We start from the raw sequence: 72089 nt of genomic DNA on the forward strand, positions 1-72089 counted from the left end.
ACATTAACCGAGAGGGTTTTACCTCTCGACCTTCGACATTAACCGAGCGGGATTTACCGCTCATCCTTAAACAGGAACCGAGAGGAATTTACCTCTCGGTCTTGAACATTAACCGAGAGGGTTTTACCTATCGACCTTCGACATTAACCGAGCGGGATTTACCGCTCGTCCTTCAACAGGAACCGAGAGGAATTTACCTCTCGGTCTTCAACATTAATCGAGAGGGTTTTGCCTCTCGACCTTCGACATTAACCGAGCGGGATTTACCGCTCGTCCTTCAACAGGAACCGAGAAGAATTTACCTCTCGGTCTTCAACATTAACCGAGAGGGTTTTACCTCTCAACCTTCGACATTAACCGAGCGGGATTTACCGCTCGTCCTTCAACAGGAATCGAGAGGAATTTACCTCTCGGTCTTCAACATTAACCGAGAGGGTTTTACCTTTCGACCTTCGACATTAACCGAGCGGGATTTACCGCTCGTCCTTCAACAGGAACCGAGAGGAATTTACCTCTCGGTCTTCAACATTAACCGAGAGGGTTTTACCTCTCGACCTTCGACATTAACCGAGCGGGATTTACCGAGCGGGATGAATTCAGCTATTCGTTCTTGGAGCTCCTCCATAGTTTTTGGCGGTCGCGCATACAATTTTTCAGCAAAATACCCTGGTCTTAGACATGAAGGCAAATTGGTGATGATAAAAGCTGATTTACCTCTTTAACTCGCCGTGCAGTTTCAATATACCTTTTCATAAAGGCCTTCAAAGTTTCTCCTTTATCCTATTTAGTATTTACCAATTCTGCTGGTGTTACTTCCTGATTACGATTGGCGGCGTATTGCCTTTGAAAAAGGGTTTCCACCGTGGCGAAGCAATCCACTGTGTTTGGGGGAAGAGTGTTATACCACTCTAATGCTTCGTCTTTGAGTGATAAGGAGAAGGCTCTGCACATAATCGGGAATTGGTAATTGACCTTGAAAAAAATCAGAAATACTCGCTGTTAAACAATTTCTTACAAAAAATGATTTTATAATGAGTTTTTATTTTATAATTTTTGTCTAATCTAATTTTATCTAATTTTCACAAGCATAATGACATCAAAGGAATTGGTAATTGGCCTGGAAAAAAATTAGAAACACTCAGTTGTTAAACAATTTATTACAAAAAATGACTTTATAATGAGTTTTCATTTTATAATTTTTGTCGTATATAATTTTATCTAATTTTCACAAGCATAATGACATCCGAAAGAATTGGTAATTAGCCTGTAGGGTTTTTTTAGAGATGATGATTCAACAAATACAGATGATGAAATTAGAGAGGTTAGTGAAGATGGTGAAATTGAAGAGATCTTGAATGAACCTTTGCCTTGAAGGTGAATATGTCAATGACTTAACTCTTTACAAAGGAAAATTTTTTAAAGGCATGTGTTTCTGATTTTTTCAATTGGGGCTACAGTACGGATGACAGAGAAAAAATTGGAGTGAGAAAGAGGAAAGAGAAAGAGTTGAGAGGAATGAGAGAGGTGAGTAAGGATTTGGGGGATTTCTTTTTTTCCTTTTTTAGTTTTGAGAATGAAAATTATTAAAATACCCTTAACCTTATATATATGTATATGTATACATATATATACATATACATATATATATATATATATATATATATATGGAGTTTTAATAATGTGTATCGAATTTTAGTAGACAAAAAATTATCCTTATGTAAAATTTAAAAATAATATTTTTTACGTTAACAATAACCGAGAAGAAAGCTTGGACTTTTAGTATAATTAATATAAACATTAAAGTTTTTTTTATTATGTTGATTAATTTGTCATTACATCATGTAACATTTCCTTTTTAATATATATATATATATATATATATATATATATATATATATATATATATATATATATATATGTTTGTGTACCGGGTTTTAGTCCTTACATATCATAGATTCTAAGTTTTAAGATTAAGGGTATTTTAATAATTTTCATTCTCAAAACTAAAAAAGAAAGAAACCCTCCAAAGTCTTACTCACCTCTTTCATTGCTCTCAGTCCTTTCTTTTTCATCTCTCTCACTCCAACCTTTTCTCTGTCATCCCTAGTGTAGCCCCAATTGAAAAAATCAGAAACACTTGTCGTTAAACAATTTGTCTTTGTAAAGAGTTGAGTCATTGACATATTCACCTTTAAGCAAATGTTCATTAAAAAGATCTCTTCAATTTCACCATCTTTACTAACCTCTCTAATTTCATCATCTGCATATATTGAATCATCGATCTCTAACAAAACCCTCAAAGCCAATTACCAATTCCTTCGGATATCATTATGCTTGTGAAAATTAGATAAAATTATATACGACAAAAATTATAAAATGAAAACTCATTATAAAATTATTTTTTTGTAAGAAATTCTTTAAGAGGCAGTATTTCTGATTTTTTTCAGGTCAATTACCAATTCCTTTATGATTGTGAAAATTGGATAAAATTAGATAAGAAAAATATTATAAAATGAAAACTCATTATAAAATCATTTTTTGTAAGATTGTTTAACCGCAATGTTTCTGATTTTTTTTAGTTGGGGCTACCATAGGATGAGAGAGAAAATGTTGGAGTGAGAGCGATGAAAGAGGAAGGGTTGAGAGGAATGAGGGAGATGAGCAAGGGTTTGAGGTTTCTTTTATTTAGTTTTGAGAATAAAAATTATTAAAATACCCTTAACCTTAAAACTTAGAATTCATTAAAATTATTAATATATATATATATATATATATATATATATATATATAATATATATACTTGTTTTAACTTATATTCTTTGTATTTTAAAGATATTATTATATTATTTTAATATTTAATTTTATATTTAAAAACTCTTATTTGTGATTATTTACTATAAATAAATCATAACTTGAATACAAATTTATCATTAGTAATATATATATATATATCTATATATATATATATATATATATAATTTTATTAGATAATATAATATTTTGTAACTTTTTTATTTAAATTAATATTTTTATATCATACTTATTATTATGTTATTAAACAAAATATATAATATATAATTTAATATATTTATTGACTATAATTTGTTTATTAATTTTATCAATTTTTTAAAGAATAAAACCTATAACATTTAATAATACAGTATTTAGTACATTGTGATAAATTCTCAAACATGACAAAATGGAGTCTAGTCAAAATATGAAAATATTGAATTAATTATAGTAAAATTCACACTAAATTTTTTATAATGACTAAATATTATATATATATATATATATATATATATATATATATATATATATATTGATTATTGAAGAAAAATAAATAATTGGTAGAATTTAAGTATAAATTTAAATGATACATTAAAAAAGAAAATAAATAAGCAACATATAATAAAAAGCCTATAAACTTATTATTCACAAATTCATTATTTTAAACTTTCAAATTGAATTATCTTATTTGGTTTTGATTCAGATCTAGATGAAACTTTTGCACAATAAAATTAAGGTTAAACCCCTTTAGTTGTTCCTATTTTCATGCGTTTTTTCGAGTTCAATCCCGGTTATAGTAGAATTCCCAATTTAGTCTTAAAAATTGCTAATTTGAATCAATTGGACCCCTGCCATTAAATTTGGTTAACGGGGTTAAGTTTTTGATGAAGTGAGAAAAGTGGTAAGTTTTTTAAACGTGACATGCTGAAACATTTATACATGGCATTTCTTAAAAGATTAAATTTTAATAATAGGGTTTTTGAAATGGGATTTAATAATAGAATTTCCGATAAGTCGAATTTTCCCTCGTTGGTGCTTCTTCTTCTGGTGAATCACCACTTCCAATGGATCCTCCACGTGCCAATCACATCGCAGCCTGGTGCGATCTGGTGAAGGCCCCTGCTTAGAAACGCCATAGCCAGTAACTTCACCAGAGAGGCGCAACCTCAACCTGACGACATCGTTTTCTGGAACGAGGAGTTTCACACCCTTTATGCCTACAAAGACAATGCCTTTCATCCCTGGGAAATCACTTTCTCTCTCTTTAATGTCGGTCTCTCTTTCTCTCCCTCCCTCTCTATAAAAAAAATTGTCCACGTAAATCTCACAAGTCATAAAAAACTTAACCCTATTAAATTAAGTTAACAGGTCCAATTGAGTTAATTTTTCAATATAAAGGACTAAATTGACAAAACTTAGAGGAGATTTTTTCCCCACATAAATAGGGACTTTGGAAGGGATTTAACCTAAAATTAAATGACTATCTTATATACTTTAAAAATATGTTTAATTAGTGAAGAATTTCAACATCATATATTGTTGTGTAATTTTTCTATATAAACAAACAACCAAATTTATTGAAATTTCTTTTAAAATCTATGTTAGTCTAATTAAAATGTTTGTATATAATTTTTTGATAAATTAAAAATATTTAGATTTTTCACATATTAAAATTGATTGCATTTTTTCTTCTATTTAAAATGACTTTTAAAAAAAAGTCTATCAATTGAACCTGACACTTCTGTAGATTTTTTTGTCCCCAAACTTCTTCAATAAAATTTTTTTAGTCTTGAGTTTTTCTGATATAACCTATATGAATCAATATCAAACCATGTTAAGAGACTTAAATTCACAAACTTACTCAAAGTTGCAAGCAGTTAAAGAAGACTATTATTATATATGAACTAAATTAAAGCACCACGAAGTATATATAAATGTTGTTTATGGATAAATATCTTTTATTATTATTATATTTATTTATTTTAATACGATTTATTATTCTTTTTCTTTTTATATATAAATACAACCTATTCATATAAAGAAAATACATAACAATCACAATAGCTATTATGAAAGTATTTAAATTTTTTTATTCTATATTATCTTATAAAAACATTAGTGCTCATAACTTTTATACATCTTTTGCTCTATTGATAGATGTAAAAGGATCACATATTATTTTTTTGATAAAAAAACATATATTGTTTTGTCCTATGCAACCGGAGTCTTTTCTCTATGAGGAAAACGTTATGCATATCTCAATCTAAATTATTTTTAATCCTTTTTTATTAATAAATTTGATTTAATTAATAATTTATTTTTATATTTAAGTCTATAATTTATTTTAATTCTTATATTTTCTTTGACTCAATTCAATCTAATATTCTTTTTAATTAAAGTCAATTTGATCTCTTAGTGTTAAATTAATATCATTTGAAAAAATGTTATACATCTTCAAATATTCAAAAGATACTAATTTAACACTAATTTATCAAAAGAAACCAAATTACCTATATTCAAAACATATTAGAACTCAATTGAATCAATAAAAAAAAATCCAAAGTGAATCATATAACTAAACATAAGAAAAAAAAATTCTAATTAAGTGAATAATTTTTATCTTATATTACTGTTTCTGTTATAAAAACTATTTGACTAAATCAATTTCATTTATTTATGTCTATTTTCTTTTTCAAACCTCACCCAGGCTTAAAATTTTTAAAAAAATCAAGCTAAGCAAAATACTTAATTTATAATTTGAAATTTTAATTCGGAAAGTTGAATATATTCATTCATCATGCCCTATTACAGAATTTTTCATATTTTTAAGGTAGAGAACTCTACAATTAAAAATATGTGGTCCAACATAGACAATTGCCGACATAGAATATAAATAAATAATAAATAAATGGATAATTGTTATCTATACAATTGACATAATGGTTCATAATTTTGCCCTATACATTGTTGTGCAGCCATCAGATAAGCACTGTGGGTTATTACGGAAGGAATGAATGGCGGCAGGTGGTCACATAAATGACAAATTCAGCCCACAATTGCAAGCAAGCTTTCTCTGACAGCCGGAATCGAACAAAGAATAGATCCAAATATACCATTAAGAGCATAAGCAATGGCACAAAATGGGAGAGCCTCAGGTTCCTTGGCAGACAAAGCTGCTGTTCCAAGCCCGTGGGCACTGTGAAAAATATTTAGTCAAGAGCATGTAAATAACTATTATTGCAAGTTTGATATAGATTACTTTTTGAAACTCCCTCATGAAGGTGGCAAATTAGCAATTGTTTCTTCATAATAAGTTTAACCCAACAATGGGAATCATATACAGTCCCCAAAAAATTCATCAGAATCATCTATCACATAATATACCTGGACGCAGTTGCTATTCCCCGAGCAATTGGGTCACGAAAACTGAGTCTATCAAGTGTTGCTTGCACAAAATTTGCACCAACCAGACCAGTTAAAACAACCACAGCTGCTGTGAGAGATGAATTGGCACCTGCAAACAGGGAAATTTTCAAAGCTAGAACTACGAGAAAACAAACAACCTATATTTTTTTAGTGTCGCTTTCACTGTGAATGTATTCTTTCAAAAAATTAAGACTGCATGATTTCCGGATTTGTTCCACAACTCTGAACAAGTTCCAGAGTAGACAAGATTATGGAGATAAATGATTAAAGTGTGGGGAAAATATTTACCGTCAAACAAAGATACAATGCTGAGGGCCAATGCCACTGTGATACATCTGGGTAGAATGGACACAGTTAAAGATGGTTCTAATTGAACAAGACGTCCAACTAAGGCAGTTGAATACAGTGAGAATACTGTTGAGATGATGACAGAGGTGAAAATCTCAGCTGCGTGTCGTTTCACAAGCTGAAAATGATGGGAAAAATAGTAGCCAATGATAAAATGATTCAGCTGTCATGTGTTTGAGATGCCAAAAAATGTTGCAAAGCAAGTTCGGTATTTGGGTATAAATCATGCTAATGACTGCCAAATGGAATATTATGCGCAGAAGGGTATATGATATGCTCATAGATCTACTCTCTCAAGATTGAATTCATATATAATATTCACAAAATATCAAACTCCATATAAGCCAATGACTATTCCATTCACCTATCAAAGGTCTTAGCTACTTTAGAAAGAAACTGAAAAGAAAAAAAAAAGATAATAGGTATGCTTCTAGTAGCATAACCAAGTTAAATTACATATCCAGACAAAAAACAGAAAAAAGCTAGTATCAAGACATCTTTGGGGATTACCTTTTTCAAACTACCCAAAACCCTCTTCATTAGTCCATCCCTTTTGGCTTCACATCTCCGCAATACGATAATAAAATATTTATTATGTACTTTTGCTCAAGTTTAATGAATGCTAGTCAAATTATTCAAAATGAAATCACCAATCCAGGCTTTTAATCTTCAGGAGGCTGGCAAGGGTTAAATGTGCAAAAAAAATTGACAGAGTACTGATATACTCACTTGTTGGACTGTTGCTATATATCATTAGCTACTCAGAAATAACATCTTAAACATTGCCCGGGTATAAGTTTGATTGCAATTTGTCATTGTAAAATACCATAAGCATTTGACAGTATAAACACACTGTATTCATCTGCTTAATCTTTTTACAGCAGTGTAAGATTTATTTACTGGGAAACTTAGATGGTTACCTTTCTTTGCTTGAACATAGAGAAGGAAAATGATAGAATGACAGATCCCAAAAATCCCATTAAAATATCACCAGCTCCAGGATTAGAGGATGCCTTTGTAAGGTAATATCCTATGATGTAGAAAGAATAATCAACAGAAACAAAGTATAGATATATTATGCTGAAATAGCACAAATAAAAGAATTGCTTAGGATCAGGGGACCAGAGTCAATAACCATTTCGTATGACAGATAAAGGAAAAAATCATTTGAAATCAAATGGCAGGCCTACTCTATATGCAACTAGACATCTGAACCATTATAATTTCTAATTATTCTTGAAGAAGGATCGTTCCATGTTGAGTTGAAAATAATTTTTTGTCTGTTAATGGGTTCAGCTACATCCAAGAAGCACCATGAACACAACTTGTATCATAATATAGATATATTGGTCGAGGGTGCCAGAAGCAGAAGCTGGGAGCTTCTTTAGTGCGGACACAAGGATGCATATTGTTGGTTATCCATATAATGGAAGGATGTAGTAGGGATGGCTCTTGTTGATAGTTCTTGCACAAACAAGGATTTAAAGTAAACTATTATGTCTTAGCCCTTAGGCTAAACACATAAAGAGACCCTTCATATTTTGTATTTTCAACCTTTTAGTGGTTCCCTTTGAAATTATTAATTTAACTAACTCAAAGAGCCTTCAAATTAGAATTTATTTTATTTCTTATTTTCATTTTCTGTTTTCACTTTTTAATTACAAAAATGTCACCTTGTATTCAATCTATGTTTTCAAAAATTTGAACAAGAATCAATGAAACTAGCTGTCTTCTGTTTTCTCTGTTATATATCTCTTTTATATATAAGAGATATATAAGAGATATATAAAGGCATAACTCTTTCCTAAAAGAGCAAATAACCAAAGCAACAATTAGCTTGGGGAAGAATTAAATCAGAACTTTTTCTCATCTAGCTTAAGCATGACATAAGAGTAGTGTAGGGGTTTACAAAACAATAACTCTCTCCAAGCAAAAACTTGCCTAGTAGTAAGCAAACAAAGCACTCAAAAGATGGTAGTATTAACAGTGTTTATGATTAGTTCCAGAAATTCTGGGTGAAAAGAATTGAGGCATGAATTCATTAGTTACGACTAATGACCTTTAAATGAATTTGTGGCTCGCACACCCCAACTAAACTTGGTGCTGCTTTAGAAAAAGGAAATTGAACAATATTTCTACAAACAAAAAATCATTCTATTTCCTCTTAAGCCATTTTCATTATCTATTACATATATTAAAGGAATCTGTGGCTCGCATACCCCAAGTAAAATTGGTGCTGCTTTAGAAAAAGCATATTGAAGAATATTTCTACACAAAAAAAAATCACTCTATTTACTCTTAATCTATTTTCATTACATCTATTACATATATCATGTTGACTAGAGTGAACCAGCATTCCTACAATATGACATCTTAAACGGACCTTAAATCACTATTGACTCCTTGATATTTATACATAATAAGACACAACTCATCACAAATTTATGCCATTACATAATAGTACTTTTTGATAAATTTCCATCACACTCTGCTACGTTAAACTGAAAGCCCTTTGGTGACATAACTTTACATTATCATAATTATCAGGCAGTATATCAAACCATATCAGTCGAGTATAGCTGCAGTTACCTTTATATTAGCAGAAAGTCATTTGATATTTCATTGTCCTACTAAAAAGATTTTACAAACCTGATTTGAAGAGCAAACGTTCTACTACTTATTACTCAACTTGCAGCAGATTTCAAATGGTTATCATAAATTACAAGTATGTACACTGTACTGTATAGTCAGATTAAGTTCCAAACTAGTAATTTAAATCGCAAATTTCTTTTCCTAGTTGTAATTAGCAAACAGGATCCAAAATTCAGAGACACTCACATAATACAGTAACTAATAGTTATCTTCCAACCATACCTAGCACAGGTTCAATCCCTGACTTGGAAAAATACCCGAAAGCTAAAGCTGTCAGATCTGCTGATAATGCACAGCAAATTATAGGATGGAAGACCTTTTTCACACCCGATGGTAACCTGAAAAAGAAAAATAGCAAGCATTAGTGAAAAATTAGAAAACATAAAATTCCAAATATAACATAACAGATAGTAGAAAATTTCAATAGCATCATCATGCATATAGGAATGCTCTCTTCTTTTAATACCTTTCCAGGAGAAACTTTGTTCAAGGGAAAAAGGAATGGTCTACGTGTATATGCAGCAGTTAAAGGAAAATAATTACCCGGTGCCAACCATATAGCCTAACACTGTGGCTGCAAGCAAAAACGGAAGGCATGTTCTGGCACTTGTACCAAGTGATGTAGGGTAAAACAATGCAGAAACAAAAGATATAATGAGAACAGCAGTCCATGTCCACACTTCAAAGGCAGAAAATGGAGACGGCTTTCCCATAGGCTCAGCTTCTACCAGTTCTGTTTTCACAGCTTTTCTTACTGCTATAGCCGTGTAACCAGCGACACAGAGTGTAGCCAACCATCCTCCAACTGAACAAAAACATAAATATCAGTAATTTGCAACACTAATCAGCATAGGGTCATCATAATACAAAAAAAGATACAGGTTTTGAAAAGAAAAGGCGAAGAGGGCAGATTTGACCCTTTATAATTTAAAATGCCATAAGAAGTTTGTGAAAAATGCTGATAGTATCTAATAACTAACTTTGAATAATCAAATTGGCACCGAAAAAAACAGATATGTTATAAAGGGTAATTTGAGGAACTAATCATTTCAAACTGAAGACCAAATAAAACAGTAGTTCAGTCGAAAATCGCTATCAGATAAAAGCAATGACTAATTTGGTAAAGAATGAAAAAATTGAGTTAGTCCTGAATGTGTAAAAAATTTAAGTTAATCACCAATATTATAACTTGATAACAAAATAGCCCTAGTTATGTGTGAAAGTTAACTTTTCAAGTTAAATTTGAATGACAAAATAAAGTTATGGAACCTAAAATAGATATTTCACATTTTCAAGAACTGACATCGTCTAATGCATTTGAAAATCAAATTGGACATCAACCCAAAAAGGCAACTTGGAAAGCAACTCAGCGTGAAACAAAAGAAAGAAGCTTTGACCTAAAATAAGGCCAATTTTGAGGGCAGAGGCAGCGGGAACATCTTTGACGGCAAGGGGCAGAACAACGAGAGAGGGAACATAGAAAAGCGGAAGCCATCTCTGGATGAACAAAAGCGCCGGCTCGAAGAAGCTCACCAATGCCGTAGCCGCAGAGGGCACGGTGGCGTCGAGAGTAATCAGAACCGAGAATATGCAGAACATCCCAAACAAGGCGCTCGGGAATTTGATAGCAGCGGCCACGAATGCTTGCTTCAGAAACTTGTCCGCCGCCAGAATAAGGCCAAGGGACACGACCAAGTGAAGAACACCAAAAACCTAACAAGTAAAACAGAAGCTGAAATGGTATCCGTTGAATGAAAGAGTGACAGGTGGAAAGAAGAAGGACTGACCGTGTGGGTGAGCGAGGAGGAGTTGGAGGTGTTTCCGGTGTCGGCTTGGGAGAATTTTGGCGGCACGTGCCTGGCTTTATGGGTTGGGATAGTGAGCCTTGGTGGGAAAGTAATGGAGGAAATGGTGCGGCCGGAGAGGGTGTTGAGAGTTGAGTTGGGGAAAAACGTGCGGCGGAAGAGTGAAGGGGAGAGAGCGGGTGGTTTCAGTTTGGGAAGTGAAAAGGGTAGAGAGTGTGACACTGATGTAGCCATGGAAACCGGCATAGAGGTGGACATCCTGCGAATTCAACGAAGAGAGAAAGAGTTCACATTTTTGTGGGACTTAAGCGAGAGAGACAGAAAAATTGTATGGACAAGAAGAAATAGTGTTGAATGGGTGGGATGAGATGAGAGTGTACAACCATCAAACTTTCATCCTCTTCAAACTGTGAAAAACTCATAATTCACTGTTTAGATCAAAATCAACCTAAGCAATTAAACACTTGTTCGCAGAATTAAATCAAATAAACCAAATCCTAAAAAAAAAGATTAATTTATAAAAAGAAAGTTTTTCTTTGTTAAAATTATTCTATATAAAAAACTGAAAGTAATGACGATAAAAATAAGGAAAACTTATTTTTGACAACCTTTCATCAGAAGGAAAAGAAGAATCTTTTGGACGAGCCACAGGAAGCATTTTCTGAGAATACTCAAAACTTCCACAACACAAAAGAAAGGGAGAAAGAGTAACCCACAAGATTGTCATATATGTTTATAGAAAGATAAGTATTCAAAATCCAGTAATTAGCAGTATCATAATCCAAAACCAAATCCCCTTCAACCAGTGTATGAATACAGTAGCATTAATACGTTTTTGAACCACAGAAAGAAAAAAAGTATATCTATCACCACCCACAACCTAGTTCATTCTAGCTTTCTCCTTCCACAACATAACATGAAAATCCAAAGCAATATTAAGATCATCCATGGCTTTTTTTCCTTATTCAGAAGGGAATCTATCTCCCGTACTGAAGAATTATCTAATTGTTGCAGTATTAAGTCCAAAATCTATTATTTCTCAACCACAGCAGTATGCAAATTCCCAAACACATTTTCATTCCAAATTTTAGGGACATATTTCCACCTCTGAAGAACAACATTAAAGTCACTAAAAATACACAAAGGAACCTATTGCATATTGGACATATCATACCAGAGGGACCTTCTAGCAGTGTACGAGGTAGAACCATGTATGCCTACAATATAAAAGATTTACCCTTCATAGAAACAATGATAGAGATATATTCTCAAGATAATGAAATAATTGTTACTCAAAGCTACACCAGCAGCATTATCCAGTTGACCATTCTCAGAAAAAGCCTGAGCAGAAGATTTATCAGAATGAACCTTGTCCTTGACAGGCTTATTAGAATTTGATTCAGAGATCCTTTTATCTATATTAAACACCGGGATGTTCAAATATTCCTTAACCAAATTGTGAATAGGTTCCAAAGCTAGCATGCCAGCCAAATTATCAATGGATCCCTCAGTAGGAGGGGAGCACACATCAGTAATCGCAGCCTTGACAGGACTGGCCGTGTTATCATTAGGATATTCAAAACTTTGTCCTTGTTTTTGTTTAGGAACATATTTATGTAGAAAATAATAATAAATAAATAATAATAATAATATCAATAATGATAGGATAAAAATATGGATAAAAGAAATTTATCAAGTCATATAAATAATAACAATATATTATAAAATTATAAATAAAAGATTAAGAAGAGTTTGAATTTGCTCTTGAGTTTTCTTTGAAGAGAAAATCTCTCATCTCTACAGAGTAAAACAAAATTATTTATGTTTCTCTTCCAATATACAATTACATGTTCGATTGAAAAAAAGTTATATGTCCTCCTCTTTCCAGATACAACAAACAACATGAAATTAGTAAAACAAAAAATTTCAATAATGTTTTAAGACAATATAAAACATAAGACTAAAAACACTTCAAGTTATTGCATTTGTTGTCTATTTTCCTAACCTATGTAAGGTTCTATTTATAAATAGAAAAGAATAAATAGTAATAAATCTAATTAAAATAAAATAATAAATCTTATTAAACTAAAATAATTATAATAAATTAATAAATATTCAACCATTAGTATTTATTCATCAAATTAATAGTCCATAAAAATATGAACAATAATATAATGATTTATTTTTTTTAAATTATATTAGATATTTCCCATAACCTCTGTTTAACATCCTTACCAAGGAGAATTGAATGATTGTTTTCAACCTTTCTTCTACTACATTTACTTATAGAATGACTAATCATCTAAAGGGTGTTGCTCCCTCCACCACCACACCTTTCTCCCTTCACCTCCCTAATTTATTTTAATTTCAATTATATCCTCATATTAAAATTTTTTACTTTTACTATTTTAATTTATTTCAAACCTAGTTCTCCTACTTTACTCCTGCACCCAATCTTTCCATCTTTCATTTTCGTTTAATAATTTGTCTTTCGTTTTACTCTGCAACTCAATCTATCTTCTCCGTTTCACTTCTCCTCCTCCGTTTCTTTCTTCTTCATTTTCCTTACATTATTAAAATACATTAAAAATATATTAAAAAATAATAAATCAAAACATTTAAATTAAATTATTAAAATATTTCTAAAATAAAGAATAAACTAATAAAAGAAATCCTAAAATAAAAAAACGTATGTCAACATCCGTTTTACCTTAAACGGATGTTGACATCCGTTGAAGGATTTTGACATCCGTTGAAGGATTTTGACATTCGTTGAAGGATTTTGACATCCGTTGAAGGATTTTGACATCTGTTGAAGGATGTCTTAAAGGTTACGTTTTTTATTTTAGGGTTTTATTTGAAGGTTTATTTGAATACACACCTTGAGGAAGCAACACACACTGCACCACTCCACACACTGCACTACGAGAGCGACACTGCACCACGAGAGGGAGACTGCTTGATAATTCTTTCCACCACCACCAACCTTTGCAACTTGTAAAAGAAAGAGAGGAAGAAATATAATGTTAAAATGAAAGAAAAATATTTTACTCATAGTGGAATAGGTTGTGAATGGGTAAAATTAAAAAATAACCCTAAAAATAAAATTTTACTTAGGGGCAAAATAGTAAATGGGAGGTGGAGTGAGAAAGGTGTGGTGGTGGAGGGAGCAACACCCTTAAATTAATCATAAATGTTATTATGCTCACAAAGTTTGTTTTTAATTTGTTTAATATGGATAAGAAATTTAACCACTAAAATTAATAAAAAGAAAAAATTTACTACAGCAACATATGAAAATGAAATTGTAAAGATGGAATGAGGGACAAAAAAGTTGTTAGATATATTATCTTTATTTTATATTTATCTTTTATCTTTGGTTACTGTGTTACTATTTCTTATTTGTATTTTGGATTTAGCCCATATTTCTTCTGTTATAAATAGAGGACCCTATTTGTATATTTTAACAAAAGGAAGATTAATCTCATACAAATTTTTTATTATATTCAACATGATATCAAAGTCAGGTTAAAGTATATCTAGGGATATTTGTTGTTTGTTGAACGTATTGTTTAATCTGCAATCGGTCATTATCGTACCACCAATTAATGTCTAGTCTCACGCTCGAGATGTATATACCTCGACGTGAGAGGGGTGTTGAAAGTCCCACGTTGGCTAGAGATAAGACCAATTTAGAGTATATAAGTGGATGCATATTTCACCTTACAAGTCAATTTTGTATGGTTGAGTTAGGAACACCCATTAATGTCTAGTCTCACGCTTGAGATGTATATATCTCGGCATGAGAGGAGGTGTTAAAAGTCTCACATCGATTAGAGATTAGATTAATTTAGAGTATATAAGTAGGTGTAAACCTCACCCTATAAATTCTTTTTTAACAAAAGTACTATCGATTTGAAAAATTATTAATATAAAACCAAGATACATGATTTAAAAATAGAAAATAATAATTTATTTTTCAGATGATATAGTGTTTTTATAAGTTAAGCACTTTAACTATTTAATTTTATTTTTATATATAAAATTTTAAATTGTTTTTTTTTTCATCACTTCTTTTATTTAAAATAGATTCAATTCCCAATTCAAAATAAATGTAAAAGGATTCAAAATAAATATCTTTCTCTACTATGTGATGTTGTTTAATGAATTAATACTCAACTTTTTTACTATTAAAGAGGTAGATCCAAACAAGGAAATAAACAAAAGTATTTATTCAAATTTCAAATTTGTATAATTAAGTTAATCATGAATGTTATAATGCTCATAAAGTGTTTTTTATTTCTTTAATAGGTCTAAGAAATTTAATCACTAAGATTTATAAAAATTAAAATACTACAACGACATATGAAAATGAAATTGTAGAGATGGATAGAGAAAAAAGAGATTAAGAATGAATTACAAAATATCGTATTGAAGATAGGAAATAAAAAAAGAAATATTAATCTAAAAATTTATCCACGAAGGTATAAAATCAGGATACATGATTTGAAAATAGAAAATAATAATTTATGTTTTATGATCATGTACTGTATTTATAAGTTAAACACTTTAACGATTTAATTTCACTTTTATATAGAAAATTGTAAATTATTTTTTGTCATCACTTCTTTTATTTATAACAGATTCAGTTCACAATTCAAAATAAGTGTAAAAGGACTCAGATAACGTGGTTATGACAATGAACAATCACCGTTGGACAGACTAACCTCATAACTTACCAAATAGGAGATTATGCATTCATAATTTTACTGCAAATATAATTCATATAAAAATCCATACGGTGTCAAAGCTGTAGTCAAACTTGAAACTTTCTTATGGCTGAACTTGCATTCCATTTCCTTAACATATATTCCTGATTAATTATTTGCTCAGAAGCACCGCAATCCATATAAAGGACAATAATTAGTTTCACTAATCATGCTTCTTACTGCTAACACTAACTTTTGAAGTAGCAGAGAAGGTATGACCATCATGTATTCACACCCTACCTACAATACACGTTTTTGGTCATCAAAAAACATGACAAATTAGGAATGAATGATCATATGACATAAATAGATTCTAATACTACATATGATCACCTTCAATACAATTTGAACCGAAAGCTATCCAAAAACAAGAACTTGCTCTTGCTACTTGGTTAGGTTATCTTCCTAAAAAAGGAACATGCAGCAGGGAGCAAGGTCCTAATGAACACCCTGCACAGCCTCCTTCTGACGACTTTGTTGAGTGTCATTAGTAACATGCTGATCATTCTGGCCAGACCTAACATCCTCGTTCCCAGGAGTAGCAACACCAGGTATCTCCCCAAGTCTCTCCTGCAACAACATTATATCATATATATCAGATAGCAGACTCAGTCTGCATAAATTTTGTATGGTCGCAAGAGTGGAATTGAAAATTAGAAAGTCATATTAGTCATTTAGGCCTTTTCCTCCTCTGGAATCTGGGTCCAAATACGAGTGTCATCAATAGGTATAACTTGGTATCGGCAACAGTGCTTGCCAATTAGAATAATAGACAAAAAAATAGGTACGAAAGCATTTTAAGATTTAAAAATCACCTTGAGGGAAGCATTCTCAGAAAGTAGCTGCTCGTACTCATTCCTGATCCTGCTTACTTCTGCTTGGAGAGTGGCATTTTCTTCTTTCAAAACGTCAGCACGCTGAGCTAGTTCATCGCATTCAGCCTGAGAACAGTACACACAAAAGGGTTTGAAATTTGACAATTATGACCTACAGCCTGAAAAATGAAAAAAGTTACTCTCTGTCACCTGCTTCCGTAACCTGGATCTGCGTGCAGATTCTCTATTAGACTGCTTCCGCCTTTGTCTTTTAAGCTCTCTTTCGTCCTAAAAAGTTAACCAAAAAAGATGAAGATTAAAACAAAAGTTCAGAGAAGTAATACCTAATAATGTAACAACCTGTAGCCAAATTTGTGACTGAACACCATCTCTTGACCCAGCAGTAATCATCCCCCCAGCAACGGCAGTAGAAGAAACCTTTCCATGCAGTGCAGGAATGGCGGATGAAGTTGGCGTGCCCCAGTAATCCATTCCTATATTTAAATTAGTTGTGGGACCAGGAATTGCTCCGGGAGCACTTGCAGTAGATATAGGTATGGCAGGCATAGTTTGGTTAACAAGTGTCTGAGGTCTACTATGTACCCCGTTTTGAGGAGCCGAACTTCCATTTTGAGATGGTTCATCTGTAATATAGCAAAACAAGTGTTTCAGCCGTAACATGGATACACTATTAATATACACAAAGCAAACACAAAAAGAAAAAAATTCCAAACATAACCTTGTCATACCTTCAAAAGAGTCCTGCCTCTCCCCGGATTTCAATTGAGAATCCTACAAAATTCATTGAAATAAATACCAAGGATACTTACTACCAGGCAGTGGAAGCACAAAACAAAAAAAAGGGCAGCATCTACAATACATTACGTTTCTAAAGATCAATTAAAACCTTCTTAAGATACTATAAACAGGAAGATCCTTATTTTTCAAAACATGAGCATGCTAACACTATGTATGAGTATGGGCAAAGCTTTTTAGGAACAAAGGTTTAACAAAAATAATCCTGATGCACATTTACCGGGAATAATAATAATAATAATATTATTATTATTTAAAGCTTTGGAACATACATCAATTCATATATCATATTGGTCAGTTCAATGGTAATTGCGTTTTATTTGAAAACCCTATTAATATATGAAGCTATTTTTTTTTGGGTTAGCATATGAAGCCGCACAACAACCAATTGTGGCCATCCTTAGTCTTTGAGGGAATCAAGAGGTTTTGGGTATGAGATTGAGATACCAAATAAGCAGAGGAAGAACACTTTGATTCCTGTATACAAGTCTTAAGAACAAGGAAGATATTCATAATTGTGTTAACTACAGTAATATAAAACATATCTATCATACTATGTAATTATGAGAACATGTAATTAAGCATGGATTACAGGAAAAGATAAGTATTGCAGAGAATCAATTTGGCTTAATGTCAGGAAGGTCTACAGCAAAAATGAATTAACTTTTACAGGAGTTTATGGGAATTTACAAAAGCTAAACGAGAGACTAATGTGTTTTATTGACTTGGAAAAAGGTTATGATTGAGTGCCAAGAGAAGTTTTACGAAAACTATAGAAAATAAAGGTGTTCGTGTATGATGTAGTAACAACTAGTTTGAGAACTCTAGGAGGAAAAACTAGGGATTTTGGAAAGGATATGATTATATCAAGGCTCACTCTTAAGTCATTATTAGTTTAATCTAGTCTTGGACGTGTTTAGCCTAATTGCATTTTCTTTTTGCGCGTATGTTATTGTTTTGAATATGGAAAACAATTAACTTTACACTTAAGATTTGTAAACAGACTATGTAGGAATAAAACAGTATATCCATTGCAGTTTTAGTAAGAGGCAAGCAGGATAAAACCTAAGCTTATTGTGATTACAAAACACCTACCAAGTACTCAGGCATGTTCTATTATATTGCCACTTGTCAAACTATATTCTATAGTACTCAAAATTAGGCTATAATGACATTGTTGGAAATATCACATCAACTAGCGATATGCCTAAATTAAAGTATAATCCCACTTTACAAACTGGTTTTCTAGACTTGAGTTACTCTTGAATCTAAATTGTAAGATAATCTTATAGTCTATTTTAATAATCGTTATTGTTGGGTCTATTAGATCACCCACACATGTCCAATCCTATAAACTTTACTTTCGTGAAGTCTAATCCTCAACATGAAAAGATGTGTTAAAGATACCACATCTACCTAATCACATTAAAGTATATAATGTATATAAGTGAAGAGATAAGGTAATTTTACGGGTATGAGTCGGGTCCAAACCCAAATTCTAAGATGCATAATAAGAGAAAAATATGGGAATGGCATAAATGAATGTGTGGTCATCCATGACAGGATAGGATAAAAAATGAGTTTATATAACAGAGATATTATGTAGCAAAAGATAAATCACTTTATTTAATTTTTTTGAAAGCTAAATCAATATATTATTGATAATGTAATGAGGAAAAAAATGCATTTTTCATGTTCTGAAAAAGATATTTAACTTTAAGATTCAACATATCATTTGTACTAAATACGCCATTTCATGGCAACTGAAAATAGGGCAATAGGAGTTATACACCCAACACCCATGCCAATTTCATCACTCAATTCACAAACACATTAGAACGTTAAAAAATGATTAGCATGATCTGTCTTAAAATTTGGCTTTAGGTAATAATAAAGTGAACATTTATTAATTCTTTATGCTGTTTTGTAACAAAATTTTACTAAAACCATTCAACCTTTCTTATTTTTTCAATCATAAACTCGCTATTGTAATACTTTTAACTAGTAGTTTCTTACGCACCAAAGTTTTAAGAAGTTGTGTTTACACCCCTAGACAGTTATTTATAGAATTATATCATGCCCAATTACTGAGGCTAGAAAAGTAAAATGCTACAGAATTATATTTTGGTAGTCTAGAAAGAGGTATATCATCCTTCAGATGTCATTTTTCTGAATAAGCATGCAAGAGTCAACACTGACTTAAGGCTGTCACTTCTTGGATAGATAAATATTGACAAGTGGCACAGAACTTACATTCTGGGAATTCTCACCACTTCCTTCACTAGTTCCGTCACTTGCACTATCACCACTGTAAATCCAAATTTCATCAGTATAAGTATAGACAGTATGCAATTGAAAATAGAAAACCAATTAAGGGACTTATATAAAGTGATAAACCATACTTTGGAAACCCTACCCTACCAATATATTTTCTGCAGTAGACAAGACAGATAAAGCCCCAGTATTAAATCTAAACAATATTAATATCAGGAAGTGTCTAACCCAAAAAAATATCAGGAATTTTATAGGCATGTTAAATATCAAATGTTCCTCTAGTCTTATAAAAGTAAAAACATAAAGAAATTCCATACAAAAGCTTTCAAGCTGTATCAAACACCTGCATACTGGCACAGCAAAGAAAGTCAAGCTCAATTACTAGATTTATTTGAATGACCTAGAGTGATGCAAAAGCATCACCACAACTAATACCAGTTGATGATTAATTACATATTAAGAAACAAAAATTCGGCTGAACACTGATTAATTACATGTTAAATATCAAATGTTCCTCTAGTCTTATAAAAGTAAAAACATAAAGAAATTCCATACAAAAGCTTTCAAGCTGTATCAAACACCTGCATACTGGCACAGCAAAGAAAGTCAAGCCCAATTACTAGATTTATTTGAATGACCTAGAGTGATGCAAAAGCATCACCACAACTAATACCAGTTGATGATTAATTACATATTAAGAAACAAAAATTCGGCTGAACACTGAAAGGGATAACAAATAAGAAAAAAGCTCGGACAATTCCAAATAGTTGCTGGATTTAGTTGTACTTGTGTCAGATGTCAAACACTTCACAGACACTTCAAATACTCCTGGTTACATATTAAAATAATTTTACTTTATTTTGAAAAAATTTAAACTAGTAAAGACAAAAAAAATATCTATAAATAAATTGTAGCATTTTATTATGTCTACAATGACCCATGCTCATTTTATGAGTATCTCGTTGGATTTAATGTATTTTATGTTAAATTTATATTAGTTTTGTACATTACAGATAATCCACGTTTCTAAATCATGAAATTACTTTGATTCAAATAACAGAGGCCTTAGTTTAACAACTATTGATCAATAACCGAATCTTACCTCTTGGAATGAATCCCATTAGCAGATTCTCCGTTTGTTTTACCAAGTTCACTATTTTTTCCTGTAATCCACATATTCAAACTACCCCCACTAGCACTTCCTTTTGATCTTTTGACTGGTAATTTTTCCTTCACCTCAGGAGGTTTAGCACCAACTTCAATGGTGCCTGGGTTATTTCCCTGCATGTCAACTTGTAAGTTACTTTTACTTGGATAAAGACAATTAGTGCACAGGAAGGAGAAAAGACAGGAAATGAAAAAAGAAAGACAAAGTGAGTGAGAGGGAGAGCACAGAGAAAAGGAAAAAAATACAAAAGCAGAACACTAAAAGAACTCACCGAAGAATCTGCAATACCATTTGGAGAAGCCATGGCAAAAGGACTGAAAGGATAAGAGCCCTAAAGAAATTGGTAGAAGCATGCGAATATTGGTTAATGAATTATAATTTATGATGACTAATTACAACATAATCTCCACAAGAAAGCATAATATACAAATAATACCGGAGGAATGGATGGATGGGCATAAATGCCACCATGGGGATACATTGCTACATAAGGATGCGGTGGGGTGCCATAGGGAGGCATAACATGCTGCAAGTAAATATACCATCAATAAACCAATGGAAACATGATGGAAAATTCAAAGCCTTCAACAATATATGGGTAAATATAATTTTTTCATGTTACACAATAGATTCAATTTGAATATTATTTTGGATAGACATGGTGTAATAAAACTAACTACATATCATATTCCATCATTATTAACTCATCATAGATTAAGCCATTATGAGAACCAAGTGTAAATAATAACAACAAATATATAAAATACAAAACTGAACTAGAGCTAGAGCAAAAACAATGTCTATATTTGCAATTGGGCTAGAGCTAGAGCAGTTAAAATGTTGATGATAGCATAAGCAAACAATAACGTTTACAACATCGAAGGATTGGTAACATTAAGTTTTGACCATCCCTTCAGATTTCTAAAGACAAACTCAAAGGATACAGTATTCTAAATTATTGTATGAATGAGATAGACCAATCATTATGTATGTCATGAATACCTGGACACCCCACATAAATGGGTGGGCTTGGGGACTTGATGCCAAGAAACTGTGAGGAGGTATGGGAGAATATGTCTGTACCATTAAGAAATTGAGGGTCAGAATACAAGCTTGACAAAAATAAAGCACAATATGCAAATTAAGGCTTTGTCATTGAAAACCTGAAAGTTAGACCAGTCAGGATTAATAGTGGCCATGCCAGTTGTTGGAGACTGCTCCTGGAAAAGACAATAAAATATTTCTAGCATCATTTAAACTCTTAACTGCCAATATAGACAAAACAAAAGATCCCTGATAGACCTGTGACGTAGCTGGAGGTGTCTTAGACTCCTTCTCCTTAGGGGTTTTGTCCATGTCACTACTACCCATGCTTTTATATAGGTATCTTCCAATAATTTACACTATACCATTCTGCACCAAGAACAAAACTTATATCACAAGGCAGCCAAACGGACACAGAAACAACTCTCCTGTGAAACCCACAACTAGTTCCATAACAAAAAAGTTATCCCAGGGAGACAAAACACTTCATGAACCCGTTATCAGTTAAACTATTGTACAAAATTCTAGTATTACACACTTCTCTAATTGGTTATATTGAAAGAAAATCAACTAATGCAATTCTCCCTTTGCCCACAATAAACATAGCCGCATAATCAACAATCCATTATTTATCTTAAATTTCTCTCCTATATTTTCCCCAAACAAGCATAGCACTGGCAGGTGTTCTTCAGTGTCCTAACAATACGGCGTTACCACATTAGTCCCCACCTAAATTGACTCAGCAAAAATGATCAAATACTTAATTTTTTTTTCAAGAAATAAAACACACGGTGAAATTCATAAAACCCAGCAATCCAGCACCGTGAACAATTAAAATTGTGGAGGAAGAGAGCTACGAACAACAAATTACAGCCGAGAACAAGAAGCAATTCGCAAAGCTAACGCAGAAGAAATATAGTGAAAACCTTATATACATGATGGCCGTTGAAAAAATACTTCGGGCGGAATTTGTTCTGGAAACGATGAAGAAGGCGATTTTGTGGGAAGAATTGAAGAATGAGGAAGAATTAGGGTTGGTTTGGTTTGGGTTTAGGTTGAGGTTTGATAGCGGGTGGCGGTGTGTTGTTGACGGTGAGAAAGCAATGCACAGGTCGTACGGTGTCGCTGTCCCGTGGCAGAGATTTCGTTAGTGCTTCGATTTCGGAAAGAACCAAAATGGAATGCCCGTTTACTCCTCCGGTATGTTGTGCTCCTAATTTTTAATATATCATACATTTATTCTTATCTAAAATTGGTATGCAGCTAAAATCTGTTTTTATTATATATATTTTAAGATAAATAATATTCAAATTCATATAAATTTTAATGTATAAAATATTACATATTAAGTGTAAAAAAAATCTTATTAATTTAGTTTAAAAATGCTAAGTTGCACAACCTCAATTTTAAAAATTCTTCAAGAAGATTTATCTTGCTTGTGTGTGATAGTTGATCATTTCCAAAGAGAAGCATTAATCAAATGCCATTTGCATGTATGTAGATAAATTAATTTATGGTTTATTTCCTAATTATTTTCACCCCTTCCATTTCAAAGTTATCAAATAAAAACCGTAGAAATTTAATGACCAGACACAAAATGCAAAAATGTGACTTGAACAACACTTAGGTTAAGAGAGAATAATGTTTATGACAAATTTTAAAAAATAATAATAATTAAAGGGAACAAAGATATTGTCAAAAATTTGACTAAAATATATCTCAAAACAAACATGTAAACTAGAATTTAAAATGTCAAAACACTATAAAGAAATTATGAAAGTCTACAAATTGTATTATTTATATTATATATTTAAAGCGGTTTGTGATAATTATTAAAAATAAACTAATAATTTATAATATAAATAAATAGATAGTAGAAGGTTAGCAACCACTTTGTTTTCTCTATTTTCAAAACAAAATAAAGTTGTGTTAACCCACAACTTCTGTTTTTTTATTATTTTAAATAGAAAACAAAAATCGTGAAAACATTTATTTGAGAACTATAAATATATGTAGGTACAGACTCATTTATGAAATCATAATTACCTTAGAAAACAAAAAAAGGTTCAGGCTCTGACTCGAATTAAGAATAATTTTCTGACATGGATTACTAATCAAACAAATGATGTGCTTGGGTGTCAGTTTGACTTTTGCAGTTTAATAATTTTATTATGTCTCCCAATAAATGAAAAATTTTGAACTTGGTTATTGTTTTCTTCTGTTGTGCAATTCTCTTCTTCTCTGTTTTATTCTGTTATCTTTGATTAAATTCAACTTTTCAATTTTCAAATTCTAGTGATATTGCAAATTATGAAACTTTTATAAAAGTATAGTTGAACATTGATTTAGTTAGAAATTGGTTGTTAATTCTCAACTATTCATTATATTCAATAATAGTTGTTATGTTTCATTTTAATCTCTCAAATTGATAAATTTTTGTAACTCAAGAAATTTTGCTTTTTATGATAAGGTTTGTTTTAGTTTTTTTGTTTTCTAGATACAAAGTTATATATTTTTCATAAATTTACACTTTGTCATTATAACATCCCACAAACTCAATAATTCCTTAATTTAAATTATACACGATTCAACGATTAAGTATAGCATCATGTTCTAAATATAATATTACATTTTCAAAGAATAAGTATGTAGTGAAAGACAATTAAAAAAGTTGAAGTTTAACATTCAAGTGATATTAAAATTTTCAAAAGTACATATTTAAAAAAAAAACTAAATTTAATTTTTATTTAAATGTCTTCTATGACTCTTCTTCTATTCTCGAACTACTTCACTCACTTGTAAGTTTTTTTTCTCATATATTCACAAACAATCATCAGAATACACAAAAGCAGGGTGAATTAATTTATAAATTTTCATATTTAACATAAAAATATTAAATAGCATACAAAATTATGTGTGAAAAACAAACTTAAATGTTTATAAACTTACTTAGAATAACTAGTCAATATGCATAGTGACGGTTGACTTATCCAAAACTCAATTTTCTTTTCTTCAACTTTATTCATAACTTAATTCTCAAAATTCACATAGACTACTTCATGTTTCACAAACCTTCACATTTACAAATTAAAGTTAGACATCTTAAACTATTAGAAAGTGGTTTTAAACCTAACTTAAACCTACAAAATCGGTTTGTAAGGTGATGTTTGTACATACTTATATATTATAATGTCCTTATCTCTAGTCGATGTGAGACTTTCAACACATCCCCTTCACATCGAGGTATAAACATCTCGAGCGTGAGAGTATAATTAATGGGCCCACATAGATCTCGCTAGGATAGGCTCTAAACATGGCTCTGATACCATATTAGAAAGTGGTTTTAAACCTAACTCAACCCCACAAAACTAGCTTGTAAGGTGAGGTTTACACTCCACTTATATATTATAATTTGGCCTTATCTTTAGTCCATGTGAGATTTCCAACATAAACATAAAGTTATTATGATCAAAATTAATTGAATCTAATTTTTATATATTATCAATTTATTACAATTCAACTTTCATGATTCTAATCTTCCCCATTTAAATTTTTAAGTATATGAATCAAAGGTAACATTTCAAATGTCTTCCATCCATCCCAATGACTCAGCCAATCCATAATCTCAACCAACAACCAAAACAAACGATCATGAGGCATTATACCATTTATTAAACTACATAACCAAGTTTAATGGCTAAAATAATTATCAATCCAATGCAATTCAAACAACACAAAAAATATATAATTATAGACTTCACTTCCAAAAAAACTAATTTATTGAATGAGCTTGTGAAACTCAGTACCTATCATGCTTATTTCTAATTCATTTTGTGGTGTTTCAATACTCAAGAGTAATGTTTCTAACTAAGCCATGACATGTTAAGCCCACTAGCTCTCTAACTATGACCATCTTTCATATTGTCATGTAAAGCCTAATTCAACTCACACCACCTAAATGTCATAAGTTAGACTCTACCCCGAAGTCTCCTTCAATATACGTTGACTCACCGTAGATTAACATTTTTCCTAGGAAATAGCTAGCATGACTCACTATTATCACGATTACAACATCAATATGTAAAAACAAAGTTATAATAACATAATAAGACTAAGAATTCATCATATCAAGACTATACTCAAGAATAACATTCAATTCTCATACTCACTGAGCAAAAACACATTTTTAATCATAACTTCCATCAATGTTGTTGTTCATTCTCATCAACATTCTACGTGGTTACAATACCCTAAAACTTTGTTTGATGAAAACATTAAATCATACATCACTTACCTTCTATTAAGTATAATAACTTAATAACACATGTACAAACTAGTTGAGGTTTTAAAAATAAAGTTACAGCTTCCAAAAAGTTCATAAAATTATGTTTTTACTTTCAAATTAAAGATAATTGAATTAAGAATGCAATACAAAAGAGAATCAACCCAATTAAAGATAATTTCAGCTCAATCTAACATTAACGAATCATAAATCAATTTTTCCTGAGATGACATGTTGGAAGTCCCACATCGACTAGAGATAAGGCCAAATTATAATATATAAGTAGTTGCAAACCTCACCATACAAGCCAGTTTTATGGGGTTGAGTTAGGCTTAAAGCCCACTTCTAATATGACACAAGACTGAAAAACCTAATTCATCCATTGGGAATATAGGCTTGCCTAGCTAGTAAAACAACTTACCCATCGACTTTGCATAATGCAAACCCCTAATTTTTGCAGTTTTGATCGCACCAAATATTAAAACACTCATTTTCATCCATCACACAACCCATAAATGCACCAAAAACACAATTTATACAAATTAATTCAACCAAAACACTAAAAGTTTCATGCGATTTTAGTCATATGCAACCAACAATATGATCAAACTGATACTAGCTCCCCTTGTCTCGATTTAGCTCTTATAACCACCCAACTTTCCTTCTTCCACATATATATTTGGGTGGTTCCTCTCCACACCAACAAAACCATATCAATGATGTGGACCTATCATTGTAATCAAAACATGCAAAATCAAAGAGAGAAATTGAGTCTCATGCACTCTTGCCAACATGCAAAACATCCAAAATTGTTGACCTAAAAAGAGAAAAAGAAAAACTTACTGTAACTAAAGTCTTTTTAGTTGGATTTATAGTGCTTTGCGCCACGAATGCAATGGTGATTCCTTGTCAATAATTTGGTGAAGGTGAAATAAAATAATAAAAAGAGATTGAAGAAAAAGTTTGAGAGGAGGTTTTTGCGTAAGTAAAAGAGGAGGAAATGTTGTTGGTGTTTTAAGAATTTTATAGTCATTAATTTTATTTTTTCAAATATTTGAAAATCTAAAATATCATGAAATTAATCATTAAAATCATATAAATTTAATGTTTATAAATCATATACCAATTGAAATATGGGATTTGAAAAAGAAAAAAACACAAACAGTCTTACAAATGAGTAAATACAACATTAACTATGTAAAACAATAACAACTTCATAACATTTTTGTCACTATTAAATTGTTGTTGAAGTTACTAGCCAAAAATGAAAGAAAGATGAACATGCCTATGGCTAGAGTAATTAAAATAGGTTTGGTCAAAACATCAGTTTTTGAGAAATCTTAAAATTGGTTAGGCTAGATAAAAAACATTGTGACCTAAGTGGAATGGTACCATTTTTTTCCCAGTCTATTTTGCCTGCTACTTATATATATTTAGATCAAGTTAACTAAAGACTATTTTATAAAATAATAATTACATTTTTTAAAGTATAAGTAATATTAATTTATATATATATATATATATATATATTATAATTTATATATCAAATCATTATTTTAAAATTAATTTAATTAACATGACTTAAATAATAAAAAAACATATTTTATTTATTATTGTGAAAAATGTTTTTGTTGTCCTTATATAACGTCAAATTAAGTATATTTAAACGAAGTAGAATCAACCATTTGACACATTTACCAACAATAATAAACTCAACCAAGTGACCAATCTATAATTTTTTTGAACTATGCCACAACCTATATTTTTCAAATACGATTCACTTTTTTCTAACTTTTTTTTAACTTATATTAGAAAGATGAAAAATTGTGTGAAAATAAGGCTTAAGTGATAAGGTAAACATAATTTAAGACAATTAGTAATAGAATGACTAACTTGAAAAAAAAAATTAATAGGTTAAATGTCACTAAAATTCTATCAAAGAACCAACAAAATGAACAAAATAACTCTTCAATCAATTCATATATTTTTTTTATTAAGGATATGATATTATTGACTTTTATTTAAAAAAAAAATTAAATTATATGCACTATAAAAATTGGATGAAAAATAAGTCTTGCAAACGAGTAAAAAACAATAGGTATTATATTTTATATTTTTTCGGCTGCTCAATTAAACCCACTTTTTTCACATGCAACTTTTATCATATTTATCAACATTTATTTCTATTTGTATAAATATTTGTTGGGATTTTGTAGTTTTCTTACAAGTGAATTCAATGTAACAAGCTTCACGTCTCAAATAAATAAAAAAATAGTTTAAAATTATGTCCCAAATAAAAAAAATGATAATTAATTTAAAGCAATCAAACAGATCCAACTTTTAAAAAAATCAAACTAAAACAAAAAAAAGTATGAAAATATATATGTAACAGTTGAAAGGTGAGTAACACGAGAGTAGATTCAAATAAATAAAAATAAAATAAGTTCATTAGCAAAATTAATTTATACACTGTCTAAAAATTATAATATAAATAAATCATTTAAAAATTGTCTTCATATAAATTTACGGATAAGTTCTAGAAAAATAATTTTCTTTCTCTTTGTCACGCCCCATTAATTATTCTGCTTAGTCACCTCCCTGCTTCCATTAATACGTGTGACACGTGTTCTGTGCCATTAAAGAAGCACACGCCCTCACTCTGCATGCCACCGCCAGGTGTCAAATTGGAAGGTTCTGAGTTTGATAGTGGAAGCCAAGTGGCAGCGCAGGAGAGAATGTCCGTTTGACTTGGGAAGAGAAACTAATTTTCTGAAACACTCTTCCCTTCTCTGCGTGCTCTTTCATCTTCCTCAGAAAACCAAACCCTCATTTTTCTCCTCCTTCTCTCTAGAACTCTCCGTCTTCCCTCTTCTGCAACTCACCCTCCTTTTCTCCGTTCACGTTTCAGCACCGTGATAATCAGCACTGCACCGTGAGCTTTCCATCAAACCGATTGGTTTTGGATTCTGAAACGGGTAAGTTTCACGTCCTCAACCACTCTTCATTTTCCACATGCAAGCTCGTTTTAAATCTGCATGCACCTTCTCTGAACCAGTATTGGTTTTCTGAATTTTTAGTTGAAGAGTTTTTGGGTTTTTGAACGAAAAAGGGTAGAAGAGTTGATACTGGGATCTGGTTTTCTTTTAAAGAACGAAAGCACGTTTCCAATCCAGGTAAGGGAAGCTTATTGGTTTAATTCATGTGATGCCTGTACTGCATGCGCGTTATGTGATGTTTGAAAGTATGATTTCTGATATTTGACTTTTGAGTATATGATTATGATTCTGAGATGATATATGAAAATGTTGCATGTATGTACTGGTAAATTATATGCTGAGTGTATGAATGGTCTGTGACGTTGTACGTGGATGATTTTGATATTTGAATGTTAGTATATGATGTTGATTAAAAGCATGAGAAGTATGGAAAAATACTATGTTAAGATTGATTTAATGCATGAAAGTTTATACTGGAAAATGAGTTACTGTAAAAGAAGAATTATATGAAAAGTGCATGAATTTGAACGTTCGTATTGATACGGTCATTGACCGTTCGGTATTATCAGTAAATTCTTGTATTAGTCGGACCCTTTCATTTGGAAAGGACTCCCTTTGAGAACGAACGCCCTCTAATATATTTTTACGTTGTGCTTTCGGCCAGACGTAAACATCACGAGTGTTGTGTGAGAATTGAGAATTTTGATAATATCCCCGTGAACTTTTAGTCAAATTATTGAAACATAAACTTTAAATATCTCATCTTATATAAATCCCAATTTCTATGATTTTGAATTCAGCCAAGAGTCTCGATCTAAAAACGTACGTCCTAAGTGGCGTTCGGTCTTAGACCGAACGTTCGTTCAAAAAGGCAAACGATTAGTAGCGCTCTTTCTTTTGTCGAGCGTTCGTCTTTGGTGGCGTTCGACCTTATGTCGAACGTCCGTTCTTGATAGCGTTCGTTCTTATGTCGAGCGTTCGCCTGTGGTAGCGTTCGACCTTATGTCGAGCGTCCGTTCGTGATAGCGCTCGTTCTTTTGTCGAGCGTTTGTATTTGATAGTGTTCGACCCTTGTCGAGCGTACATCCTTAATAGCGTTCGTCTTCTGTCGAGCGTTGGTCTTTAAATAGCGTTCGTTCGGATCTTAAATAGCGTTCGTCCAAACAGTGAAATAACGTTCGTCTTTTTATGGAAGTGTAATTAAGAATGAAAATGTGATGTTGAGGGAAGTATAAATTGTGCGAACCATATATGATATGATATTATGATTTTGGAATTTGAACGAGCGTTCCAGGGTGGAACGACTCTTGACTGGATATTGATATTTGTAGTATGAACGTGGTAAGCTTAGATGGTGATCCATCCTGATATTCCGTGAGTGCTCGTTCTCAAGTAGAGAGGAGTAGGTCATGCGTGGGAATGGCAGGAGGTCTAGACCATAACTGTAACTTGGCAAAAAGACTAACCTCAGGTGGATACTGATGAGCATTCCAGTTACCCCACCTGAGTGCATGGACGCCTTAGCTACACAGGTTTCATACAGTCCGGACAGTCTGTCTAGTATCAGGAAGTTTGATTTGAGTTAATGTATGTATTGGATGCATGTGTTGTGATGTATTTGATATGATTGATAAGTATAAATTGTATGTTTGACTTGAATTAAATTCAATAAGCTTACCCTTGCATTTCCTTCGTGTTGTCTTGTCTATGTATATCCGTCTTGTCAAATGCAATGATCATCCGTGTGGATGTGAGCAGAGGGAGATGCGTCTCTGGAGCAAACTCTTGAAGAGGAACTCGTTACTGAAGAAAATTTAGTAGAAGTTGAGGTGAAGGCCGAACAGTGAGGCGTTCGGTTATTTAGTTAGTTTGATTAGAGTAGCGAGCGTCTGTGAGCGAGCGCTCTTTTGTTGCTGTATATATATATTGGAACGTTCGGTCAATTCTTGTAAACCGTTCGTCCTCCTTGTTTTGTAAACGCTCGTTGTTTTAAATGAAAGGCCGTTCGGCCATTTATTCAATCTGCTTACTGTATTATTAAACTGTTTTGCCATATTGATTAATGTGATTATTCTAAGTATATAGTTGATGACTGTATATTTCCGGGATGTTACATTATTGGTATCAGAGCAGTTTTGTTCTCTTAAGGACGCTGTAGGTTATGAGTGCATTGCATTTTGCTGTGTGCTTTTTTAATGTTTAATGAGTTACTGTTTTAACTCTTAGACATGACTAACGTTCGTTTTCTCTGATCCAGAAAACGATGGCGCCTAGATTACCTCCTCCCCCACAACCAAACGAGTCTGATGCACCTAATCACACTAGGTTGTTGGAGACAGTGATTGAGAGGCTGCAACAGCAAAATACTACCCTCATGGAGCAGAACGCTGCTGCTCTACAGAGTTTGGAGGCCGCACGCGCCAACTCTGAAGCCACTCAAAGACAATTGATGGAATTAATTGCCGCCACCAGAGGCACGCCAGGAGCGTCCTCTTCCAATGCTGTTCATCATACTGAATGGAGTTTAGAGAGCTTTCTTCAACACCATCCGGCCAAGTTTAGTGGGAAGGGCCTTCCGGATGAGGCAGACCAGTGGCTGCAGGATATGGAACGAATTTACAATGCTAAAAGATGTCCAGATGAGAATCGCTTGGCTTTCACGGAGTATTTGCTTACTGGAGAAGCAAGCCACTGGTGGGCGAGCGCTAAGGCTATACTGACGGACGCTCAACGTCCTATTACCTGGGAAGTGTTCAGAGGGAAGTTCTATGAAGAATACTTTCCAGATAGCGTTCGTTTTGCTAAAGAGGTGGAATTTCTTCAACTGGTACAGGGAGGGATGTCGGTTTCAGAATATACAAACAAGTTCAAACATCTAGTGAGGTTCTATACAATGGCTACTAGTGAAGAGTGGCAGTGTAGGAAGTTTGAAAACGGGCTGAGAAGTGATCTCAAGGTGTTGATCTCTAGCTTGTGCATTCGGACGTTTCCAGCCATGGTGGAGAGGGCTAAAGTATTAGAGAAAAATATGGCTGAGGCGGAACAACAGAAGAAGCAACAAGTATCAAGAGGACCAGTTCTGACAAGGACCAATTTGAATCGTAACAGGACCCCGTACGCTCGTCCAGCTCAGTCAAGTGGTTCACAAGCTATGGTAGTTGCTGGACAGTCAAACCAACAGGGGCCGGTTAGATGTTTTCAGTGTGGAGGACCTCATTTCAGATCATCATGCCCGCAATTGGTTGGAGGAAAGTATTGTAATCGGTGTAGAAGAACTGGACATCTAGAGAGTGAATGCAATATGGGTGGACGTGCAGTGATGAGGCCACCCAACACTGGAAGAAATCAGACTAGAGGTGGTGGACGAGCCCAAGCTGTTGGGCGTGTTTATGCGATCACTGGTGCAGAAGCAGCGAGCTCAGGTACGCTCGTCACTGGCACATGCTTGCTGTATGGAATAAATTGTTGTGTGTTGTTTGACTCGGGGGCGACACACTCCTTCATCTCGAAGGCGTGCGTTGATAAGTTGGGGATAGTGGAGCGCGAGATGCAGTTTGATTTGGTGGTGTCTACACCAGCTGCTGGTGAGGTGAGAACGTCTACCGTATGTGTTAGATGTCCTCTTGAGATTGAAGGGCGTAGGTATAAGGTGAACCTCATATGTTTGCCTCTCAAGGACTTAGAAGTGATTCTGGGGATGGATTGGCTTACTACCAATCACATACTCATTGATTGTGGAGCAAAGGAATTGATTTTTCCTGAAGAATATGAAGAGAAGTTGGGTGTGACACTCGGCCAGTGGAAAGAAGATATAATGGAAGGAGCCAGTTGCTTTTTGATCATGACTCACGTGGATAATGAATCTGAAGGTTCTGAACGAACGCAGTCTAATTGGAGAGAAGCAAGTTCAGTAGTAGGTGAATATCTAGACGTTTTCCCTGATGAGGTGCCTGGATTACCACCCGTTCGTGAAGTTGAGTTTACAATTGATCTGGTAACAACCGCAGCTCCCATATCCGTTCAACCATACAGGATGGCACCTGCTGAATTGGTTGAACTTAAGAAGCAAATTGAAGAATTGATGGACAAGAAGTTCATCCGTCCAAGTGTGTCACCTTGGGGAGCGCCTGTACTGTTAGTAAAGAAAAAGGATGGCAGCTCACGGCTATGTATTGACTATCGTCAATTGAATAAGCTGACCATCAAGAACAAATACCCACTGCCTCGCATTGACGACCTGTTGGATCAATTGCATGGAGCGAACGTCTTCTCAAAGATAGATTTGAGATCAGGCTATCACCAAATTCGGGTTAAGGAGGGAGACATTCAGAAGACAGCCTTTCGTTCACGTTATGGACATTATGAGTACGTGGTCATGCCGTTCGGTGTGACGAACGCTCCTGCAGTTTTCATGGACTACATGAACCGCATCTTCAGGCCATATTTAGACAAGTTTGTAGTGGTGTTTATTGATGATATTCTCATCTACTCCAAGAGCTGTGAAGAACATGAAGAGCACTTGAGATTAGTACTTGGAGTGTTGAGGGAAAAAGAACTGTATACTAAGCTATCTAAATGTGAATTCTGGATGAAGGAAGTACAGTTCTTGGGACACGTTGTGTCAGCTGGTGGAATTTCAGTTGATCCTGCTAAAGTGCGAGCGGTCTTAGAGTGGGAAAGCCCACGTTCGGTCACGGAAGTGAGGAGTTTTGTTGGACTGGCGGGCTACTACAGGCGTTTCATAGAAGGGTTCTCTAAGATAGTAGCACCGTTAACACAGCTGACCAGGAAGGATCATCCGTTTGCTTGGACCGATAGGTGTGAATCCAGCTTCCAAGAGTTGAAACAGAAGCTGACGAGCGCTCCAGTTTTGGTGATTCCGGACACTGCCAAACCATTTGAAGTATACTGTGATGCATCTCACCAAGGTTTGGGGTGCGTTCTCATGCAAGAGAAGAAGGCAGTGGCTTACGCCTCTCGGCAATTGAAGATACATGAGAGGAATTATCCAACACACGACCTAGAGCTGGCAGCGGTCGTTTTTGCCTTGAAGATTTGGAGACATTACTTGTATGGATCCGTTTTCCAAGTCTTCAGTGATCATAAGAGTCTTAAGTATCTCTTTGATCAAAAAGAGTTGAATATGAGGCAAAGGAGGTGGCTGGAATTTCTTAAGGATTATGACTTTGAGTTGCTTTATCATCCTGGTAAAGCAAACGTAGTGGCAGACGCTCTAAGCAGAAAAGTGGTGCATGTCTCGTCCATGATGGTGCGTGAGATAAGCTTAGTGGAAAGCTTTAGGGACTTAAAGTTGCAGTTTAATATAGAACCGAACAGCATCAAATGCTGCAACCTTAAGATATCCAGTGATGTGTTTGAGCGGATCAGAATGAAGCAACTGGATGATGAGGAATTAGTGAAGATAAGAGGCGCGCTCGGCACAGATCAGGCAAAGGAGTTTAATGTTGGGACGGACGGTCTACTACGCTATATGGGTAGGACGTGCGTTCCAAATGATGGAGAATTGAAGCGAATCATCTTAGCCGAAGGTCATCACAGCCGTCTTAGCATGCACCCTGGCATGACTAAGATGTATCATGATTTAAAGCAATCGTTCTGGTGGCCAGGAATGAAGAATGATGTTGCACGTTTTGTAACATCATGTCTAACATGTCAGCGTGCTAAAGCTGAATATCAAAGACCAGGTGGACTACTTCAACCTTTGGAGATTCCAGAATGGAAGTGGGACAGCATCTCAATGGATTTTGTGACACACTTGCCTCGCACATTCAAGAATCACGATTCCATTTGGGTGATAGTGGATCGTTTAACGAAGAGTGCTCATTTTCTGCCCATTAACCTGAAGATGTCATTGACTAACTTGGCAAAGCTCTACATTAAAGAGATCGTTCGTCTACATGGAGTGCCATCCAGCATCATCTCTGACCGAGACACAAGGTTCACCTCTCGGTTTTGGCAGTCTTTGCAAAATGAACTTGGCAGCAAACTCCAAATGAGTTCAGCATACCACCCTCAAACGGACGGTCAATCCGAGAGAACGATCCAGACGTTAGAGGACTTGTTGAGGACATGCGTACTTGATCACATGGGCGTTTGGGATGAAGTCTTGCCTTTAGTTGAGTTCACCTACAACAACAGTTTCCAGTCAAGCATTGGAATGGCTCCCTTTGAAGCGCTTTACGGACGCAAATGCCGCACACCTCTTTGCTGGTTCCAAGAAGGAGAGAACATATTAACAGGACCGGAGCTTGTTCAACAAACAACTGAGAAGGTGAAATTAATTCAAGACAGATTGAGGACGTCCAGAAGCAGGCAGAAATCATACGCAGATAAGAGGAGACGACCTTTGGAGTTCAAAGCTGGTGATCACGTTTTCTTGAGGCTGCATCCAACTACTGGAGTAGGAAGAGCATTGAGATCAAAGAAATTATCTCCCAAGTTCGTAGGGCCGTACCAGATCACAAGGAAGATTGGACCAGTTGCATACGAGATGGCTTTACCTCCACAGTTGTCCAACCTTCATCCAGTGTTTCACGTCTCGCAACTTCGGAAGTACGTAGCTGATCCCTCGCACATATTGGAGCTGGAAAACATTCAACTTCGCCAAGATCGAACGTTTGAAATGAAGCCAATTCGCATTGAAGACGAACGCACCAGGCTATACAAAGGGAAGGATGTTCGTTTGGTGAAAGTGTTGTGGGACGACAAAACTGGTGATTCTACTTGGGAAGTTGAGGATGCCATGAAGGACCTATACCCTCATCTATTTCCCTGGTAAGTCTTCCATTTTCGAGGACGAAAATTTTTTTTTTAGTTAGGGGGATTGTCACGCCCCATTAATTATTCTGCTTAGTCACCTCCCTGCTTCCATTAATACGTGTGACACGTGTTCTGTGCCATTAAAGAAGCACACGCCCTCACTCTGCATGCCACCGCCAGGTGTCAAATTGGAAGGTTCTGAGTTTGATAGTGGAAGCCAAGTGGCAGCGCAGGAGAGAATGTCCGTTTGACTTGGGAAGAGAAACTAATTTTCTGAAACACTCTTCCCTTCTCTGCGTGCTCTTTCATCTTCCTCAGAAAACCAAACCCTCATTTTTCTCCTCCTTCTCTCTAGAACTCTCCGTCTTCCCTCTTCTGCAACTCACCCTCCTTTTCTCCGTTCACGTTTCAGCACCGTGATAATCAGCACTGCACCGTGAGCTTTCCATCAAACCGATTGGTTTTGGATTCTGAAACGGGTAAGTTTCACGTCCTCAACCACTCTTCATTTTCCACATGCAAGCTCGTTTTAAATCTGCATGCACCTTCTCTGAACCAGTATTGGTTTTCTGAATTTTTAGTTGAAGAGTTTTTGGGTTTTTGAACGAAAAAGGGTAGAAGAGTTGATACTGGGATCTGGTTTTCTTTTAAAGAACGAAAGCACGTTTCCAATCCAGGTAAGGGAAGCTTATTGGTTTAATTCATGTGATGCCTGTACTGCATGCGCGTTATGTGATGTTTGAAAGTATGATTTCTGATATTTGACTTTTGAGTATATGATTATGATTCTGAGATGATATATGAAAATGTTGCATGTATGTACTGGGAATTATATGCTGAGTGTATGAATGGTCTGTGACGTTGTACGTGGATGATTTTGATATTTGAATGTTAGTATATGATGTTGATTAAAAGCATGAGAAGTATGGAAAAATACTATGTTAAGATTGATTTAATGCATGAAAGTTTATACTGGAAAATGAGTTACTGTAAAAGAAGAATTATATGAAAAGTGCATGAATTTGAACGTTCGTATTGATACGGTCATTGACCGTTCGGTATTATCAGTAAATTCTTGTATTAGTCGGACCCTTTCATTTGGAAAGGACTCCCTTTGAGAACGAACGCCCTCTAATATATTTTTACGTTGTGCTTTCGGCCAGACGTAAACATCACGAGTGTTGTGTGAGAATTGAGAATTTTGATAATATCCCCGTGAACTTTTAGTCAAATTATTGAAACATAAACTTTAAATATCTCATCTTATATAAATCCCAATTTCTATGATTTTGAATTCAGCCAAGAGTCTCGATCTAAAAACGTACGTCCTAAGTGGCGTTCGGTCTTAGACCGAACGTTCGTTCAAAAAGGCAAACGATTAGTAGCGCTCTTTCTTTTGTCGAGCGTTCGTCTTTGGTGGCGTTCGACCTTATGTCGAACGTCCGTTCTTGATAGCGTTCGTTCTTATGTCGAGCGTTCGCCTGTGGTAGCGTTCGACCTTATGTCGAGCGTCCGTTCGTGATAGCGCTCGTTCTTTTGTCGAGCGTTTGTATTTGATAGTGTTCGACCCTTGTCGAGCGTACATCCTTAATAGCGTTCGTCTTCTGTCGAGCGTTGGTCTTTAAATAGCGTTCGTTCGGATCTTAAATAGCGTTCGTCCAAACAGTGAAATAACGTTCGTCTTTTTATGGAAGTGTAATTAAGAATGAAAATGTGATGTTGAGGGAAGTATAAATTGTGCGAACCATATATGATATGATATTATGATTTTGGAATTTGAACGAGCGTTCCAGGGTGGAACGACTCTTGACTGGATATTGATATTTGTAGTATGAACGTGGTAAGCTTAGATGGTGATCCATCCTGATATTCCGTGAGTGCTCGTTCTCAAGTAGAGAGGAGTAGGTCATGCGTGGGAATGGCAGGAGGTCTAGACCATAACTGTAACTTGGCAAAAAGACTAACCTCAGGTGGATACTGATGAGCATTCCAGTTACCCCACCTGAGTGCATGGACGCCTTAGCTACACAGGTTTCATACAGTCCGGACAGTCTGTCTAGTATCAGGAAGTTTGATTTGAGTTAATGTATGTATTGGATGCATGTGTTGTGATGTATTTGATATGATTGATAAGTATAAATTGTATGTTTGACTTGAATTAAATTCAATAAGCTTACCCTTGCATTTCCTTCGTGTTGTCTTGTCTATGTATATCCGTCTTGTCAAATGCAATGATCATCCGTGTGGATGTGAGCAGAGGGAGATGCGTCTCTGGAGCAAACTCTTGAAGAGGAACTCGTTACTGAAGAAAATTTAGTAGAAGTTGAGGTGAAGGCCGAACAGTGAGGCGTTCGGTTATTTAGTTAGTTTGATTAGAGTAGCGAGCGTCTGTGAGCGAGCGCTCTTTTGTTGCTGTATATATATATTGGAACGTTCGGTCAATTCTTGTAAACCGTTCGTCCTCCTTGTTTTGTAAACGCTCGTTGTTTTAAATGAAAGGCCGTTCGGCCATTTATTCAATCTGCTTACTGTATTATTAAACTGTTTTGCCATATTGATTAATGTGATTATTCTAAGTATATAGTTGATGACTGTATATTTCCGGGATGTTACACTCTTTTACAAGTTATTGAGGAGAAACTCGATTAAAATCGATCTAAACTTTCCCAAATAATAAAAAATGCAAATTTGTACATTAAAACACATTTGATTGAAAGTGACAGGATTAAGTGAAGTTTACGATTCTTTTAAATCCACTTAAATTTAATTCGATTGGGTTTATATTTTTTATTTAACAAATTAACTCAATTATAATTAATTAAGTTGAACAATTAAAAAAAATATTCGTTTGTAAGAAAAATACCTTAGAATAAATATTTCAATATTTTTAATAATTGTGAAACAAAAATAATATTATATATAAATAAAATTTATAACAATTAATAAATAAATAAGTTCGTTAGGTTTGAAATTATCTGACTTATTATTCAACATTATTTTAATTGAATACGACAAATAAATTTAACCCGATTGAACTTGGTGGGTCAACGGGTTGTTTGAAACCGCCCCAAAGACATACAGATATAGCGTGTAAATGTTTGATTCAATTCAGAAATCTCGCAATAACAATAACAGTTGGAAGCTGTTGGAAGAGACGAAATTCAAGCGAAAAGCATTGGTATGGCTACCTCGCTGTGTACACCGACCTACAGTCTCAATCTCAATTTCTACACTGCACAGTCCCACAAATTAAAAGCAAAGTCCTCTGTTCATTATAGGCCTCGTTTTGGCACCGTCACAAGAATCTGTTGCGCTTCTAATAATTTCAACGATGACGATTACAATAAACAGCAACGACCTCAATCCGAAGCTATTCAAGTTTACGGTCAAATCGAGAGGTTCTTTCCGTTTACCTTAAAATTAGCTTTGGTGTTTTTCTCTGCATGCTTACTGATGGAAGAGATTCAATCTGAATTTTGTTATGCTACCTTAGATTCAATGTTATATACTCATCAGGGATTAATTTTTAAGGTTTAAACATATATAATTTAATAAAGAAGTATCAATCTTGTGTCTGTTATTAAAGTATTACAAAATCAGTCTCCCTGGAAGATGTAAAATGTTGTAGATTTCATTACCCTGGTATATTTTTAATTTAGTCTGTCAAGGATGGATTTAAAATAGTTATATATATATATATATAACAATGACCGAATTAAGAACATGCAAGGGAGTGATGATGACAATTGATAACTTTTTACATGACTGATTTAATAAGCTTCTACTTGCAGGTACTAAGTTAAAGAGACAAAATCATATATGTCTAACCAAATTTTAATTTATGCATAGAAAAAAAAATGTTTGTGATAGAGAATACATTTAGTTTGCACAAAAAGAAAAATCTAAGGAATATTTGGTTTTGAGAAAATGTTGTGTTTTTAATCTTCTTAGTGAAAAGGCTTAATAGGTTTTTCGGTCATAATATTTGAGGCGTCTATTAAATGTTATTTTTCAATTTTTTTTCAGCAATTCAATGTCCATCTTATTTTAAAAGGAGTCAACATGGTTTCTTCTGTTAAATTAGTGTTAATATGGTTTAAAAGGCGATCACATGTGAGTAATTCTAGATTTCTCCAACTCTTCACTCTCTTAGTATCTAATCCGGACTCTGTTTCTAATATGGAGGCTGACAAATAATTAATTCACTGTTTCCTGTAGAAGTCTTTTGGAAAAATGGAAATAAGTGAAAATTGATATTTCTGTAATTAAAAGTGAAAACCAAAGATTAAACCAGAAACTGTTTTTCTCAAATTAAGGGTTTTCACTTTTAGTTTTTAAAACTGTTAGATTTTTTTCAAACTTCAAATATCTGTGTTGAATAGTCTCTTTAGGCAAAAACTGAAGTAAACAACCCTAGATATCCTTAAACTGTCAATTTTGGTATGAAAGACTGTAGTTTGTAATCGTACTACAACTCATGCGTTTATTTTCTTTCTTAGCAGATTACTTACAGATTCTGTTAGACAATCACAGGATGGTTGGTGGGGTTCCCGAGACTGGAGTGAAGTTGAGGTATATACTCTATTGTATGATAATGACAAGTTTTTCCAAATTCTTCATCATACAGTAAAAATTTTATTCATGTTAGGCAGATTGTCATTCTGTAGTATGTTTGGTATTGGCTTAAGTTATTTTGAACAAGGTTATATCCCTTTTCTGAGGGATTTATACAGATGATTCTTTATTTATTTATAGAGAAGAAGTTGCTGAATGCAACTTAGAGAAGAAAGTTATATCATTAATATATATGGGAAGAATCTGAGTTCTTAAAACGTGATTCTAGAATGGTCAATCAGTTTTTATTCTACAATCACCTCTGAGCGTGAGTGACTCTATATCTCAGTTTTTCTAAAATACAAAATACAGCAATGTGGGTTTTGCTTCACACATGCACATTGGAAAGAACAATTACACCGCCCTTTGTTTTGGAGTCTTTCTCAGTCTACTTTGTCATACTCATTTTATAATTTCAGGGAGCTTGGATTCTTAAACCTAAAAACACCAGACCCAATTTCGTAGTACATTTTATTGGAGGTATATTTGTTGGAGCTGCCCCTCAGCTTACCTACCGATGGTTTCTTGAGCGTCTTTCAGAAAAGTAAGTCCCTCTGTTCTGTTCCCAAAATCCCGAGTTACATTCTTGTACCAGAATTTGTTTATGAAGTGTAAACGGTGTCAAATTTTTTATTTAGTTTTTCCTTCTAGATAATTTATGTTAGCGTGGATCCTTTTGGTTGTTTTGTTCTAAATCCCTGACAAACTCTTATAGTTCAATGAAATATACTACATCTCTGGATCATTTTGAGACTCATAAATCTATGATCTGCCGATGGAAAAAACTAATAGTAAAACCCTTTCTGTTGCTAGGGGTATATTGATCATAGCAACTCCGTATGCTAGTGGGTTTGATCACTTCCTCATTGCAGATGAAGTACAGTTCAAATTTGATAGGTGTTATCGCGCACTGCAAGAAACAGTAAGTTTCAACTTGTGATCTAAGGGCTAGTTTCTCTCTGTTTTCAATTATCTTTTTTAAATGAAAATGTTAAATGATACTCATTTATTCAGATCCAAGACCTTCCTATTTTTGGTGTTGGTCATTCTTTGGGATCAGTGGTCCATCTTCTGATTGGTATTTTAAAGTTCTTCTGCTAAACTTGATTGTACACATTACATTGATTTGATTAATAGATAATCAATAAATTAATTATTTTATCAGGATCAAGATATGCAGTGCAAAGATCTGGAAATGTTCTCATGGCATTCAATAACAAGGTATGCCATCCAGAAAGTAAATTATATATAATCCTATGTAAGAATTTTCCGTAGTTGATGATGATTGACTAAATTTTACTTCACCTTTGCAGGAAGCAAGTTCGGCTGTTCCTTTGTTCTCTCCGGTGCTCGTCCCAATGGCACAAACCTTTGGTCCACTTCTATCAGATATTTTTTCTTCACCAACTCTGCGAGTTGGGGTCAGTATTGCTTTATAACTATCTTACTTCAAAATGGAGGAAGACATCTATTAATATTTTGTAGTAGAAATATCAACAACTTCGGTTGTGGTATGTGAAATATAATTTGGTTCCTTTCCAAATTAGTACCATATTATGACAACGATCTTCCCTTAGGATTGTTGAGAAAAGAATTGGTAAGACAGTTTTGTCCAATATAGACAAATTCTTACTTCTATCATTATGTGGTCTGTTTTTTTGGTTGTATAATTGGTTAGACTTAATAGACATATAGAAAAGCTTATTATTTACGCTCAGAAGTGGCTTATTACCTTCCTGTAGAAATTTCATAGTTTAGCTGATGAATAAGCTTTTATTTAATAAGAGTTTATCGAATAAGTGTTTTACTAATTTTGTTCACCCAAATAATGTTTTTTAAGTCAAACTCTTAGGCACCTCACTCAAGATGTTCTTAGTTATGTGAAAGACAAATCAGCAACTTCAAATAAAAAAGTACTTTTTAAGAAATTAAATATTTATTTCTTGGCATGAAACATTATTGCATCTCTCACAATTGCTTTTTCACACAAAATGCTTTTGAAAGGGAAATGTGGGAATTTGGAAAATCCAACTGAAGAGTTTCATCAATGAATTAAAAGTTGAACTTTAGGATATCTAAAGGGAGGTTGTTGCTATATGATATTAATAGCTAAGGGAGTCAAGTGCCATACGAGACCAAGTCCCGAGAGAGCTTTCTGTAATTTCCCTTAAGTACAACTTCTGCATAGCAGTGATTGCATAATGGAATTTAACAATGCTTTATGGTTAGGGAGGTTGTTACTGTTAGCCAGTAGTCAACTACAATTTTTGAAAAAAAAAAAAAAACGAAATCCTTGGCACGGTATTCGTTTTACTTTTAGGATGGCTAATCTTAGATAATTGCAGGCAGAGATGACTTTGAAACAACTGGAAAACGTTAGCCCACCCATTATGAAGCAAGTTCTTCCTTTAGTTGAGCAGCTCCCTCCCTTGTACATGGATTTGGTTAAGGGAAGAGAAGAATTTTCTCCAAAGCCTGAGGAGACACGTCGACTTGTATGTGACATCTCATATTTCTAATATTTTCAGCAATGAGTATATATATTTTTGTTTAGAATAGTTAGAATTAGAATATTCCGCTTGCGTAATATTATTTCTAATATTGCAACTATTTTCTTAACTGCATCAAATTCTTAGGTTACAGAATTTATAGATCGTATTCATTTCATGTTTTAGGTAGTCACTCTTTAGAAGACAAATTTAACTGAATGCCATTTTAGGGTGTAGGTTCTTTATATTTATTGCACAATCCTACAGGCTACGGTTATTCTCATATTACATCTTATTTATGATAAAAGGGGAGGGGGATGTTATAACATGCAAACCGGAGATTGTACGAGGTATTGGCAAACAATTTGATGCTCATATAAACATAATTATTCAACTCCAGTTCAATTTTTATCACTGATAATAAGCGTGTAGCGTACTAAAATTAGGGTTCAGAATCAAAACCTGTTTATTGACATTTCCTGTAATTTCTCAATGCAGCAACTTTTCATTTTAAATTTTGCTTGAGTTTCTTCTTGGTTTGCATTTAATTTCTTCATCAAATATTTTCTGATTTCTCAGATAAAATCATACTATGGCATATCCAGAAATCTGCTGATAAAATTCAAGGATGATTTAATAGATGAGACTTCAACTCTAGCTCAGGTGCTTAGTTCAGAATCAGCCATTAGCTCAGCGCTTGACATGTCAATACGCAAGTTGGCTGGAGATCATGGACTTCCATTACAACAGGTAGGTCTAGCAAAAATAACTTCATTTCTCTCAAAGATGTCATTATCCATAATTTTTATTATAAACCTTGCAGGCCCTACCAGATGTTCCACCAGCAATGGCGGATGCAGTTAATCGTGGAAGCGAACTTTTGTCGAATCTTGCAGTAGGAACTCCATGGGAGACAGTTGCCAAAGAAGTGGGGAACTCGCTAGGCATGGATTCGAGAGTCCTACGTGCAGAAGTATCAAAGGACATGGATATGCTTGTGGATGTGATTGCAACCTGGATAGCCTCTAATGCAGGACCTAAACTTCTTAGGCCATAAACTTATAGCAAATGTAAACACATGTGCTGTAGAAATGTATAGTGAAGTCTATGGGCACGGACATTACAAGTAAGCAAATTGAACTCTGCCAATCACCCTGTGCTGTAAAAATCATAACTTGCATTTTTACAAAACCTGTTGTTTATACCGACGTTCAAAAGTAAATTATAATTGTCCGTAAACTGTTTTTCTAATTTACAGTGTTAAATAAAGTATTGAAAAAAAGAAAAAATAATGTTAAAAATGATAAATTTCAGTGTTTATAATATATTAAAATTTAAACAAAAATTATAAAAGTAAATTACGTGTAATTATTGATAAGTGTGAAAAAGAGTTGTTTTTACACTTATAAATGATCTCAATCTTCTCATTTTTCATGTTATTACTCAGTGAAATGTTGTAATAGGAAGTAGATTGTGTTGTAAATTATTATACAGGAAAGATGTATAATTGGGAGTTTGTCAGCCAATTCTCGTATAGCGCAAGCTTCAATTCGCATTGTCAGAAAAAGCAAATTTGCATAGCGCACCAATACATGTGCGCTGTGCGAATAACATTAGTTGAGAGGCAGCAGTTACACGAAATTCGCATAGTGCACACACACCCCGGTGCGCTGAGCGAATTATTGAAGTTATGTGGTTTTAAAAGACGTGAAGTTATGTGGTTTTAAAAGACGTGACAGAAAAGAAAAACTATCTTCTGACACACGAAAATAGCCAGAGAATTCAGGAGACGATCAGGAGACCTGTCAAGACATCAAGACTTCACCTTATGCAAGAAATTGCTGTAAAGAGTACGTTTGAAATGTCTAGGATAGGCTAAATTTTCTGTTCATTGGAATTGGTTGTATGACGAAACATTAATGTAAAATTCTTGTGCAATATATGTTTTTGTTCATGTTATTTTCTTGACTTGCTTTTGATTATACGGAAGTATTAATTTCTTTAAAAGTTCTTTTGTACTGGAAAGTATTTTTAGAACCAGAAACCTAAGAAAAGAAACTAAAAAGTAAATTACCTAGGAACATCTTCTGTGCTTTTGGTTATTCTCACATCTGAACTTAATGCAAAATTATCTGATGAATTAATTAAGGAATTAATAATTCAATAGATAATTTTAGAACTTGTTTTAAGGAATTGAACCAAGATACTCTCGTGTAAATGCTTGAACAGGTAATATATGTTGTCCAGGATCTTACTCTAATGTTAGTCAAAGACCAATTCCAGTGATCTTTTATCGCATTTTTCAATCTTATTTGTTTACGTCGTTAATTTCATGCTTAAATCCAAATTGAAATCACAAATATCATCACTAATTGATCTTAATAAATAATTTTAATTGATTAACGTAACTCAAATTCCCTTGGAAAAACGATACATCTTTACTTATCCACTGTATTACTTGGAACGAGTATACTTGCCAAAAAGTTATCAATTATCTTACTTATATTAAATAAAAAGTGTATAATTATCTTATCTTATCTTACTTGAATTATGTGAATAAAATTAACCTAATTATCTTAATTTAAAATATTTTTTTATTGTTTTAATTATCTTAATTAGTACTTTTAACATTAGATTAACTATAATTAATAGTAAAGACTAAACAAGTCAGTTAAAGTCACAAAAAGTGGAATTTGACAACCTATCACAAGGATTCATGGTTTTACTCTGTTATTTTAAATGAAATATTAACTCATTAAAATCAGCATCATTGGACTAACACGTGCTGAAACTGTGAGATAAACTTGCAACATTTCTTCCTAAATATTACATGCAATATAGCTATTGAGCATAAAAAGAATACACGACATTAGTTTACGTAAGACAAAAAAAAAAGAACACAAGTTAATGATGTCTTCCTTTGAGAACGAAGAAGGATAAAAAAAAGGAAGAATAAATGATGTCTGACAAAAATATGTATACTACAGCCACTATTTGGGTTCAACTTTTGTTGAAAGTGTGTAGCCTCCGCTGTAGTCAAAGGCACTATTACTACTGTCATTACCATTGTCTTTCTTGGTAAAAGAAGCATCAATGTAGGGATGCCTCATTCCACCCTTGGAAACACCAAAGTCAGTGGCAGATGAGGATGCAGAAGTAGAGTTTGTGTTCATCCCATCATTCTGCAAAATGGTTTCAAGTGCTTTCACAACTTCACTCATTGTTGGACGGTCTGCAGCTGATTCCTCAACACATTGCATTGTCAACTCTAAGAACCTCCCAAATCCTATGAGGTTCGGCGTGTTCCTCACCACTGGATCCATCACTTCCCTCAAACCATAGTGTTCTTCATCTTTCTTATTCATCAGCGTGCGCACCTCGCGGACAATGTACTTGCCCTTCTCAATTGGTTGTCTTGAAGTTATTAGTTCAAGCATCACTACTCCAAAACTGTACACATCACTCTTCTCAGTGAGTTGTTGGGTCATGTAATACTCAGGATCAAGATAACCCTGCACATGTTGAGCATTTTCACCTATCAAGCACTTGTTGCAGAAAAGAAAAGAGTGAAATGAAAGACACAGCTACGGAGATTTTGCACTGGACAACTTGCATTTTTCTTGTGCGGGGAAATATGTTAGACTTATAATATCTGTTTATTTGTTTCATGAGATGCATCATTTACCATAATTTAAAGCTTGTGGCGAAGTTGAACAATTAAACTAAATAGAATTGGAACGTTTTACATCAGGCATATTTGATTGTATAAAATGCACGGTTCTTAACTTAAACAGGAACAAAGATCTAAGCCATAAAAGAAAAGATACTTTATTGCTTACCAATGTCCCTTTAACCTGAGTGGAAACATGGCCTTTCTCGCTGTCTGATACAAGTTTGGACAAGCCAAAATCTGCAACCTTTGCAGTCAAATTTTCATCCAGCAAGATATTACTCGACTTCACATCTCTGTGGATTATGGGAGGATTGGCAAGTTCGTGTAAGTATGCAAGTCCTCTGGCTGAACCAAGAGCAATGCGGAGTCTCCTTTTCCAGTCAAGATGAATATCAGATCTCCCTGCAACTCACATTGATTTTTTAAGGTACTGTATTAATTATTTTCTTAGTTATGTAAAAAGTTGCACAGAAACATGTGCACAACTTTGATATTTCTGTTCTATGAAAGGTTTTTTCTTTACCAAAAAAGTCAATCCACTAAACTGAATGTTAACAATGCTCTTCCTACAGATGATAAGTTTGGTGCTTGAATGTTGTTATCATGCGAGTTACCTGACAAACTCTCCCTAAGTGTTCCATTGGGTATAAATTCGTAAACCAACATCTGTTCCCCTTGTTCGAAGCAGAACCCCACAAGGCCAACAAGGTTCTTGTGGTGAACTCTTGAAAGCAACTCAATTTCAGTCTTGAACTCTAGGCCTCCTTGCATCGATCCTTGCTGAGCTCGTTTGATTGCAACGATTTTCCCATCAGGAAGAACACCTTTGTACACCTTTAGTCAATAAAAAGGGAATAATTAAGCAGTTACAAGAACTTAGAAACATGTGAAAACATAAGAAACAATACCTTGCCATAGCCTCCAGAGCCTATCTCATTGTTTTCAGAGAAATTGCTGGTGCACTTCTTGAGATCATCATAAGAGAACCATCTTGCTCCCTTTAACTGTGGTGCACCTCCACTATCCTTCCCAGTTGGTGCCCATGATGCTGAAAGAAATTAATGAAAGTGGATAAGCAAAGTTGATGATAGCTTTCCAAGTTTGGAGGATTTGTAAAATCTGATTTGTGATAACAAGAAAATGAGTACATTGAATAATTACCAAATGGTCTACTTAATCCTATGGCTCTCTCTGCACGCTTCTTTTGCAGAATCGCGTAAATAGCTAACCCTATAAGACTCAGAACCAGAAATGTGCTGCCAACTGCTATCCCAATAATAACCCCTTTGCTAAGAGAAGCTCCTTTGTGAGAACCTGAAATAATTTACAGTTAGTTATAAATCACTGTCACCAGTTGAATATTGAAATATGAACTGTTTCTGAGTTACCTGAAAAGGGATAAGAAAATGCAAGGAAGTAATAGGGTCCAAACTCTTTTGGAGGCTTGTAAGTTTGATTACTTAATTCAAACCCAATTCTTTGAATTTCTGACCTATTAAAGTATTGCCCTGTTGGTGGAAAAAGTGCTAGTTGCACTTGAAGATAGTCATTACTATCAAAGAAGGGATTTTGTAAAGAAACTGAGCCAGGAGTTAGACCCAATTTCACCCATAGGCTCATTTCAAGTGAATGGAAAGTATTTACATTGGACAGTTCTCTGAATGTGGGTGCTCTAAAGTACAGCATTCCTTCATATGGATAGGCACATTCACAACTTTGGGGGCTGAGCTTTTGATCAGGAGGACAAGATTTGCCTCCACAATTAGCCAAGCTGGTGAAATAAGGTTGCTTGGCCTGCTGCTGAAGTTGGCAGTAATTTGTATTTGAGAGAGCACTACTGCACACTGGATTTCCTATTAGACTGAAAAAAAAAATGAGAAAGACATCAGAAAAGGAGAGGCCTTACAAATGAAAGAGCATACAAAATCCTAAAAAGTATCTCCAACATTAAAGACTAAAAACTTTCTCACATCAATGTATTTTTGTATTGTGAACTGAGAGTCACCGAGGAAATCTCATTTTGTTGCAAATCTACAAGCTGCAATTGAGGACAAATGTTTTCACCCATGTTCAGTGTATCGTTCAATTGATTGTTTCGTAGTTTCCTGTACAAAAAATGAAAATTATAATGATTGTCATTCTATTGTCTGTATAACTACTAATGTTCAACATAGTAGTGAGAGACTTACACTTGCTGTATTTGAGGAATGTCAAATAGTTTCGATGGAAGAGGACCTTGAAGGGACCCAAACTCCATAACCCTTCAGCAAAGTGAAGGTTAATCGGTGAAAATTCTTGTTAGATTATATATTATAAGTTCAGGAAACAGTTAATAAGAGAAACTCTTATTTGTAATTAATAACTTACAGAGTGGTGAGTGATTGCAGAGTTATGAACCAAGTTGGAGCATCAGAAGGATCAAAAGAGTTGTTACTAAGATCTCTGCACAAGTTTACAGATTGATCAGCTTTACGTGAATAACAATTATTAAAGAAAAAGAAAACTGAAACACCAACCCTTGCAAATTACTTACACATAGTTGAGGGTATCCATTCCAGTTAAGTCAGGTAGAGGACCTGTGAAATTGTTATGAGCTAAATTCCTGAAAGAGATAAAAACTTTATAAATCTCCATTAATGTTATTCTAAAATCCTTTTACATCTCAAACATAAGTACCCACAATTCATTGATGTTTGTAAGGTTGTTGAGATTTGATGGGACCTCTCCTGTCAGGAAATTCCTATCAAGCCGTCTGTTATAAATTAGAAAAAGTAGGGAAAATTATCATAAAAAATTAAATCAAACAAAAGGGAAAAAATATTTAAGAAAATAAAAGGAAAATTAGAAATTTGAAGGAAGGAATCACTTACAGAACCTCAACAGTCTTAACTTGTACCAATGTTGAAGGTATAGTCCCACTTAAATTATTCCCATCAAACAATCTGTCACAAAGCAAAGCAAAAGTTCTAAAGTTAATATTATAAACTAACAGAAAATGATGCCAAAATAAAAATGTCAACTTACATGTGTATGAGTATCATCTCAGAGCTGAAAAGCTTGGGGGGAATGGAACCTGAAAGCTGGTTCTTATTGAAATGGCTAAAAAATAGAAATCATAACACTGAATCAGTACTCAATGTGCTGCTATTTACACATTGCTCTTTGCTGCACTAACTTAAAGGTAATCACAAGAGTTAACTGAAAAAAAAAGACTCACAAGTGTTTAGCCTTTAAAAGAAGGTCTAATCCAGGGGAGGTGGAGGTTGAAACTGGGATAGGACCTGTCAGCTGATTGTCTGCCAAGTCCAACCAATAAATTTTGGAGAGTTTACCCAACGAAGGAGGTATTTTTCCAGTGAAGTTGTTTGAGTTTAAAGCCCTGAAAAGTTCATTGAGAAGGGTATGGTTTCAAAATCACTTTTTTTTTGCTGTGCATGTAAATGCTTTTTCCAAGGTTATTCTTACAGGAAAGATAACTCTGAAAGATTTCCTAATTCATCTGGAATATTGCCACTGAAGCCGCAACCAGCCAAAATCCTGAAATAGGAAAGGAAGGCCTTATGGAAATCACTAGAAGTTGCATGAAATGACATCTTGAAATTATATGGTTTCGTCAATCTTACAGGATATTTAGCTTGCTTAGTTCTCCTAACTCTGGAGAGAGAGGACCTGTTAAATCTCTATTAAAGGACAAATCCCTGCAGTTAAATAATGCTCAATGTTAATTAGCACAAAACATGCTTTGGAAAATTGTTTCTCCTTTTCTATAACAAAAGTTGAGTCAAAATGTAATGGTGGAAATCTGCTCTGGAGATTGTGTCCTTGAGGCAAGTTAGATTAGTAGCATAGTGCAACAGTTTTCCTAGTCCATAGTTTCATTGAAAAGAAACAGAAAATCATACTTACAAGGATCTCAGTTCTGTAAGTTGACCAATATCTCCACTTAATTTCCCCTTCAGGCCCATTGTTGACAGTCCTCTATAATCAAAATGCACACAACAACAAAGTACTTTTCTTAAAATTACTACAAAAAGTGATAAAAAGGGTGACAACAAATCAACGTACTAAGGAACACCAGGATCAATAACGTTTAATGGCTGGATTATTACAATGAAGTAACCCTTGATTTGTTGCAGGTCACTCCTTCCCATGGTGCTCCACATGGGTCATCTGATTTGTCCCAACTGGGCGGTGTATTTTGCCATACATCTTTTAGTGATCTAAGTGCAACAACTGCAAAAGGTGCATAATCAATAAGCAAGGTGCAAGAAAGTAATCACTTATTCTATAAGGGTGTCTTTGATTTGCATGAGTTTTTCAAATCAGATCATGAGAAATATGTAAGATGATTGGAGTAACGAGAAAAAGGGACCGTATATATGCTTATCAATGATGATATAGATGGAAATATCTGACCAAGAAAAGGGATGGCATGGAATATTACCGTCTGCAGTTTCAGTGTATGAAGAAATGACATGAATTTCAGCCCACAAGAATCCCAGAAAAAGCAGCACACGAAGGGTTGTCATGTTAAGAAGAGTTTTCTGAGGTCCTCAACTCAACTGTTTCTGACTTTTGCACAAACCTTAATATGATGAGACAAAGATATTTGCTTCAGGTAACACAAGGATAAGCATTGCATGGAAAATGTGGCAACATTAAGAAGCAGCAAAGAGAAATGTTGCAGCTTGAGGAAGAGGAAGAGGAGGCAGTCAAAAAAAATAGCAGCTAGCTTGTGAAAGGAAAAAGAGAGAAAAAGCTTAACTAAGCACTTTCCTAGTCCATTTTATTGATTTTCCTTGTCTTAGAAGCTAATCTATCCAATCCCAATGTTGGCACTACCTATAACATCATCATCATAGTCTTTGCTACTTTTTCACTCTCCAAACTCCAATTTTATCACAAACGAATTGCCTTCTTTCCCTTTCCTTCACTCCTCAACCAATTGTGCCAAATCAATGGAATAATGCTTTTGGGTTTTGACTCTAAGTATTTTGTCATCATTTTTCTTTATTAATGACCAATACAAAATATCTCTTGCAACATGTTATTGCTCTTCCCATGGCTTCTCCTTCAGTTGATGTTACATCAACTTATTGACAGCAGTTGGGTTGGTGTGAGATGGTCCCACACCACTAAATACTGTAGACCTAACCATGAATTCTGGCACAAGTTTACCAACATTTATAATCTTAAACCATTTTCAATTTTATGTAATTTTGTGTTATTGTCTGGTAGAGTATATTTCAATCTATGATCTATTGTTCACTTCAATTTTTATGGTCTTCCAATGTCAAATAAAGTTTAATATTTTAAACAAAAAATTACTCTCATCTTAATATTGTTATTATGGATGTTTAACTTAATTTTATAAATCTTATACTTAACTTGAAATATTTCTATTAACGTCTCTTTTCGGTAGCATTTAAACAATGTTACTTGAGTTTCAACAACTTTTTAATGAATATCAACTGTGTGAAAAACGAGTTTGCTAAGTGTGATACGTTTTAGCGACAATAAAGAATCAAACTATGTTTTCAAGCACAAGCTCTCAAAATAGGTCATCTGACCAGTTCATAAGTTAATTTTTCAGTGATTAAAATTCAATCTGGTTTATTTATTAATGTGTCTAAAAAATTTAAATTTGATCATAAATTAATAATTAAAATCTCACTTAATTATAATTATCTTTTAATAAAAAAATATTTTTTTAATTAGAACATAAATAAATTTTAATCTAAATATAATTTAAAATGATATTAAATTCCAAATATAATATAAAATCACAAAAATACAATTTAATTAAAATACATTTATGTTATATTGGTTCTGAAGTAATATAATGTTGTTGTTCATTAGCAAGGACGAATTTAAGATCACTTGCATGTTCACTTTAAAGGATATGAGAGTGATTGAAAGGACAAATTTGCGTGATTTCTTATCTTCCCTCATCTGCTCAGATTTACAATTATTTACCATCAATTTTCTATTTCACTCTTATGTATTACTCTTTTGAATGTAAAGGATTCACACAGCATGAATTATTCAAAACAATTAATAATAATAATAATATTATTATTATTATTAGTATTATTTCAATTTACTAATTTATCATTTTTATTACGTTTTAAAAATTAATTTTTTCCTTATAAACATATATACAAATATATATATATATATATATATATATATATATATATATATATATATATATATATATATAACATTAATAATAATCATTTTATATTATTTTTATAATTAGTAGAGTTTTGATCATCTTTAATTTTCACCAATTAAACAATTTTTTTTATCTGTCACATTGGTTAAATCTTACAGTAATTTTCACAAACTTTATTTTTTTCACTTAATTCCAAATCTTCTTAAAAAGTAGCAATCAGTTCACTTTCAAATCCCTCAAATTCATTTATTCACTCTTTCCAAAACAATCATTTAAAGTGAACACACTCTCCAAATAGAAAAAGATTCAAGATATTCGTTTTTTTAATATAATTCATATTTAAAATTTATCAATGAATTGGTGAGACAACCAAACTTATCAAAGATTCAACTTAACTCTTGTACCAAAATTTATAATTTTTTTTAGGTTTAATTGCTTCCTTTGTCCCCAGTTTGGTTGAATTGTGTCAAATTCATCCTCATTTTTAAAAAAGTTTCATTGTCGTCCTCACGTGGTGTAAAAGTGTCAATTGAATCCAAACATTGAAAAAATGTGTGTCAATGTAGTCATCTCCGTTAAATACACACTAACGGTGTTAAGTGGCTGATTATTTGGCACTAGAGAATTAAAACGTGGCACAATGTAGTCATCTCCTCTTCGCGCGTCAATGGTTTTGCGTCTCCATGGGTGTTCTTTGCGTCTCCATTAGTGCTCTTTGCGTCTCCATTGGTGTTGCACCCCTAATTCCTTTCGTCGCGTCTTCAATGGTTTTGCATATTCTCCACTGCCTCTGCACTTGAGTCTGCGTCTTCATTGCTTCTCTTCTTTTCGTTGTTCACTTTGTCTTCGCAGCCCTGACTAGTCTCCTTCGTCAATTGTTCGGTTCACAGGATTTCCCCATTTTGAAAACCCTAAGTTGGCGTTCCTGTCGTTAAAGTTCCTGTTAGGCAGAAGCAATTGTTGTGAGAAAGAGAGGGAGAGAGAGTGAAGGTGAAGAAGGAGAGCGAGTGTGGGAAGCAATGGCATGGTGGTGAGGGGAAGAGGAAGAACAACCAAACATTTTCGGAGAAAACAAAGGAAAATTTGTCCAAAATCAAGCGACAATGTTCTCGCCCACGCGCATATCGCCTGGCTACCAGTGGCCGCTTCTTGGTTGGGTGGCGGAAGAAGGACACATGTTGTCTGGCAGGGTCTACAGAAGCCAGAGCGAGGTTGTAGCTCTGTGGGAGAAATTCGGCAAGAATAGCTGCAAGAATAGCTGCTTCATTCATCAAATTCTGCAAACCCCTTTCCAGATCCCCTTTCAACCTCTCTACAACAATCCCCCAATTAAGATCGTGCTGAGCACGATAGTCTTAGTGAAACCAATGCCGGAAATCGAACAGGCGGCGGCGGCGGAGAGCACCGTTTTGTTTGAAAAATACGAGGTGGGAAGGCTCCTAGGATGCGGCGCGTTCGCGAAGGTGTACCACGCCCGTAACACCAGCACGGGGCAAAGCGTGGCAGTGAAAGTGGTAAGCAAGAAGAAACTAGCCGCAACGGGGATGGCCTCCAACGTGAAGCGCGAGATTGCCATCATGAGCCGTCTTCACCACGTAAACCTCTCTTTTGCCACGTTTTAATTCTGTAGTGCCAAATAATCAGCCACTTAACACCGTTAGTGTGTATTTAACGGAGATGACTACATTGACACACATTTTTTCAATGTTTGGATTCAATTGACACTTTTACACCACGTGAGGACGATAATGAAACTTTTTTAAAAATGAGGATGAATTTGACACAATTCAACCAAACTGGGGACAAAGGAAGCAATTAAAACTTTTTTTTAATTCAACCCAATCTAAACCTAAACCGCACAGGTTTATTTTTTGATAGCTATATCCATTGCTTCTTGAAAAATGTTATTATATTAATATGAACATTATATTAATATGGCAATAAAAATATATAAAAAATAGTAACAAAAAATCATTAATATTGGATAACTCTATGAGTTAACAAATGTAATTAGAGTTAAACAAAGCGACTCAGTTTAGTCTAACTTAATGGAATACTTAAAAAATCTTATTAAGTTTTCTTTTCTGGATATAGATTATACATTTTTTTACTTAATCTAACATTATATTAGATTAACGAATCCTTCTAGTTTGCTTTAAAAAAATCAAACCATATAAATTTGAATAAAAGATAAAAATCAAATAAAGTTTTAAAATGTAAGTTATATTATTGTATTTAAATTTAAATTTCATTTATAATAATTTGATATATATAAATAAATACTAATCATAATACGAATATTTTTCTTAAAAAAATAATATTATTTTAATTTTTTAAAATATAATTACTATTTAATAATGTTTATGAATCAAATTATCTAAACTCATTTAAATTGCGAATTAAATTAAAAATATGTCTTGGGAGTCCATCATTCCTAATTTTCTTCTAGTAATTTATTATTTTAAAAAAAGAGTAATTCCAATAAGGTTATGTTTGTAGTGCATATTGATTCCATAGTTGACATTTAAAATAAATAATTGACTCTTATAAATAATCTTTATTCTTTTAAGAGTCTTGACAAATTATCTACAAACAAAATCATAAGATGTACGTCTATAACCACAAAAAGTAAAGACTCTTCCTGAACAAATGTTTGAAATTAAAGCACAAAGGGTTTAAAATTCAAAACCATGTGAAAGGTGGTCAAGAGTTTTCTATTGTGGAGACACAAAATCGTTCATAATAGTTTTGAAGTCCTAAAAGATCATCTTCATAGGAAAATATACATCATATTATGTGCATAGATCTTAACGAAATTAGTAGTTGATATTACATAGTATTTTCGGTCCCTCCAAAATATTACAAGCGTTCTTTTTTTGTTAATCACACAAAATAGCCGCTTTTTATAAATAAAATGACCTATCAACATTTTATCAGTTACTAGCTTAAATTTATTAAATATCACTAAATTTACGAGTCTCTTTATTTAACAAATATCTCTTCACTTTTTATTGGTTAAATATGTTTTATGAGTCTGTTTATTTTTTGGTTGAATATTTGATAATATTATGTTTTTAAGGTTGATTTTTACTATTTTATAAAAAATAATTAATTTATTTTGCAATTGTAAGAAAGCGTGTATGAGCACAGGTATGAAGTATACTCATTATTTGATTGGGATGAAACAAATTTTTGTATACCCATTAAGTATGAGGATGATGAAGAATTTTTACCTTGGGAATAGATATTGATAATGAAACTTGTACTGTATGTCTGTCGAGACAAGTCAGGACAACCAACCATCAACCAAACGGTTTAATTCCAAGATTGATGATCCTCTAGGCTGAGCTCTTTTGGTTGACTACTCAGGTCGAGCTCCTCCGAGCAGAGCTCTCTTGGTCGACTACTCCAGGTTGAGTTTCTCTAACGATCGCTCTTAACCGACCATTCCAGGTAGAGAGCTCTCTTGGTTGACTATTCTAGGTCGAGTTCCTCTGAGGCGACCGCTCTTGGTCAGCCTCTCTAGGTCGATCTTTTAGCCATTACCGCTAACTGAACGAGATGGTTGATGTAAGACCTATAGAAAAATAAAAGTAATTTTATGTATGTTGTGGTTTTGAATAATTAATTATGGTGTGCATTAGTATGTAGAAAGTATGAAAATAATAATAATAATAATAAATAAATTTTTGGTTAGTGTAATTAGTTTCAAACATATTCTGCATATGTAAGATAAAGACTATTGTTTGTATTTTTTTTTACCATTTTGTTTAGCTTGGTTTTTCTTGTATTAATTATTTGAATTTGATGCAATTTGTGCTGGCAATCTTTTGTTAAAAGGAGGGACATAATTATAAATTTATAATAAAAAAAATTAATACTAATATAGAAAATAAGAAGATAATATTGAAGCATGGAGGTTAATGTTTTGTCTCCCGTGAAACATGGGTGCATGTTTTGGTTAAGGGACCCATCCCTTTCATCTGTTTGTTTTTTTCTTTCCATTGTATTACTGCAAGCATCTTTCAAGAGGCTTCATTCTCTTGATATAAGCTTATTAAGGCCAAAAGAGAGGAGGAGAAGAGAAGAGGGATTTAAGTTAGAATTTTCTTTGAATTTGAGAGTGAAAACAAGCAAAAGTGGTGGTCTAGGAGTATCAAGAGTGAAGAATTGCTTGCAAGGAGAAGAGGTAGGGGAGCTAATCCTTTCTTGTTATGATCATGAATATGAGTATGAATATGTTAAAATTTTGGTAATGGTAGTTATCTATTTACTTGTGTAAAATTTGGTTTTCATGATTATAATTTCTTATTTTCGAGTTACTGTGGTGAAATTTTTCTATTAATTGTTTTCATCGTTAGATTTAGCTAAAATTTTAATATGTGAATCCTAAGACCTATTACTACACTTTGACTGTTCGGATTTGAAAATAGAAGTCTGTACTTGGAGAAATAAATCCTGAATGTTTGAGTAAATTAGTTACCCCTGTAGTTTTGTTACTAAGTTGTCTAGGTAAAATATAGATTCTGACCTATTTGACTGTTAGATCAACAAATTTGATATATGATCCCTAAGACATATTAATACAATTTGACCGATCGGATTTGTAATTGAAGGTCTATGTTTAGAGAAATAAATTTCGAAAGTTTGAAATATTTGATGAACAATGTAATTCTGTTCTTAAGTTATAATGGTAAAAATTTTATATGTATTCCATTTACCGTTAGATTGAACCCAAACTTTAGTATGTAGTTCATAAGACATATTAGGTGATCTTGACCGTTAAGATTTGGAATTAGATGTCTGTACTTAAAGGAATTCATTCCGCATTTTGAGTTTAACCGAGAACCACTTAAACTTCTGTCTCTGAGTTACCTCAGTAAAACCTTTATATCTACTTAGTTAGTCGTTAGATTACCCTGAAATTTTAATATGTTGTTTCTAAAAGATAGTGTCATACTTTGACCGTTCAGATTTTAAATCGGAGATACAGATTTACAGATATTAGTTTCGTATCTTCTCAGGGATCTCAATACTGCTTAATTTATGTTTTTGGATCATTTATACATAAATTATGATTTCCGCCTCATTAACCGTTAGATTGGACTGAAAATTTTACCATATTGTTTGCTAGTCTGATTGGTTCAGATTTTAATTATTGATATGAGTGAAGAGTAATCTTTCCACGAAATAGTAAATTTATTTGTATTGGATAAATTCTTGAATAATTATATTCTTAAATTGGATGTATAGTTGTATTTTGAAAATTTGAAGATAAGTAATATAATATATTCTATATTAGAATATAAAATTATATTGAATATTACTGAGTTGGTAATAATTATTTGAGTTAAATCATGAATTGTAAATAAGTTTATGGTAAAATTTGATGGGTAGTATAAGAATTATTGTTATAATTGTAAATTCGAAATTTATTTATTTTCCTACGACTTTGGTAAGTCGGGAGGGAAGATGTTTGAAGTCGGACGCTACATTGGTAAGTAGGTGAGACAATGAGAGATTAATTTGGCATAAACCGTACTACTTTGGTAAGTAGGCAGAATATTACCTTATTGTGCTACTTTGGTAAGTAGAATATATCATCTTATTGTACTACTTTGGTAAGTAGACGATATCATCTTATTGTGCTACTTTGGTAAGTAGACAATATCACCTTGTTGTACTACTTTGGTAAGTAGATCACCTCGTTAGATTACTTTGGTAAGTAGTCAGTATCACATGGTTATACTACTTTGGTAAGTAGACAGAAGGATTGTTGACTGCTTTGCTTTGGTAAGTAGGCAGGTTAATAATATGTTGCATTGACTCTAGTAAATGTATTGATAGTTCTGACTTGAGAAATATTATATAGTATCAATGTAATAGTCTGTTCTTGAGTATGTTCGAAATGCATGTATTGGACTGATTGACACACTTGTGATATTAGTAGGACTATGGATAATGTATATTTTTTGATTTGGTTAGCTCACCCTACTGTTTGTGTTTGTGTATGTGAATGCAATGAACGTATAATGTGTGATATTATACGGGAGCAGAAACTATTTCAGATGAATTAGCAGATGGTTCCGGACTTGCTTAGAAGATGAGAGATCTGTGGGAAAAAGGAGACATGGGGAATTTCTAAAATAAATCTACGTTTGAATTTCCGAACTGTGTGAAATTTTAAATTTCAGAAGTTTATGAACTGTGTGGAATTTTATTTTCAGAAGACTTGTGTTGTAATAAATAACGTAATATTTTGTTGGTGTTGAAAAAAAAATTATATATGTATTTTATGGAACAAAAATTGTAACGCCTAATTCGAGGTGTTACAGTTGACTAGTTACAGAATGATCAGATTAACAATGGTAATGGCGAATCAACCTGTTAATGTCGATTAAGGTATGATTCAACTGCGATTAAACCGACAAAAAAGGTAAAATCCCATAACAAACTACTATAAATAAAGGTCTAATGTATGACTTTGACATGCATGCACATAACATGAATCACTGCATTAATTGCTAACCGATTAATTATCTACTAACTTTAGCATCAGAGTACCTTCTTTAAGTACCATCTAAGCGATTTTGGATGAACATGAAACCTTGGAGACCTAAACCACCAGAGAAGAGCGGAATAGGATAAGCAATATGAGAATTGGCAGAATCCGACTATACTAGAATTTAGAATATGGCATAAGACACTCATAATTGTCGGAGACCTGGCACAACCTATTTAGTCTATGGCATAACTCGTCTAGTCTATGACACAGCCCGTCTAGTCAACATCCGGCATAACCCATCCAATTTATGACAAAGCACGTCCGATCAACACCCAAAACATTTTTGCACCCATCCAATTTACTCCAATTATAACCACAAGTAACTAGATGAGAAATATAGTGGAAGAAGTAAATCGCCTAATTGTTCGGCCCCAACCTCCTGACTTTGTTTAGCCTCAATCGCATGACCATCTTCGGCCTCAAGTTATTGAATTTGTTCAGCCTTAACCGCACAACCACCTTTAAACTTAAGCTCTTGACTTTGCTAAGCCTCAACTGCATGGCCACCTTTAGCCTCAACCTATTTACTTTGTTCAGCCTCAATCATTTACCCTCGATATTCGACCTTCATCTTAGCCTCTTTAAACATTAGCATGTTGGTTGTTCAACCTCTACTGCATAGTTTAAGTCGACCTCAATCACCACTTTCGATTTTTGCATGTTGTTCGTTCGGCCTCTACCACACGTTCTTAGTTGGCCTTAACATCTCAACTATTCGACCTAATCTTTATTTTGGCCTCATTCGGCCTTAACCTGTTGACTTTTCAGTCTTGACTTCTCGGTCGTTCGACCTCCACTTCCTCTCGGCTGTTCAATATCATCAACTTGTCATTCAGCCTCAACAACTTCGCCTCTTTCGGCTTCAACGTTTAACTCGTCCGAACTTGATATCACGACCTCAACATCTTAGCCACTTTGGGCTTCAAACTTTTGGCTCGTGCGTCCACGACCATGTGGTCTCAAAAACCTATTTCGGCTTCCCCACAAGCCTTAAATTATGTTGAATTTCCAATTTGGACAGCTCGACCTGGTTTGGCCTTAACCTTTTAACCGTTCAACCTCAGCCTAAAACTCTCGGCCTCTTTTGGCCTCAACATGTCAACTTTTTAGTCTTGACAACTCGACCGTTCAGCCTTTACCTCCTCTCGATCGTTCGGTCTCATTCGATCGGTCATTTAGCCTTAACAACTCAACCTCTATTGGCTTCAACATCATCCTCAAATTCATTCAACTTTTTAGTCTGGATAATTGAACCTCATTCGACCAACGTTCATCCTCAACCTCTCGACCTCTTTCAATCTCAACCTCTCGACTTTTCCGTCTTGAAAGCACGATCTTCAAGCTCCACCTTTTCTCAACTTTTCAGCCTCATCTTCTCGATCACTTTGCCTCATTAACACCCTCTTTCAACTTTAACGTTCGGCCTGTTCTACCTTGATTGTGTAGTCTCAACAACCTCTTTCGACTTCAACATTAGCCTCAAATTTGATCGACTTTTCACTATTGACAACTCGATCGTTCAACTTCATATACATCTCGACCTCTCGACCTCATATCATCTGTCGACTTCATTCTTGAAAGCCCAGCCTCGCTTTGTTGGCCCCACCTTCTCGCCATATTACACCTTCAACGGGTCAGTCAAGGGAGTGTTATGAAAGGAACTCCTATCGCTCAGTCTGCCTACAAACGAATGAAGGGAGCTTTCTGAAAAAAAAACCCTTACCGCTTGATCTGCCTACTAACCAGATGAAGGGAGAGTTTTGAAAAGAACCTATACTACTCGATATGCCTATGAATAAATGAAGGGAGCGTTCTGAAAAGAACATCCACCGCTTAGTCTGTCTACGAATCAGATGAAGAGAAAGTTCTGAAAAAACCTTTATCGTCTCACAAGTGTTCGACCTCAACAACTCGACCTACTTAGTCGATCAACAAGTCTGTTAAGGGAAAGTTCACCCAAGTGAACCCTTGCTGATGGAGTGTCGAGACGGTTAAGGAAGAGTTATGAAAAGAACCTATGTCGTCTCACAAGTGTTCAATCGCAATAGCTCGGCCTAATGAGTCGATCAATAGGTTGGTTAAGGAAGAGTTCATCTAGGTGAACCCCTACTGCATCCTTTAAGCGATTGGTTAAGGAATAGTTCTTAAAAGAACTCCTGCTATCTCACAAGCGGTCGGTCAAGGAAGAGTTTTGAAAAGAATCATTGTCGAACTACTCACCTTAAAAATGGTTGAAGCTCATCTAATCAACATATAACAAAGTTCACGACTAATGGTCAAGGACTTGTTCTAACTAAGAAACCCTTCTCCATCGGGTTACAACTTTCAACACACTTAAGGGTCGAGTACCAAACGGTTAAATCCAAACTCCTTCGTAAATTATTTAATGCTCAGGCTTGGAGGATCTGTGTGTCGTATGCTCGTTCGGTTAAGCCCGGACAACCAACCATCAATCAAACAGTCTAACTCCAAAACCAATGACTCTCTAGGTGAGCTCCTTTGGCCAACCATTATGGGTCAAACTCCTTTGAGCTGAGCTCTCTTGGTGTCAAGTTCCTTTGAGTCGGCCACTCTTGGCCGACCACTCCAGGCAAAGCTCTTTTGGGTGACTACTTTAGGTTGAGTTCCTTTGATATACATGCACATAACATGCATCATTGCTAATTGATCTGTCAGCTACTGACTTTAACATCAAAATACCTTCTACATGTATCATTCAAGCGATTCTGGATGAACGAGAGATCTTGAAAACCTAAATGACTAGAGAAGAATGAACAAACGAGAGACCTTGGAGACCTAGATGACTAGAGAAGAATAAAATAGGACAAATAATATGAGAATTTGCACAATTCAATCAAATTGATGACCAACACATGTTCAACTACATCCGAATAATTTGGACACACAATAGAGTCATAATCATTTAGGACTTCTATAACATAATCCGAATAATTTGGACACACAATAGACTCATAATCATTCAGGACTTCTATAACATAACCCATCCAATCTATGACCCAGTCCATCCAACCAACACCTGACATAATCCAATCGAATAAAGCTCGTTCAATCAATACCCGAAATAAAACGTCTTCTCGTGTAGTATCTTACCATCCCTAATTAGGATTGATTAGAATTGTTGTGACACTTGCATGAACATGTGGTATAGAAAAAAATGACACTTGAAATGGAAAAAAAAAATGTTTACCGTGAGATTTCAACCCCTACTTCATACTTTAAAACCAATAATAGAACACTACGATACTAATTAACTTATTATATGCATACAAAATATTATAAATATATTGATATAATATTTTGTAAACTAAAAATAATTATATTTATTACTAGTAAATAGACAATATAATATTATAAAACTAAATAAATAATAATTTATAGCTACTTTACACTACTTAAATAAATTATAACTCAATCATCTCCTATTAAGAGAAATATTTTATAATCATGCTTTTAGTTTTTCGTTTGATTTTGCAATGACTCAAATAATATGATACTATTGCTGGAATGGTACTTTCTCTCACTATAAAATTATAAAAGTAAAAATTTATATTTAATAGTAGTAAATAGATTATATAATATTATAAAAATAAATAAATGATAATTTATAACTTTTTATACTATTTAAATTAATTATAACTCCATCTTCTCGTACTAAAAAAATATTTTATAGCTATGATTTTGTTTTTCTTTTAATATAATTCTATTGATGTGAAATAATATTCTCTCGTTATAAAATTTAAATTCAAACATTTTTCTTAGTAATGACATAAATATTGTTGTTATGTACATTATTTTAATTAAAATTACAATAAAAATTTTCTTTAACATCTTATCTTGTTTAGTTTAATTTGTATTCAAACAACTAAGTATAAAACATAACACATGTTTTTTTTTACTAAATAAATGCATGCTTTATTTCATATATGTTTCCGCCTATTAGATGCAAACTGTGGAAGAATAATAATCAACTTTTTTTTTTATCTTGCTTTAATGACTATATTGTTGAGAATAGGGATGGCAACGGGTCGGGTCGGGCACGGATAATGCCTACCCGCAACCCGATCCGACAAAAAAAAATCCACCCGCTACCCGACCCGCTACCCGCACGGATATCCGCTTAAAAAATATCCGCGGGTATTTTAAAACCCGCGGATATCCACGGATACCCGCAAATATTAAAAAAATATATATTTTAATAAATTAATAAAATAAAATTTAAATAAAATTATAAAAAATATATAAAATATAATATAAATTAAATTAAATATAAATTTTAATTAAATTTAATATTGTTAAATATAAATTAATGTTAATTTTAATTAAATTTAACTTAATAAAATATAAATTAAATTTTTATTTTTATTTTTTGCGGGTAGCGGGTATCCGCGGGTACGGATAGTATAATATCCGCACCCGACCCGATTATAAGCGGGTATTAAAATATCCGCTACCCGCGGGTTGCGAGTAGTAAATATCCGCGGGTATCAACTATCCGTCGCGGATTTTATCCGCGGATATCCACGGGCGCGGATTTTTTTGCCATCCCTAGTTGAGAATCTCAATATATAACCACAGTTGCATTTGAATCTATATTTAACATTGATTCTCATATCCTTAACAAGTAGTTAGAAGTATGGATTTTTTTAAGGAATTAACTTATTTTCTTTGATCCTACTTCTACCATATTGTTTTTATTTTAAATTTATTATAGTCATTGTTCAAATGTATGCAGAAACATGAATGTTCTTCCAAGGATATCCATAAAAAAGGAAATGTTTTGAAATTTCTTATTTGGAACCTGAGATTATTTCTAAGAAAATTTGTTTATGTTTCTTTATGCTGTTATTAATATACTGTTTGAGTAAATAAGTTTTTACTTAATATAAAATATTTTTTGTGTTGATAAATATAAAGGAAATATTAAAATAGTTTAAACAATGATTTGCGCACGATCATAAATATATATTATTTTAAGAAATAAAATATTGTTAACATCTGACTTATTTAACATTTTTAAAAATAATAAAAATAAGAGTTTGCTCCAAACTTCTAAGAGCTTTGCCCTATAAAATAATAAAGACTTAAATAATGTTTTCTTCTACGCAAATTAACACCTTTTCCTGTTTTGTGACTTTCGTACCCAAAATAGAATTCTGTTTGTCTAAAAAAATCATCAATATAATTGTCTTTGTAATTAATGCATGTATTTATTTTTATTTCACATGTATGCTAAATTTTTTATTTTGATTTGTCTTTATAATTTTATTCTTTTTTTAGTCTCTTTGACAACAAATACATTGATGATAACAATGGCTGAAAAAACGGCAGTGATACGACCACAGTTTATCAGAGTAGTGATTCATGTAACAAAACTCACGACAAAGACACAGAATGAAACATCTGTAAGGTTTAAAACAAAGACTTCAAAAAATTACATGAACCAAAAAAAAATAGAAAAATTATCAACGAAAATTTCATTTAAACCTATAAATTGTTATAAGAAAAAATTGCTAACCTACAACTTTATGCCTTTGTTAAAGTAACGCTTTTGTGTATTTGGTGAGCCGTGAGATAAGACGCAATTTAAGTTTCATTTCCAAAGGGCTGTGTGTGCATGAATGATCCATTAAGTAATTTTTAATGTGAGAATAAACTTGTAGCTCAATCATAAATGATCCATTAAGTCATTCGTTTCTTTGTTTTTAATGTTCACCTCAATCTATATTGATTGTGTGTACCATTGAAAAGAGAGGAAACATGAAGCGTGGAAGGAAATTCTGGCTACTATAGAATCAACGTGAACTTGAAAAACTTTTATTAGGCACCTTAATCAAGGAGTTGATGGTCAAATTATTATTTAATAAAAGGATTCGGAAAAAGTATTTTGTCCAATTGCATTTAAGCAGAAAAAGGGTAAACAATGAAAGCCCCACAATGCCCTTTGGGATCCTTCCTTTTTGCAGCAAGCTATAGGCTTGCAGTACACAGCATGCATCACATGAAGAAAGAAAATACAGAAAAAACAAGAGTTCATGACCCTACCAAAAGCATAGGAAACAGCTAAGATAGTTCCCCGTGGTGTCTCACCAGAGGAAGCTAATACTAAAGACAATCAATTGTTAACAGTGCATAACTTGCTGTGAAGGGTACCTATCTTTGCTAATACAATGCATGCCCTATTATGGTCAAAAATCAAATTCTTATTCACTGATCAGTGACAGAGGTATTTTTAGCAAGAGGAATCATAACTCGATGATGTCATAATGTTGGCAGGAATAAACAAATCTGATTGAACACCCTCTTCCCCATCCATAGCAGGAATCTGATTGAGATCAAAACTCAGAACCTTGGAACAATTCTGACCATTTCCCATGTTTGAAGAAGTTGCCTGAGCTGACTGACCTTCTCCCATCCTGGTCCAATCAGATCTCTTGTGGTCCCCAAAGGCTTGACCGATTGAGAAAGTCTCCTTCAAAACTTCACACTCATACCCTCTCATGGCTTCCACAGCTCTATCCTCTAAAACAGTTCCTGGTCCTGTTTTCTCCCCCTGTATGGTTGTTTTGGCATGATGCTCTTCTTTTGTGGCTGACACACCATGTGACCGAGACTCAATGTTCTTAGAATTTTGAAGGCTGCATAGATGATCATTCAAAGATTGGTGACTTGGGAAACTTGTATTGCATTTTCTGCATCTGGCGAATCTGTTCCCTTCTTCCCCAGTTGATGCTAATTCTGTTAATTTCACCTTCTTTCTATTTCTCTTCTTGATCTTCACGTCATCAGAATTCCCCAAAACTGGGTGTGACAGCTCCTCTTCACGTCCCCTCTTGTTGAATGGATGTTCTTGAATCTGATCAGCGACAACCACTTGCTCGCACTTCGGACTCCCTCTGGCCAGCAACATGAGCACATACGCAGCCTCTTGCATACGTGGCTCAATCTCATCACCTTCTTCCAAACCAGAATCTGATTTGCTGCAAGAAGAGCTTATGCGGCCCCTCTTGGCAGTGACGGACCAACCCCTGAGAACTAGAGAGAGATCAACGGTCAAATCATCAGAAAGGGTTGAGGAAGAAGTGGAATTGGAGGAGGCACGAACGATCGGAGCGTTGCTTCGAATTCCCTTCCTCGGCTTCTCAGTGTGAGACCTCATGTGCCCAAACAAGGACTTCCTGGAAGAAAAGGTCTTTCCACAAACGGAACAAGTGGGGTTACCATCCACCATCACCCATTTCGCCGTCTTGGATTTTGCAGCATCACCGGTGCTTTGTTTCTCCCCATGAACCCGTTTTCTCGAGAGGTTGTGGATTCTCATGTGCCCACCAAGAGCTTTACCCGAACTGAAACCTTTGTTGCAGATATCGCACGTGAAAGAACGAATCTCATTGCAGTTAACACCTCCTCCATTACCCCCTAACCCTTCTCCTTCCCGAGGAACAGACCCTCGATTTTCCCTTTGATGCCGAGACTCTTGGTCTTCTTCCATGGAGCCAAAAACGGGTTTTTCGTGTGATCAACGGAGAGAGAGAGAGAGAGCTCTATCACTTGCACCAGATAGAGATTAAGGAAAATGACACCGAAGGGTACAATTTACAACAAATAGCACACACACCTGATGAAGCCAAAAATCGAGATAACGACCAGGTCAGATCAAAGATTTGGTAGCTTAGCAACCAAGAAAATCATCTCTCGACTCCTGAATAACACACTATACGAGTTTCTTCCAGGGTTTTATCAAAACGCAAAGAAAACAGCACACATTGCAGGGTTTTACGATCTCATGAAAAGAGATGAGAAAAAAAAAAGAGTTAGGAAGAAGGAGCTACCTCAGAAATTGAGAACAAAACAACGTACTACGTAGCTGTGGTGTGGGTTTTGACGAGTCTTGCACATAGGGAGAGTCCCTTTTTTAACCTGTTTGTGGAAGAATGGAAGTGTCACGTTTTGAAGAAATGCCCTTCTGTCCCACCTCACGCACATTAATTTCCCTATATTCAAACTAACTTATCTTTTCTTTTCCCACAAACAACTGCTGTAATACTGTTACCACAATTATCTTTTCAAAGATATCCTTAACCCTTCCTCTAACACCCTTTACCATCTTTTAATTCTTTTTTCTTTAATCCCCATCAAAATAATTCATTTATTTACACCATCTACTACTTTTACTATATTTCTTTAAATAATTATCCACATCTTTACCCTTCCAAATATTAAATCTTAAACTAATAAGATAATCTCTCTTTTTTTTGTATGTGGAAACATTTTTAAATTAAGAAAACTATTATTTAAATTTTACATAACATATATAATAAGATAAATGTTGACTCCACCATTAGATTATTGCATTGTGATTTCCATATCAAGTCCTATGCAATTATCAAATATTCAATAAAAACAGACATTAATTGTGTTGAAATATTAACTTAAAATAATTAAAAATATATATAATCAAATATATGAAATATTTTTCTAAATGATACTCTCAAGACAGTTATTATTTACTAAAAATATGCGTGCACAACACTCCTATATTTAATACTAAAGATGATTTACATTGTTTTTAAAATTTATATATATATATATATATATATATATATATATATATATATATATATATATCATTCAATAATTTAAAGAAATAGACATGAAATTACGATATATTTATTAAAAAGATATAATCAAGAAAACTGTTTTTCTTTTAATGATGATTGATTATTGATTGATATTTTAATTGACAGGACGTTGTGGAATTAACAGAAAATATTTAAAACAATATTTCCTTTATTATTATTCAAACAATTGAAACATGGGTAGTGATAAACAAACACTATTTTTTTTTTCTTTTACAGCTATTTAACACTAATAAAATAACACTTTTATATTAAAATTTAAAATGATTTAAGATTCAACAAGAAAAGTAAAAAAAGTGTTATTTTGTATTTGGTGTTGGAAGGTATAAAAAAAAATTAAGGTACATGGAAAGTTTTTTTTGAAAGATATATTTTTATACAATCAAATCTCATATTCCTACCATGAGTAAATAACAGCTAATAAACCACACCACAGACTTTTTAAACTTCTCACTTAAAATTCTTGAATATTATTTTCTTAAAAGCCTCTTCAAGTTTCAATAACATCACGTAAAGATTGATTTCTGGTTAAATTTGACAAATCTTAATAATCCTAACAAACATATATTCGAATAGGACTTAATTAAGATTGCTCCCAATTTAAATTTATGAAAGAGCTATAAGAGAGAACATATCACATTAATTAACTGAAATAGTATAAAAAACGGATTTTTATTTTTAAAAACTGAATTGAATATATAACATATCAGTTTAGTTTTTAAAACAAGATGAATTCACTAAAAAAATTTATGTAATTAAATCTATTTAAGTAATTACGCAATTCACGTATTTATATTTTAAAGTTTAATTTAATTTTAAAATAGTTGAATCCATAATCTTATTCACATAGGATTTTTCAAACATTTCTCAAACTTTTGGCCTGCTTAAAAGAAAAGTTTGAGAATATCTGTATTATATTTTTCTTGTTTGTAACTTTTCTTTAACTGATGATACTCATTGTTGGTGTTACTATCAAGTAGGATTGATCGACCGGGTGTGTTTTCTGCAGGTCACTCCATATTTGAGATTGAGAGAGCAAGAGTCAGAAAAAAAGGAGAAGGTGAGACGGACTGACTGGAGAAGGATGAGCGTTCACGAGCGGTTGCAGCAGGAGTTGCTCTCAGTCCCTTTCAGTAGAAAGAGTTGGTATGTTATTTGTTTGTTTGCATGAGTTTATCTAATTACATGTTTAAATTGAAGTTTTTTTTTATTGTCCTATCTCCCTTTCGTGCTTTCAATTGTTGCTAATTGTTAGAAAAATTATGATCAGATAACCCCATTCATAAGAAAATCTTCAGAAATATTTATATATTTTTATTAAATTATTAAATATATTAATTAAATAAATACTTAAAAAAACAATATAGATTTTAAAAAACTGTAAATATTCTTAGTAATAGTTTTCATCAATCAAATATCTTGATCTTTTGGGATTATGATTATCGTATATCTTTAATCTTTTAAAGAAAACATTTAAATACACTAATCATTTAAAGAAAACAAGGTAAATCTGTAGTTAATATTCCCACGTAAATTTGTAGCTAATATTTCCTAGCTATACCCTATTTAATTTGTGGCTAGTATCTTTGGTTTTTCAACCAACAACACTTCACTAAAATTGTTACCGGATCCCGATAAAAATAAAATAATAATATTTAAGAGAGGCAAATCCACTGTTAATCTTTTCCACACCTAAAGCTTTCCTCTTTAAACTTCCCTTAACTATTTACTTTTTAGTTAAATTATCTTTGATCCCAATAAAAAATAATTCATTTATTTAGATAATGAAATAATTTTAATAAAATTGTTTAAATAATTAATCACATAATTTATAGTTAAAAAAATCTTAAACTGTCGTCATTTTTCGTGTGTACGTACGTGGAAAGTTTTTTAAATTAAGAAAACTATTTAAATTTTACATAACATATATCAAGATAAACTTTTTTACCAACAACATAACTTGAACATTATATTGTTGCAATGTGTACTGTATGCAATTATCCCATATCCAATAAATAATATTTGTTTTCTTTGCTATTAAATTTGTTAAAATAATTTTAAATAATATATTTCCCATAAAGAGATGTATTTGTTGCGGTAACATCCTAATTCTATTTGTTTATAATTGATAAGATAAGATTTTATAAAATTATAAATAAAACGATTATCTCAGTATATAAATATAGATTACTAATATAGTTATCAAACTAAATAACTTTAATAACAGATAAATATCTAGAACTACCACGAAAAATTATTAGACCATCATAAAAAAAAATTATGCTGCATCATCATTTTAGAGATATATATTTCAACACTTCCATCACTTGTTCATACTAATAAGATGATCATCCCAAAAAAAAAATACAAAGACACAAAAAAATAACACGATAAGCAAATGTACAGAAAGATTTTTTTAAAACATTTAAACCATATTAGATGTAAGAAAAACATTTATAAAATACAATAACTCGTAAACACACATAAACAATTGACACTAGACTCAATTATTTGGATACATGCCTTTAACATTGGGTTTCCCTGTAGACACGTACTTGTAGTAGTGTTTATGTTCTGCAGAGTCATAAACAAGAGATTATCATCTTACTACTCATAAGGTTAATCATTCTCGCGCCTAGCACCTAACCAGTGTCCATAGACTAAGAACTCCTACGGCTCTTCACATAACAAATTCTATTATATTTGAGTGTAAATAGTTATTAGAGTTAATGATACCTCTAGTAATAATCTTTAAGAGATGCAAATTGTGTTAATCTTTTCCACACCCAAAGCTTTCCTCATTAAACTTCTCTTAACTATTTACTTTTTAGTTAAATTATCTTTCATAAATTATCTTTCATTCCAATAAAAATAATTTATTTATTTAGATAATGAAGTAATTTTACTAAAATTGTTTAAATAATTAGTCACATAATTTATAGTTAAAAAAATATCTTAAACTGTTTGTGTGTGTACGTATGAGGAAAATTTTTTAAATTAAGAAATTTATATAACATATATCACAAGATAAACTTTTTACCAACAACTTGACCATTAGATTGTTGCATTGTGCACTATATGAAATTATCCAATACCCAATAAATATTTGTTTTCTTTACAATTAAATTTGTTAAAATAATTTTAAATAATGTATTTTCTATAAAAAGAAGTATGGTTGTGTAACATCTTAATTCTAACAGCTTATAATGGATAGAACAAGACGTTATAAAATTGATAATCAAAACGATTGTCTCAATAGATAAATATAGATTATTAATACAGTTACTAAATTAAATAATCGTAATAATAAAATATATCTAAAACTACCACGAAAAGTTATTAGACGATCATAAAAAAAAATTATGCTGCATCATCTTCTTTTAGAGATATATATTTCAACACTTTCATCACTTGCTCATACTAATAAGATGATCATCGCAAAAGAAAAATACAAAGACACAAGAAAACACCAAAAGAAAACAACACGATAAGCAAATGTATAAATAGATTTTCTAAAACATTTAAACCATATTAGATCTAAGCAAAACATTTATAAAATACAATAAATCGTAAACACACATAAACAATTGACATTAGACTCAATTATCTGGATATATGCCTTTAACATTGGGTTTCACTATAGGCATGCACTTGTAATAGTGTTTATGTGCTGCAGAGTCATAAACAAAGGGGTTATCATCCTACTACGTACTCACAAGGTTAATCTTTTTTGCGCCTAGCACCTAACCAGTGTCCATAAACTAAGAACTCCTACGACTCTCACCAGATAACAAATTCTATTATATTTGAGTCTAAATACTTATTAGAGTTAAGGATACCTCTAGTAATAATCTTTAAGAGATGCAAATCCATTGTTAATCTTTTCCACACCCAAAGCTTTCCTCATTAAACTTCTCTTAACTATTTACTTTTTAGTTAAATTATCTT

The 72089-nt window shown here is 33.3% G+C and overlaps 5 protein-coding genes and 1 long non-coding RNA gene across 8 annotated transcripts; 2 read left to right on the forward strand and 4 right to left on the reverse strand.

Moving 5' to 3' along the window:
- Positions 1-5673: 5673 nt before the first annotated feature.
- Positions 5674-11362, reverse strand: LOC124840537 (plastidal glycolate/glycerate translocator 1, chloroplastic-like). The gene is made up of 8 exons (XM_047316604.2): positions 11004-11362; positions 10614-10929; positions 9760-10021; positions 9439-9554; positions 7485-7594; positions 6505-6682; positions 6175-6304; positions 5674-5986 (listed from the first exon to the last, which is right to left on the reverse strand). The coding sequence occupies exons 1-8, from the start codon at positions 11277-11279 to the stop codon at positions 5836-5838; spliced, it is 1539 nt and encodes a 512-aa protein (XP_047172560.1). The 5' UTR covers positions 11280-11362; the 3' UTR covers positions 5674-5835.
- A 4569-nt stretch (positions 11363-15931) lies between these two features.
- LOC124840532 (bZIP transcription factor 16-like) lies at positions 15932-23118 on the reverse strand. Of its 3 annotated transcripts, XR_007029049.2 has the most exons (14): positions 22834-23117; positions 22166-22276; positions 22027-22083; positions 21866-21940; positions 21300-21389; positions 21135-21194; positions 20798-20976; positions 19675-19729; positions 17355-17397; positions 16966-17249; positions 16816-16893; positions 16606-16731; positions 16124-16360; positions 15932-16030 (listed from the first exon to the last, which is right to left on the reverse strand). XR_007029049.2 is itself a non-coding variant. In XM_047316598.2 (13 exons), the coding sequence occupies exons 2-13, from the start codon at positions 22232-22234 to the stop codon at positions 16229-16231; spliced, it is 1170 nt and encodes a 389-aa protein (XP_047172554.1). In that variant the 5' UTR covers positions 22235-22276; positions 22834-23118; the 3' UTR covers positions 15932-16228. The 3 variants fall into 3 exon arrangements, 2 of the variants coding, with proteins under 2 accessions (XP_047172554.1, XP_047172553.1); XM_047316598.2 differs by having other exon boundaries at positions 15932-16360; positions 17044-17249; positions 22834-23118; XM_047316597.2 differs by having other exon boundaries at positions 15932-16360.
- A 5643-nt stretch (positions 23119-28761) lies between these two features.
- LOC148206658 (uncharacterized) lies at positions 28762-31257 on the forward strand. Its single transcript, XR_015786232.1, has 3 exons — positions 28762-29164; positions 29267-29362; positions 30944-31257. It is a non-coding gene; the product is annotated as an uncharacterized LOC148206658 (long non-coding RNA).
- A 7814-nt stretch (positions 31258-39071) lies between these two features.
- On the forward strand, positions 39072-44319 carry LOC124840541 (Gut esterase (DUF1350)). Its single transcript, XM_047316609.2, has 10 exons — positions 39072-39363; positions 40468-40537; positions 40999-41123; positions 41393-41501; positions 41594-41657; positions 41745-41800; positions 41893-42000; positions 42925-43074; positions 43648-43818; positions 43892-44319. The coding sequence occupies exons 1-10, from the start codon at positions 39146-39148 to the stop codon at positions 44123-44125; spliced, it is 1305 nt and encodes a 434-aa protein (XP_047172565.1). The 5' UTR covers positions 39072-39145; the 3' UTR covers positions 44126-44319.
- A 1436-nt stretch (positions 44320-45755) lies between these two features.
- LOC124840534 (Leucine-rich repeat protein kinase family protein) lies at positions 45756-51713 on the reverse strand. Its single transcript, XM_047316601.2, has 19 exons — positions 51186-51713; positions 50851-50974; positions 50648-50719; positions 50365-50439; positions 50207-50278; positions 49959-50120; positions 49766-49840; positions 49612-49683; positions 49422-49493; positions 49275-49343; positions 49109-49183; positions 48931-49002; positions 48712-48846; positions 48130-48602; positions 47903-48055; positions 47650-47789; positions 47356-47575; positions 46908-47143; positions 45756-46580 (listed from the first exon to the last, which is right to left on the reverse strand). The coding sequence occupies exons 1-19, from the start codon at positions 51268-51270 to the stop codon at positions 46059-46061; spliced, it is 2904 nt and encodes a 967-aa protein (XP_047172557.1). The 5' UTR covers positions 51271-51713; the 3' UTR covers positions 45756-46058.
- Positions 51714-65430: 13717 nt separating this feature from the next.
- Positions 65431-67572, reverse strand: LOC124840543 (uncharacterized). The gene is made up of 2 exons (XM_047316610.2): positions 67335-67572; positions 65431-67120 (listed from the first exon to the last, which is right to left on the reverse strand). The coding sequence occupies exon 2, from the start codon at positions 66992-66994 to the stop codon at positions 65735-65737; it is 1260 nt and encodes a 419-aa protein (XP_047172566.1). The 5' UTR covers positions 66995-67120; positions 67335-67572; the 3' UTR covers positions 65431-65734.
- Positions 67573-72089: the final 4517 nt, after the last annotated feature.

The sequence above is a fragment of the Vigna umbellata genome, chromosome 1 (genome assembly GCF_029865625.1).
Source record: "Vigna umbellata cultivar VRB3 chromosome 1, Vumbellata_1.0, whole genome shotgun sequence".
Taxonomy (NCBI): domain Eukaryota; kingdom Viridiplantae; phylum Streptophyta; class Magnoliopsida; order Fabales; family Fabaceae; genus Vigna; species Vigna umbellata.

Coding starts and splice junctions, on each gene's coding strand:
- LOC124840537 (XM_047316604.2), bottom strand. CDS start 11,279: ATGTCCACCTCTATGCCGGTTTCCATGGCTACATCAGTGTCACACTCT. Junction 7,595..9,438: donor AGGGATTGAACCTGTGCTAG/GTATGGTTGGAA, acceptor TCTACATCATAG/GATATTACCTTACAAAGGCA. Junction 6,305..6,504: donor CATTGTATCTTTGTTTGACG/GTAAATATTTTC, acceptor CCCTGTTTGCAG/GTGCCAATTCATCTCTCACA.
- LOC124840532 (XM_047316597.2), bottom strand. CDS start 22,234: ATGGGTAGTAGTGACATGGACAAAACCCCTAAGGAGAAGGAGTCTAAG. Junction 21,941..22,026: donor CTGACTGGTCTAACTTTCAG/GTTTTCAATGAC, acceptor TTAATGGTACAG/ACATATTCTCCCATACCTCC. Junction 16,361..16,605: donor CTGAGAATGCTTCCCTCAAG/GTGATTTTTAAA, acceptor ATGTTGTTGCAG/GAGAGACTTGGGGAGATACC.
- LOC124840541 (XM_047316609.2), top strand. CDS start 39,146: ATGGCTACCTCGCTGTGTACACCGACCTACAGTCTCAATCTCAATTTC. Junction 41,502..41,593: donor ATCGCGCACTGCAAGAAACA/GTAAGTTTCAAC, acceptor TCATTTATTCAG/ATCCAAGACCTTCCTATTTT. Junction 42,001..42,924: donor CACCAACTCTGCGAGTTGGG/GTCAGTATTGCT, acceptor AGATAATTGCAG/GCAGAGATGACTTTGAAACA.
- LOC124840534 (XM_047316601.2), bottom strand. CDS start 51,270: ATGACAACCCTTCGTGTGCTGCTTTTTCTGGGATTCTTGTGGGCTGAA. Junction 47,144..47,355: donor ACTTAGGGAGAGTTTGTCAG/GTAACTCGCATG, acceptor TGTGAGTTGCAG/GGAGATCTGATATTCATCTT. Junction 46,581..46,907: donor CTCAGGTTAAAGGGACATTG/GTAAGCAATAAA, acceptor CAACATGTGCAG/GGTTATCTTGATCCTGAGTA.
- LOC124840543 (XM_047316610.2), bottom strand. CDS start 66,994: ATGGAAGAAGACCAAGAGTCTCGGCATCAAAGGGAAAATCGAGGGTCT.